The sequence below is a fragment of the Triticum aestivum genome, chromosome 7A, assembly GCF_018294505.1.
Source record: "Triticum aestivum cultivar Chinese Spring chromosome 7A, IWGSC CS RefSeq v2.1, whole genome shotgun sequence".
In the NCBI taxonomy this organism is placed as follows: domain Eukaryota; kingdom Viridiplantae; phylum Streptophyta; class Magnoliopsida; order Poales; family Poaceae; genus Triticum; species Triticum aestivum.
In genome coordinates, this window is record NC_057812.1 from 692092322 (window position 1) to 692164410 (window position 72089).

The window sequence follows — 72089 nt, forward strand, 5'->3', positions numbered from 1 at the left end:
GCACGGTTCGCAAGTACCAAGGGATTCATAATCAAGTGGTTCCAAAAGTCCATTAGTATGGAGTTTCTTCATGCGCTTTACACCGATATGACCTAAACGGTAGTGCCACAAATAAGTTGCACTATCATTATCAACTCTGCATCTTTTGGCTTCAACACTATGAATATGTGTCTCACTACTATCGAGATTCAATAAAAATAGAACACTCTTTAAGGGTGCATGACCATAAAAGATATTACTCATATAAATAGAACAACCATTATTCTCAGATTTAAATGAATAACCGTCTCGCATCAAACAAGATCCAGATATAATGTTCATGCTTAACGCTGACACCAAATAACAATTATTTAGGTCTAATATTAATCCCGAAGGTAGATGTAGAGGTAGAGTGCCGACTGCGATCACATCGACTTTGGAACCGTTTCCCACGCGCATCGTCACCTCGTCCTTAGCCAATCTTCGCTTAATCCGTAGTCCCTGTTTCGAGTTGCAAATATTAGCAACAGAACCAGTATCAAATACCCAGGTGCTACTGCGAGCATTAGTAAGGTACACATCAATAACATGTATATCACATATACCTTTGTTCACCTTGCCATCCTTCTTATCCGCCAAATACTTGGGGCAGTTCCGCTTCCAGTGACCAGTCTGCTTGCAGTAGAAGCACTCAGTTTTAGGCTTAGGTCCAGGTTTGGGTTTCTTCTCTTGAGTAGCAACTTGCTTGCCGTTCTTTTTGAAGTTCCCCTTCTTCTTCCCTTTGCCCTTTTTCTTGAAACTAGTTGTCTTGTTGACCATCAACACTTGATGCTCCTTCTTAATTTCTACCTCCGCAGCTTTTAGCATTGCGAAGAGCTCGGGAATAGTCTTATTCATCCCTTGCATATTATAGTTCATCACGAAGCTCTTGTAGCTTGGTGGCAGTGATTGGAGAATTCTATCAATGATGAAATCATCTGGAAGATTAACTCCCAATTGAATCAAGTGATTATTATACCCAGACATTTTGAGTATATGCTCACTGACAGAACTGTTCTCCTCCATCTTGCAGCTATAGAACTTATTGGAGACTTCATATCTCTCAATCCGGGCATTTGCTTGAAATATTAACTTCAACTCCTGGAACATCTCATATGCTCCATGACGTTCAAAACATCGTTGAAGTCCCGATTCTAAGCCGTAAAGCATGGTACACTGAACTATCGAGTAGTCATCAGCTTTGCTCTGCCAGACGTTCATAACATCCGGTGTTGCTCCAGCATCAGGCCTGGCACCCAGCGGTGCTTCCAGGACGTAATTCTTCTATGCAGCAATGAGGATAATACTCAAGTTACGGACCCAGTCCGTGTAATTGCTACCATCATCTTTCAACTTTGCTTTCTCAAGGAATGTATTAGAATTCAACGGAACAACAGCACAAGCCATCTATCTACAATCAAGCATAAACAAGCAAGATACTATTAGGTACTAAGTTTCATGATAAATTTAGGTTCATTACTTAAAAGAACTCCCACTTAGATAGACATCCCTCTAATCCTCTAAGTGATTACGTGATCCAAACCAACTAAACCATGTCCGATCATCACGTGAGATGGAGTAGTTTCATTGGTGAACATCATTATGTTGATCATATCTACTATATGATTCACGCTCGACCTTTCGGTCTCCGTGTTCCGAGGCCATATCTGTATATGCTTGGCTTGTCAAGTATAACCTGAGTATTCCGCGTGTGCAACTGTTTTGCACCCGTTGTATTTGAACGTAGAGCCTATCACACCCGATCATCACGTGGTGTCTCAGCACGAAGAACTTTCGCAATGATGCATACTCAGGGAGAACACTTCTTGATAATTAGTGAGAGATCATCTTATAATGCTACCGTCAATCAAAGCAAGATAAGATGCATAAAAGATAAACATCACATGCAATCAATATAAGTGATATGATATGGCCATCATCATCTTGTGCTTGTGATCTCCATCGAAGCACCGTCGTGATCACCATCGTCACCGGCGCGACACCTTGATCTCCATCGTAGCATCGTTGTCGTCACGCCAATCTTATGCTTCCACGACTATCGCTACCGCTTAGTGATAAAGTAAAGCATTACAGCGTGATTGCATTGCATACAATAAAGCGACAACCATATGGCTCCTGCCAGTTGCCGATAACTCGGTTACAAAACATGATCATCTCATACAATAAAATTTAGCATCATGTCTTGACCATATCACATCACAACATGCCCTGCAAAAACAAGTTAGACGTCCTCTACTTTGTTGTTGCAAGGTTTACGTGGCTGCTACGGGCTTAAGCAAGAACCAATCTTACCTATGCATCAAAACCACAACGATAGTTTGTCAAGTTGGTGCTGTTTTAACCTTCGCAAGGACTGGGCATAGCCACACTCGGTTCAACTAAACTTGGAGAAATTGTCACCCGCAAGCCACCTATGTGCAAAGCACGTCGGGAGAACCGGTCTCGCGTAAGCGTACACGTAATGTCGGTCCGGGCCGCTTCATCCAACAATACCGCCGAACCAAAGTATGACATGCTGGTAAGCAGTATGACTTATATCACCCACAACTCACTTGTGTTTTACTCGTGCATATAACATCAACATATAAAACCTATGCTCGGATACCACTGTTGGGGAACATAGTAATTTCAAAAAAATTCCTACGCACACGCAAGATCATGGTGATGCATAGCAACGAGAGGGGAGAGTGTGATCTACGTACCCTTGTAGATCGACAACAGAAACGTTTGGTTGATGTAGTCATACGTCTCCATGGTCCGACCGATCAAGCACCGAAACTACGGCACCTCCGAGTTCTAGCACACGTTCAGCTCGATGACGATCCCCGGGCTCCGATCCAGCAAAGCGTTGGGGAAGAGTTCCGTCAGCACGACGGTGTGGTGATGATCTTGATGTACTACCGTCGCAGGGCTTCGCCTAAGCACTGCTACAATATGACCAAGGTGGAATATGGTGGAGGGGGGCACCGCACACGGCTAAGGAACGATCATGAAGATCAACTTGTGTCTAGGGGTGCCCCCCTTCCCCCGTATATAAAGGAGCAAGGGGAGGAGGCCGGCCGGCCCCTATAGGCACGCCAGGAGGAGTCCTCCTCCTAGTAGGAGTAGGACTCCTACTAGGAGGGGGAAAGAAGTGGGGAGGGAGAGGGAAAGGGGGGGTGCCGCCCCCCTCTCCTAGTCCAATTCGGACCAGGGGGGAGGAGGCGCGCAGCCCACCTCTGGCTGCCCCTCTCTCTCTCCACTAAGGTCCATATGGCCCATTACTTCTCCCGGGGGGGGGGGGGGTTCCGGTAACCCTCCGGCTCTCCGGTTTTCTCCGAAATCACCCGGAACACTTCCGGTGTCCGAATATAGCCGTCCAATATATCAATCTTTATGTCTCGACCATTTCGACACTCCTCGTCATGTCCGTGATCACATCCAGGACTCCGAACTAACTTCGGTACATCAAAACTCATAAACTCATTATATATCTGTCATTGAAACCTTAAGCGTGCGGACCCTACGGGTTCAAGAACAATGTAGACATGACCGAGACACGTCTCCGGTCAATAACCAATAGCGGAACCTGGATGCTCATATTGTCTCCTACATATTCTATGAAGATCTTTATCGGTCAGACTGCATAACAATATATGTTGTTCCCTTTGTCATCGGTATGTTACTTGCCCGAGATTCGATCGTTGGTATCTCAATACCTAGTTCAATCTCGTTACCGGCAAGTCTCTTTACTCGTTTCGTAATACATCATCTCGCAACTAACTTATTAGTTGCAATGCTTGCAAGGCTTATGTGATGTGCATTACCGAGAGGGCCCAGAGATACCTCTCCGACAATCGTAGTGACAAATCCTAATCTCGAAATACGCCAACCCAACATGTACCTTTGGAGACACCTGTAGAGCACCTTTATAATCACCCATTTACGTTGTGACGTTTGGTACCACACAAAGTGTTCCTCCGGCAAACGGGAGTTGCATAATCTCATAGTCATAGGAACATGTATAAGTCATGAAGAAAGCAATAGCAACATACTAAACGGTCGGGTGCTAAGCTAATGAAATGGGTCATGTCAATCAGATCATTCACCTAATGATGTTATGTCGTTAATCAAATAACAACTCCTTGTTCATGGTTAGGAAACATAACCATCTTTGATTAACGAGATAGTCAAGTAGAGGCATACTAGTGACACTTTGTTTGTCTATGTATTCACACATGTATTATGTTTCCGGTTAATACAGTTCTAGCATGAATAATAATATTTATCATGATATAGGGAAATAAATAATAACTTTATTATTGCCTCTAGGGCATATTTCCTTCACGTAGCTCTAAGCTCGGTGATTGGGAGAGGTGTTCAGTCCAACGTATTCGATTGGTCGAACTGCAAAACAAGGGATTTCTCCCTCCGGCGTATATGGTGCCCATCCGAGCCGGGCTCGCCACCTACAATGGCAGGGAGCAAGAGGAGAGCTTCCCCAGCCCCTCTATGGGGGAGCAAGTATGCCTTGTCCCCTATCTATTGAGGGGACTCGGATTTCCAATTCATTCGTTCCTCCGCGGGCTCCTGGAGTTCTACGGCCTCCAATTACACAATTTCACCCCTACCTCCATTCTACATATCGCCGGCTATGTTGCTCTTTGCGAGTTGTTCCTGAGCTGCGAGGCTCACTTCGAGCTTTGGAAAAGGCTATTTTGCCTCATCCCTCACACACAGAGGGGATCACTTTATCAAGTGGGAGGAGCCGAAATATGGCGCATCGCCAGTACCAGATACCTGTCCGGTACCCCGAAGAAGTCGTCTGAAGACTGGCCTTCGGAATGGTCTTATATGGAGGAAGTTCCCCTTCCGAACCCTGTTCAGCGGGGTCTTTCTGAGTTCAGCAATGCTCCTCTGAAGAAACGCTGAAGTTGGCGCCCACGGAGCCCCCAGGTGGAAGACAATGGAGAAGTCCTCTACCTGATGAACCGGATTAAATCACTGGCTCAATCAGGATTGACAGTAGTCGAAGTTATGTCGATTTGCATAATGCGGGGAGAGGAACCACTTCAATATCGTGGGCACCCCTTGTGGTGTTTTAACGAGGCAGATGATGCCACCCGCTGCGGGCGTAAGGGTCTGGACAATGCTGCCGCTTTAGCAAAAATTCTGTCCAAATTGTTCAAGGGAGAGGAAGAGGACTTCATCCGCATCAAGCCACAGGATGGATTCTCCATGTACAATCCTCCAAGATGGGTAAGTTATATCTCCTTACTCCCATTTTTCCCGCATTATTTGTCGTAAATATTCACCTTGCCACTTTGCGACAGGAACTGCGAAAAGCCATAAAGGAGGTCAACAGCCCGTCTCCACAACCAAAGGACCCTGACCGGGCCCTCGACTCCGGACTTGAAGAAGATCCGGTTATTTTCGTGGAGCTGATAGACCGGCAGTTCGATCAGTTAAGCTGTGATGATGCCATGGTGGCCATTACGGCAGACTATCCCGGAGTTCTTCCTGCATCGCACGTAAGAAAACCAAAAAATCCCAACTCCAAAAACTAGGATCCCCTTTTAGACACTTCACCTACCATATACATATGGCGTATTTACAGAGAGGGCATTCAGGACGCCCTGCCGAACTCGCAGCAACTCACCAACAAGAGGCACCGAGGCCGGGCAGGCCAAAAAGGAAGGCGGTCAGGACGGAGACGCCGGCACAAAGGTATAACAAAAACCACGCTCCATGGTTGTCGTCTTTCTCGAAATGTAATGACGCCCGTGTTTCTTTAACAGAAAAAACGCTCGCCGGAATATGTCCGGCGATGTTACTAATCACGCTTCCACCAGTCGGGCGCCAGGACCGGACATAGAGGCGGAAGCCGATATGGGGCAGGAGCCGGTAATCCCCCTACAAAGGATGCAGATAGATTATACGCTACAAACTCCAAAGTGGAAAGCGCCATGAATCATAGGCGCCGTCGGGCCGTACTCTGTGATGCTTGTTTCTCACCAGAGGCATTTGATGCATTAAATTCTGGAGAGGCGTACCTTCGTGCTGCTCGAGATGGTCTAGCCAGAGCCACGTATCCATATGTAAAGGATGCACGGGTAAGTAAGTCTGACAATTTATATGTATGAGTAGCCCCTAAGACTTGAAACAGTTAGCAGAACTGATTTAAGGATCATCTTTATTGTGCAGGTTCTCACAGAGAAGAATAATAGGCTATCACAGGAGCTAGAGGAATGCAAGACCCAACTGCGGGCCGCTGTTGCCGCATTGCAGGAACCGAAAAAGTCATCCGCTGGTAACATTTACTTTAAGGAATGATGGTTACCATATAGTGTGCGGCATGGCTGCAGATTTAACAATAGATGTTGCAGATGAATCCGGAGAAAATCCGGAGGAACAGCATGTCGTGCAACAGCTAGAGGGTGGCAAACGCGTGCTGACTGAGGTTAGGCGGGAGAAAAACAATCTCCAAGACACAAATATCAAGCTGAGCGTGGAACTAAAAGACGTTCGAGCCCAGCTTGCAGACTCCGAGAAGGAGAATAAGCGGCTTCGGCGCGGCATTTTCAGTAAGTGCTTGAACGAGTCCTTTTGAAGGAGTTCGGCGAAGAAGCCGACTGACAGCGTTATGTCTGTAGGTATGCTGACGGGTCGTCCCGCGGAGGAAATGCCTGGGGCTGCGGGTGATCTTCTATCCGAGCTCTCACATCTGCACGAACAAGTTCGGCAGGTGATGCAAGGTGTTGCCCAGGCCTTGTGGCCATCCGTCTCCCTGCCAGAGGGCGTTGCAGAGCTTACGGAGAAGCTCAAGGGAGCACGGCGGCGCTTCCGATTATGGAACATATCGGCCTGCCAACAAGGTGCCAGAGAAGCCTGGGCCATGGTGAAGACGCGGTATACCAAGGCTGACCCAAATCACATGGCCGAGGTCGGACCTGTGATGCCCGACGGAAAAGAGATCGCAGTTAGCTTAGTTTATGGGCAAGTAGAATTAGCCGCAAAGTATCCCCAACAGGATTGTAGGCTGGACCGCCTGTTGGATGGTATAGAAGAGGAATTTAGAGTCTGCATGACTATGTAATTAAAGTGACATGTATAATGCCTTCTAGCCGGATTGTAGATCATTTGTCTTGGCGGACCTTTTCGCTTCAACCTCGGGACCCGATGGTCCGGAGTGTATCCGAATACCCGCCCAGTTATATAAGAACCGAGGTATGCGTGGATACCAGGCGTAGGTGTCATTAGTGCTTGAACGGACAAGTGCCCAACTAGTTATGTTATATTACATGGGTAGTAAGAAACATCCTCCAGGGAGAATAGCTCCATTAAGGGTTCCTTTCCCTGGGTATGCATGCCCTAAAGTGCATGTCCGGTCTGCGATAAGAAACGCAGGAAAAAACATCTAGGGCAGATATGAAAAAAAATCATCTTTTGTTCACCGACCGAATATTCCCTTAAGAACGCTAGCTTTCGGCTTCACCCAGTCTAAGGTACACATCCGGCTGACCCGGCAGTAATAATCATAGAGGTGCTCCCCTTATGCCCTAGCCGAATTAACGGGAACGTAGGGCATAAATACAAGAGCCAGGCAACCCAGCTTGGCCAAAACTGAAGTCATATCGATGCATATAATGGCGAAAAAAGGTACATGAGGAAGCATAACACATGTGTGGGGCATGAGGCCCAGATAAATAATTAAGCTTCTGTGAAAGAAGCCCCCAGGTATAACGAGCGCGGCTAGCGCATCTATTGTGTGCAAGCGAGGCACAAGTTGGCCCTTGAAGGCCTAGATAAAGAATAAAAGAAAGAAAGAAAGAAAAACAAGACAGATAATGTATATGCAAAAAATGATAGAGGAGGGGGACGTACATAGAGTCTGGCGCTAGGCGTAGAATCTTCGAAGCCTGGCCGCGTTCCATGGGTTCGGCTCGAGTCGATTAGTCGATGCATCCCACAGTCGGTACGCTCCACCGGTCAGAACTTAGTCAATAATGAAGGGACCTTCCCATTTGGGCTCAAGCTTGTTCTTTTTCTTATTTGGCAGGCGTAGAACTAGTTCGCCAACGTTATAAGTTTTCGCCCGTACTTCTCTGCTTTGGTATCTGCGAGCCTGTTGCTGATAAAATGCGAAACGGGCTTTTTCTATGTCGCGCTCCTCCTCCAGGGTGTCCAGACTATCTTGCCCATCGAGCTCATCTTCTCTTTCTTCGTACATGCGCACCCGAGGTGAGTCATGAATTATGTCGCAGGTCAAGACTGCCTCTGCACCGTACACCATAAAGAAGGGTGTATATCCGGTACTACGGTTCAGCGTGGTCCGCAGCCCCCAGAGTACGGAGTCGAGCTCCTCTACCCAGTGCGTGTTAGACTCTGTTAAGGAATGCACTAATCTGGGTTTAATGCCGCTCATTATAAGACCGTTTGCTCGCTCAACTTGGCCATTGGTTTGTGGGTGATAGACTAAAGCATAATTGAGCTTGATGCCCATTTTGCTGCACCAGAGTTTTACCTCATCGGCAGTGAAGTTCGTGCCGTTGTCAGTGATGATGCTGTGGGGGACGCCATAACAGTGTACGACCCCGGATATGAAGTCTATCACAGGTCCGGATTCGGCTGTTTTAACAGGTCTGGCCCTATCCATTTGGTGAATTTATCCACCATGACTAGTAAGTATGTTTTCTTGTGGGTTCCCCCTTTAAGGGGTCCAACCATGTCAAGCCCCCAGACCGCGAAGGGCCACGTAATGGGGATTGTTTGGAGGGCAGTGGGTGGCATGTGTGTCTTTGAGTTGCAAAGAGCTGGCAACCGGCACAACGTTGGACCAAGTCCTATGCATCTGCCGGGGCCGTTGGCCAATAGAATCTTGTATGGAAGGCCTTGCTTACAAGAGCCCGGGCTGCGGTGTGGTGACTGCTGAGTCCGACGTGAATTTCTGCCAAAAGGTTCCGCCCTTCCTCTTCGGAGATGTACCTTTGAAGGACTTCGGTAGTGCTTTTTTATAGAATTCTCCCTCATGGACGATGTAGGCCTTAGATCGCCGCACTATGCAGCGTGCCTCGTTTTGGTCCTCCAGAAGTTCCTGCCTAGTTAGGTAGGCAAGGAATGGTTCTGTCCATGGGGCTATGATGGCCATTATTACGTGGGCTGAATGTGTTATTTCGGTGCCGGAGCCTCCGATTGTGTCAGAGTGTTCGTCATCGGGTATTTTGGCCAGGTCCGGACTATTGTTACCGATGTCCCCATCCCATACTACGGATGGCTTGAACAGCCTCTCCGGAAATATGTTGGGGGGGGGGGGGCGCATCGCGTTTTGCGCCAATGCGGGCGACGATATCCGCCGCCTGATTGTTTTCCCGAGCCATATGGTGAAATTTAAGCCCCTCGAACTGAGCTGACATTTTTAGGACGGCATTTAGGTAGGCCGCCATTTTCGGATCCTTGGCGTCAAAGTCTCCATTTATTTGGGATATTGCGAGGTTTGAATCCCCATGCACCTCCAGGTGTTGAATGCCCATAGAGACTGCGCCGTACTCTTTAGGGAGTTCGGCCTACGGAGACCATGCAATAGAGCTTCGTATTCGGCTGCATTGTTAGAGTCTGTATACAATATTTGTAGTACGTACTGTACGGTATCTCCGGTTGGGGACGTCAGGACAACGCCAGCCCCTATACCAGCGAGCATTTTAGAACCGTCGAAGTGCATGATCCAATTGGAGTATGCGTCGTACTCTTTAGGGAGTTCGGCCTCCGTCCATTCGGCGGCAAAGTCGGACAATACTTGCGACTTAATGGATCATCGAGGTTTGTATTTTATGTCGAACAGGAGGAGCTCAATGGCCCATTTAGCAATCCGGCCCATAGCGTCGCGGTTGTTTATAATATCATTAAGTGGCACTTCTGAGGCTACTGTAATCGAACACTCTTGAAAGTAGTGTCGCAGCTTCCGGGATGCCATGAATACCGCATAGGCTATCTTTTGATAATGTGGGTACCGTGATTTGCATGGAGTGAGGACAGTGGATACATAGTATACCGGCTTTTGAAGAGGGAATTTATGTCCGTCAGCTTCTCGTTCGACGATGAGCACTGCACTTACAAGTTGATGAGTTACCACAATGTACAACAACATTGGTTCGCCAATGTTTGGCGCGGCCAGGATTGGGTTGGTTGCCAAAATGGCCTTTATTTCTTCCAATCCGGCTATGGCAGCGTCCGTCCACTTGAAGTGTTCGGTGCACCGAAGGAGGCGATAAAGGGTTAAAGCCTTTTCTCCTAAGTGGGAGATAAAGCGGCTTAGAGCCGCTACGCATCCAGTTAACTTCTGGATTTGTTTGAGGTCTGTTGGGGTAGCCAACTGTGACAAAGCTCGGATTTTGGCTGGATTAGCTTCAATACCTCTACGACATCTAGTGTGATTTTCCCAGCGCATCGTGCCTCCCGACTGGGTATGATTCCCCTGAAGGTTGTGCTACTTTGCTCAATGTGATTCCAGTCTATTTCCATTTTTTGAAGAGTTTCCTCATAGGTGAGGTTTAATCCGCTGCCGCCGTCCATGAGTACTTTGGTGAGTCGAAAGCCGTCCACAATTGGACTGAGGACCAGAGCGGCTGGTGCTCGGGCTGATCGGGATTTAGGTTCGTGACTGGCATTGAAGGTAATAGCCGTGTCACCATGGATTTATTGCTTCTACGTGGCAGATTTCGGCCATGCTGCAGAGTGTTTGCTTGCGCCTATTATTTGACGCGAAGGTCTCAAAGACTGTTAACACCGTATTGTTATCCATGGGATGGTGCTTTGTGGCGTTTGGGATAAAAAGATCCTCACCACTTTTGGCCACCTGCCGGAGTATCCAACATGCTCTAAGGTTGTGTGTTGGTATTGTATCCGCTGTACTATGAATTTTGCAGGGTCCGTTAAGCCATCCCTCCAGTATGGTTCTATGCCCTGTAGAGGGTTTTTGTTTCTTTGCAACTATCTCGAGTGTCTTATGATAGTGCACCCTTTGACTTCGGACTGGGTGTATATTTGGAGCTGGATTATCCCAAAATTTCGTTTCGGTTTTCCAGGCGCTTTCCATTGCATAGTACATTTGTACTATCGACGCCAAGTCAGCGAAGCGTGATATGTCACAGCGACCTATGGCGTTAAGGATTCCCTTGTCCATGCAATTGTTGCAGAAAAGTGAGATTGCATCTTCCTCGCGACAGTCCTTAACCTTGTTCATCACAAGGAGGAATCTGGCCCAATAATGATGTACTGTTTCATGGGGCTCTTGCCTGATGTGGGAAAGATCGTTTATGTATGGGTGGGCGGGTGGATTTGAGTCCAAACCCCTACCCGATCTGAGACCTAGGGGCCGAGGAGTTTACAATCTTGGAAGTTCGGGCTCCGGAGTGCTACCCGGTAAGCCTGGCCCGCTGCCTGATTCTAGGTTCAGGGCATGGGTGATGTCCTCCCGTTAGCGGGTATCCGGCTCGGAGAGCTCAGGAATCCGGACGTAGTTAGTTCTCAAAATAGAGGAAGAGTTGCCACATTGTTCCTCCACCACCGCAACGTGATGGGTGACCAATGGAGAGTTAATCTCCCTTTGATCGGGTTTAAACCCAATCCGATCATAGTCCGTAGCGACTCCCAAGGCGGCGATGCAATCCAAGAATTCCTTTAGGGAAGAGAGCTCCATTGGATCCATCTGCTCGGCGAATTCCGAGCCAACGTGGAGGCTGTTTTTGATGACCCGAGAAGTCATCGTCGGTGCAGCGGCCGAACAGGCAGTCATGACAAAACTGCCTAGCCGGAGAGTTTGGCCGACAGTCAGAGCTCCCCCGGCGGTAATGTTGTTTTTAACAATGAGATGAGACATCCTTCCTTACGGCGACGTCATAGAGGAACTCTCAATGAAAGCACCAATGTCGGTGTCAAAACCGGCGGATCTCCAGTAGGGGGTCCCAAACTATGCGTCTAAGGCGGATGGGAACAGGAGGAAGGGACCACGATGTTTTACCCAGGTTCGGGCCCTCTTGATGGAGGTAAAACCCTACGTCCTGCTTGATTTATTCTTGATGATATGAGTATTACAATAGTTGATCTACCACGAGATCGGAGAGGCTAAACCCTAGAAGCTAGCCTATGGTATGATTGTATGTTGTCATACGGACTAAAACCCTCCGGTTTATATAGACACCGGAAGGGGCTAGGGTTACTCAAGCTCGGTTACAAAGGAGGAGATATACATATCCATATTGCCTAGCTTGCCTTCCATGCCAAGTTGTGTCCCATCCGGACATGAGACGAAGTCTTCAATCTTGTATCTTAATAGTCCAACAGTCCAGCCAAAGGATACAGTCCGGCTGTCCGGAGACCCCCTAATCTGGGACTCCCTCAATGGTGGTGTTGATGCTTAGCTTGCGTGTCTCTAGTGGTGGTGGTGTTGACATCAGTTACACACCTAGCTTGTAACTAATATCATTGCTACTAATTTACCTCAAGTTTATCTAAACATGGTTGAAATGAGCACTGCTAATTTTGATGTCTAAAATCAATTTTTACCCCAAGTCCTTAAGTAATTATTTTCATTATATCATAGTTAGCTGAGAATATTGACCAGAATATTATATGTATGCCCTGATGCATGTACACCTACGGTTGAGCAAATACTGAGTTGCAGTGGAACAACCTGGAGTTAGAGAACTTCAAGTACAAGATCAACATGGTGACCGGCATTATGGCGGCTGTGTACGGCGGCGACCATAAGTTCTTCGGTGAGCTGACAGTATCCTTATTGTGTGATATATGATGCTGCTCCGTTGTGCATCTCTCTTTTCTTGTGTGCTGCATCATTGTTGCTTGATAGAGTAAATGCTTTCAGTTCTGGTTGTGTCAAATCTTTACTATGTACCATGCTTAGTGTTTACTAAACTGAGGCATTGGGCATTGGAATTTAGGCATTTATGTATAATTTTAGTTTTGGATGTGTCCAATGCAAACATTGCCGTCCACTGTCATGTTGATTCTAAAATGTCTCATTAACTTCATTATTATGTTATTTATTGTTAAATATGCTGTTAGATTTACTTCTATTTTGTTCCTAAACATTTTGTTCTGTAACGTGCAGATGCTGGGCTTTCATGTTTCTTTGTGAGCATCAGGACAAAGAAGTTGGAGGAAGCATAGTTCTAACATTGTTGTCAACTGTCAAGTTTTGCATTAATGAAGCCCTTTATACTCCTCCTATTTGTATGTGTGTATGATGTAGCAGAACCTGGCTCATGTGATTGTACACTTGTGGAGCTTGTTATATGATTTTAAACTTGATGCTGATCACATTGTATGTGTGTTATATGATGTATCACTTTGATGGTTGATAATATTTGAAGTATTTCGTGTGTTTTCTGTGTGCCAATTTAAATACCAGGTATTTATTTGCGTGAAATAAAAAAATGAAGAATATTGCCCTGATGGCTAGGACCCAGTACTAGAACCTGACAATGGGGACCCACCTGACTAGTGAACCCAATTTAGAAAAAAAGAAAAAAAATGAAATTGTTGAGATAAAAAGGCCATGGCCCAAAAATAAAAAGGCTTCAATGTTGGGCTTGGTCCATTTAGCTGACAAAAAATTCATAGGAAAATTTATATATATATGGGCTGAATTAATGGGCTCGGCCCATGTAAAACACAGAGTTGGAACGGGCTGATTCCTGTGCCACATCAGATTGCCACGTCGGATGCCTATGTGTCTTGGGGAGGCTGCTAGTGACCAAAACAAAACAGTAGGCATATTTTGGTCATAAACGTCTACGACCTTCTCACAGAGAAGGTCATTAATTTCAATTTACGACCGTCAGCTTTTGACCATCTGTTTTTGGTCACAAAAAGGTCACAAATGGAAAATAATGACCAATCAGTGACCAATAGTCAAGGTCACAAGTTGAAATATTTCTTGTAGTGCTCCGCATGTGGGTGTTCAACCCGGAGGGACCGCGAGCTATTCAGCACTTCCTTGGCATGACGCTCGAAGAGATGTATCAATTGTTCTTCAGACCACAAATAATGTGTCCGGACAACACCCAGGATGCGGGTCTGAGCTACAATCATCCAGATACCCAAGTAAGTAGTCCCGTAGCCGAACATGTTGTCTTTTTATTTATCACAACATCATTCTGAAAAGTCGCTCTTTGACCAGGACTAGGTAACAAAGGCGAAGATGATCTAGTGTCCGCCCCCCCTCCCTGAGGTCTCACCGGATCTTGTACTAGCCAGGATGCTGGAGCTTGCGCCTTATCAAGCTCCCTCAGGGGAAGATCCCTCAGGAAGGAGAATCTGAAATTCCCTCTCCCCAAGGAAGGAAGAGGACCACCCCGGAGGACCCAGAAACAATGGTTTCCAAACGGGGGAAGAAATCTCTGCCAGAGGGTCCTACCCAGGGGGTACCCTTGCCGCATAGTGCACGCAAGGGGATCAGCCCTCCACCGAGCTGTAAGTAAAAAGGTACTTAATGGTAAAAATATCATGCCTTACTCCTGAGGACAACAACCAAAGCATTTATCTTGTAGTTCGGATCGTAGCCCTTCTCGACAGAGTTCGTCTTTGGCGGATCTTCTTCCGGAGATGATGGAGAGCGAAACACCTCCCCATGCCACCCCGCCTCATGAGGCAGGCGACCCTGAAGTGTCGTCGCGAAGGGTTTCTCCTGATCCGGCAAGGCTAGAGGGTAATCCTTCGGCCACCCAAAGTCCTCAGTATCCAGCTCCTGAAGAGAGCAACCGAAAGAGTCCGTCACCATCTGGTTTGCGGCCGGACGCACTGAAGGATCTACTAGAGCAAGCGGCTATCTCATAAGCGCATTGTATGCTAATGGGTATGGTGATTGAGAGGATTTCATCCGCCGAAAGCGGGTTGCATGAAGCTTTTATGAGTCTACTGAAAGGCTTTGAGGTACGTGAAATAGTATGTATTTTTGGCAGTACCGCACGCGTTAGGTGTGCCCCATGCAGATAGTAGCCCCTGAAACTTTGGTTGCCGTCGAGAGCGGAGGCAAACAGAGGATCATAGTCCCAGGTAATAATCAGTCCGCCTTCATATCCAGGTGGTGGAAGGTCCGGTGGCTAGCCGGACTTGTGAATTTGCCGAACTGAAGCGGCAACTTGATGCGGCAGATGCCGACATCGTGCTTGTCAACAAGCGGCTTGACGAGGCACATGGTATGTGATTTCTCCGGTGATCAACACGTAGTAAGAGGAGCATAATGCTAGTATCTTTAATATGTTGTGACTGCAGATGGAGCTGCGGCCGTGGAGACCCTTCGGGCGGAACTTGCCCGAGCCAAAGAACAAGCCAGGAATAGTGATGCGGCCGCTCTAAAGGCGGCCGAAGAGCTGATGGCCGAACATGCTACCCATTGCCAAAGCAAGGAAAAAATGGCCAAGATGGCCGTTGAGTTGAAAGATGCCACCGACCGTTACCGGCTTCTTGAAAAGGAAAACCGAGCGAAGGTGGCAGAGCTGGAGAAGGCCATTGTAGCAGCCAAGGAAGCCCGCTCTAAGATCAGAGCGTCGAAGGAGGAGCTGCGTCAAGCTGGAGATAATGCGGCTGGGAAGCCCTTCTTGCTGCGGACGAAGTTCGGAGATCCAAAGTATGCCCCTCTTGATCAACTATGGAGTTCTGCGGACGCATATGCGGATCTGGCAGCCAGTGCTGCTGATGCGGCCAAGTACTTCAAGGATCAAAAAGATCGTGAAGTGGAAAAGCTATTCTGGTCGCAGTTTGATGGTCCAGCGCGTCCGCTGCTGTTAAATGAGCCTATGACCGAGTGGGCCGAGCTCCATAGGTTGTCTGGGCTTGCCATGGGGTCTGTTGTGGATCATCTGTGGCCGAGAGGGCCACGGCCGAATAGTTATTTTGGTTTGGTGCAACGGTTCCTTGGTGTTGTGCCGCATATCGACGCTATGAAGAGGTCGGCGTGCATACAGGCTGCGCGCATGGCACTTGCCCGTGTGAAGACATATTGGGCAGACATAGAGGCCACCGTTATTGAACCCACGGTTCGGCTATGGGCCGAGTAGCTGCCGAGCACTACTTTGAAGAAGTCCTTGAAGGTGCCCGTTCAATAGAAGCTAGTGCTCGAAGAATATTGTGTTCTAGTGACATGTATTCCCATTGTAAAAGCAATGTTTTATTGAATTATAAAGGTTGTGTTTATACTTTTGCCTGAAAGTATTACGATGCCCCCTATGCGGCCGTTTATGTATATATGTATATAACCTGAAAGTTTGCAGTCATCGGCTTCAGCCCCCACGCCTATAATGCGGGGGTGTTCACAGAAGACGCGTGTTCACACTTGATCTAACGTCTTGGTCCATTAAGAAGGTGATAGCGCAGTGAACTAGGCAATCGGACTATATTGCTTTAACACTTTCACTTAGCCATAGGAATTTGACGGTGGGGCTACTATATAGCCCCTGGTGGCTCCGCGCTCGTCCGAATAAGGGACCCGTACTTGCCTGGCCGGGAAATGGCCCTTCGTTAATGCGGAGGAATCCCGAAAATTCCGTAAGTCATCGAGTGGTTGACCAGTATCACGCTTTATCATGACAGTCAGTTCTCGTCTTTCTGTACTGAGGTGCTCGTCCGGATGAACCAGGGCACAATCACACTAGTTCTCCTGGTGCCACCTTAGTCGATATAGTGGAACGTAAGGTAGCAAAACACAGGAGCCGGGCAAACCCAACATTTGACCAAAGACATGATTTAGAGTTGATGCATATAAGGCCAAACTCGCGACGCCGAACACTCCCTAAGGTATTCGGTCTTTATAACATATGCTGGGATGAACAATGCCCTTGATAATGAACCCTGAGTGTCCACGTACATGCAATATTCTGACGTGGCCAAATGCCAATAACGTCAGCATCCTTTTCGGTTGTACTCAGAATCCGGAGGATGTGAATAACAAGAGACAGTAAAAAAGTTTTACGCAGGGTCTTAATCTAAAAAGAAACCTTTGAGCGGGTCCCTGTTGCACGTCTGCGCCTGTGTCTCTATTGTGCCGTATCCTGGACGAGTGTAGCACAATTTTCATCTGTAAAAGAGAGGAACTTAGTTGAAAGTTGTCGTGCAAAAAATTGGTTATTATAAATAAACCATGTAAAATTCAAGATAAATAAGGTTGAGCCGAATTAGCCCTGTTTACACGCAAGAAGCCCCTGGTACCGTCTATAAGGGTATAACCATCAAACCAATCTCAAGTATATCTAATGATGCACCGGACTCGTCTAACCGTGTCCGTGGTCTTAACGACCGGTCATTTATTCTGGTTGGTGAGGCCGTCTAGTGTTCGGCTGTTAAGGCAGCCGCACGTTCTTCTACATGTAAGGAACGCTCGATATTTCCATTAACTGTGATGGTGCCGCACAGGCCAGACATCTAAAGTTGTTCGTCTTAGTAGTGCTTGATAGCCGCTTTGGAATGGAGCGATGTCGAAGTGTAACTTTTCACTTCGGTAGTTGTCTGGTGAACCGTATACGACTTCTAGTATTAGAGAGCCCATGGAGCAGGCCTATGGTCCTGGTATTACTCCCTTGAAGGTAGTATTACTGTGGCTGATCTTTGTCGGGTCTATCCCCATTTTGCGGACTGTGTCCTGATATATCAGATTTAGACTACTGTTGCCGTCCATAAGGACTCGTGTGAAATGGTATCCGTTTATTATTGGGTCTAGCATCAAGACGGCCGATCCTTTGTGCGAGATGTTTGTTAGGTGATCCCTGCGATCAAAAGTGATCAATTGGGCCAACCAGGGGTTGGGCTTACGGGTGACGCGCATTACGACTCGTGTGTCGCAGAGTCCATGCTTGCTTCTCCTATTCGTCACATGTATCATGTTCACTATTTTGACCTCTGGTGGGAATTTTTTTCTGTCCCCCTGTGCTTTGCTGGCGAGGTTCGTCCTCGTCTTCACTTGGTGTCTCCCTCCCCTTATGTTTGGCGTTTAGCTTACCGGCCTGCTTGAAGACCCAGCATTCTCCATGGATGTGATTTGCAGGTTTATGAGGGGTGCCATGAATCTGACATAGTTTGTCTAGAATCTTGTTTAGGCAGGACGGTCCATCTCTGTTGCCTTTGAAAGGCTTTTTCCGCTGACCTGGTCGAGAGCCCCTGAATCCGGCGTTTACCGCCGTGTTATCTGGGCTGTCTTCTTTATTCCGGCGCTTGTTTTTATTGCGTTGTGGTTTTCCATTGCCATACCTGGCTTCGGATGTGCCTGGGTCGCTGGTGCTACTACGAGCTAGTCAGCTATCTTCGCCCATGCAAAAGTGGGTCATGAGGCTTGTCAGGGCTGCCATTGTTCTCGGTTTTTCTTGGCCGAGGTGTTTGGCGAGCCATTCATCTCGGACGCTGTGTTTGGAAGATGCTAGGGCTTCGGCGTCCGGGTAGTCGACGATTTGGCTCTTCTTAGTGAGAAATCTGTTCCAAAGCTTTCGGGCTGACTCTCCGGGTCGTTGAACTATATGACTTAAATCGTCTGCATCTGGAGGTCGGACATAAGTCCCTTGAAAATTAGCCCGAAAAGCATCCTCAAGCTCCTCCCAATTTCCAATTGAGTTTTCGGGGAGGCTTTTCAGCCAGTGTCAAACTGGTCCTTTCAGCTTGAGGGGAAAGTACTTAATGGCGTGGAGATCGTCTCCGCGAGCCATATGAATATGGAGGATAAAGTCCTCAATCCAGACTCCAGGGTTCGTGGTTCCGTCATACGCCTCTATGTTCACTGGTTTGAATCCTTCTGGAAATTAGTGGTCCAGCACCTCATCGGTGAAGCATAGGGGGAGTGCGGCGCCCCTGTATTTTGTCGTGTCGAGGCGTTCTGACGGTTGTAGTGTTCGGTTTTGGTTGTGCACTGGACTGCGTTTCCTTGATTCGTAGATGTATCTAGTTGCGCTGGTCTTCCGATGCGAGTCGTCATGTGAAGCGTGTGCAGACTTATGTGCGGCCTTGTTAGCCGCTCTATCGCCGCCACCAGGTGGTTGATCTGACCGGTCGTCCGTTTTATTCTTTGGTTGTGTGGGCTCTAAGGCCTCGTCATGAAATTCAGGTAACAGCTTGCGGTTTGGATAGCTCTTCGTGTGGTAACTACCACCATACTTTTCTTTGTTGTCGAGCACTTTGTTCCATCTACTATTGAGCGTATTCTGCGCGGCTTTAAGCCTTTGCTTTTGCTTCTTCAGACTCCTCGCGGTGGCAATAAGCCTTTTGCGGAGGTTCTCTTGTTCCAAGTGCCTTTCCGGGATGATGTCTGCTTCTTCGTCTGGACTGTTTTCCTCTTTGGAGGGTGGTTTATGAGCTATATCTTCGGCGTCGCCAAGTCTGGACAGTGGATCCGTACTACGTTCATCGTTTGCTGGTGCACTGCTGTTATTGCTGTTTTTGATGAGGCGGGTTGTGGAGCGGCGCCTACGCCGACGCTTTGGTTGCTTCTCGAGGGAGCTATCCTTCGCTGCATCCTCCCGTTCCTCGTTATCGTTTTCTTTGGGTGTATCCAGCATGTATATGTCGTGTGATGAAGTGGCGGTCCAGCGCCCTGTGGGCGGTGGTTTCAATTCGTCTCCTGTATCGTCGTCCATGCCGTCGATGTCTCCGGAGTCGAAGTCGAGCATGTCGGTTAAATCGTCGACAGTGGCTACTTAAGTGGGCGGTGGGTGGGGAACAAATTTCTTTGTCGTCTGCATCCCATCCTAGCCGGACATAGTTCGGCCAAGTTTCTCCTGACAAGGAGAGAGACTTTAGTGATTTTAGCATGTCGCCAAAAGGCGAGTGCTGAAAGATATCCGCGGAGGTAAAGTCCATGATCGGTGCCCAATCGGATTCGATAGGCACGGACGCAGGCGGTTCGGAGCCTATCGCCACTGAGAGTGCGGCTTCCAAGGCGGGGTCTATCCACCCATCCTTGGATGGCGCAATTCGCTCCGGATTGAAGGCCAGAGTAGTTGCCGGTGTGATCTCCCAAACACCGTCCGACGGCAGAGCTATATCATGCTCGTCATGATCGTGCGGCGCACCTGGCAAGGGCTCGAATCCGTCGAAAATCAAGTCTCCACGGATGTCGACTGGATAATTCAAGTTTCCAAACCTGACTTGGTGGCCAGGGCGTAGCTCCCGATCTGCTCCAGATGACCAAGCGATTTGGCCCACAGTGCGAAGCCGCTGAATACAAAGATCTGTCCGGGGAGGAAGACCTCACCCTGGACCGCATTGTTACTAAGGATCGAAAGAGCCATCAAGCCTTATGGTGACTGCATAGTGGAACTCTCAATGAAAGCACCAATGTCGGTGTAAAAACCGGCGGATCTCGGGTAGGGGATCCCAAACTGTGCGTCTAAGGCAGATGGTGACAGGAGGCATGGGACACGATGTTTACCCAGGTTCGGGCCCTCTCGATGGAGGTAATACCCTACTTCCTGCTTGATTGATCTTGATGATATGAGTATTACCAGAGTTGATCTACCACGAGATCGTAGAGGCTAAACCCTAGAAGCTAGCCTATGGTATGATTGTTGTTGTCCTACGGACTAAACCCTCCGGTTTATATAGGCACCGGAGGGGGCTAGGGTTACACAGAGTCGGTTACAAGGAAGGAGATCTGCATATCCGTTTTGCCAAGCTTGCCTTCAATGCTAAGGAGAGTCCCATCCGGACACGAGACGAAGACTTCAATCTTGTATCTTCATAGTCCAACAGTCCGGCCAAAGGATATAGTCCGGCTGTCCGGATACCCCCTAATCCAGGACTCCCTCACCTGCCTTCCAACAGTAATGAGCCGTCAAATCATGAAGGCCGTCGCCTCTGGTGAAAAGGACCAAGCTAGACTGCCCCACCCTCTAGCCTTTTAAAAAATGTATACATTTGTACAGTAGTAGTATCGATGGATTGCGCCATGGAGCAAAATTAACAAGATGAAAATAAAGAAAAAAGGTGGTACATATAGAGAGCGCTCGTCGCCAAATTATGCATATACTATATGACACTACCCACTATGATGGTACTAGTAACATAGACTAGTAACTAGTCTATGTTACTCTCCACTATGACCCGCCAAAGTCGAGGTGCGGATACCAACAAGGGCCTGGTTGTGTCTATACTTGGACAACTCACCCGACTGCATGTGCACCAGACAGACGAAGCTCGTGTCATGTTGGTGCCGTGTGCGGCCGGCACATTAACCAAAACCTCGCGCCTCCATCTTAGCCTCCGCGTTTTAAACTTCTCAATCTCAAGGCCAAGGAGCAACGTGAAACCTATGATAGAGCCAATCGGATGGTTGAGAACACTACAATTCATAGCTACAGATGCGTGTGTGAGAGAGGACGAGTGTGTAAGTGGGTGGCATCAACCTAGGGAGCAGTGATGGTGTGCGCGAGAAGTCCCGAGAGATAGGTGTAATGCGTCTGAAAAAAAGACTAGTCTATAGCTCGCCACGAGGCTATTCTTATCGAACGCCAAGCGTAAGATATGTATCCGACGGTGCTAGTTTTTGCACGTACACAGCATTTAAAAAGAACTAGTACCATGGCATATGCTACACCACGGCCGAGAAAAAGTGCCGACGTTACGCCCCTGGGGAATAGTGACGCAATTCAAAAATAGAACCGTAAATAAATTTTGAGCGCGTCTCGTCACATTCCAAATTACTACAACTACCATGCTATATTTAATTGCAAACCTGTTCACACCGATTAGAACCTAAACGGTTTCCCACTTAGGAGCGTATTATTAGTACTCGGTTATAAATACTACTATGCTAAAATGACTGCACATTCCTCCTCAACTACTCATCGACAAAAAACAATCAAGTCAATCAAGCCATAGCCAGCATGAGTTCTCGGTCGAGAGATTTCCACCAAGGAGAGGTGAGCATGGAAGAGGAAGCACGAGAGAGGTCCCGCCTCGCTGCGAAAGCAGCCGACATGTCCAACCGCGCAGCAGTAACAACATAGAGGTTCCGACGCGCCATCTATGTAGCTGACTGGTCCGACCATGCCGCAGAAGCAGCAGAGATATCCCACTGCGCCGCCGAAGCAGCAGGGAGGTCCCTCCGCGCCGCGGCAGCCTGGGAAAATTTCTCGCGGGCAGGCAAGGACTCTTACAGGCGCATGCATGCGATAATCCATAGCCAGATGGATCAGATCTCCGGCTAGGTAAGGTTGCATGACGAGGCTACTGGCGTCATCCGAGAACTAGGGGAGGGCAATGCGAAGCTCCAGGGCGAGCGCGACCTGCTAAGGGTGAAGATCGCCGAAAGGGTGAAGCAGGAGGAGGAGACGACTCATTACTACTGGAAGGCAGGTGAGGGAGTCCTGGATTAGGGGGTTTCCGGACAGCTGGATTATATCCTTTGGCCGGACTGTTGGACTATGAAGATACAAGATTGAAGAGTTCATCTCGTGTCCGAATAGGACTCTACTTGGCATGGAAGGTAAGCTAGGCAATACGGATATGTATATCTCCTCCTTTGTAACCGACCATGTGTAACCCTAGCCCCCTTCGGTGTCTATATAAACCGGAAGGTTTTAGTTCGTAGGACAACATACAATCATACCATAGGCTAGTTTCTAGGGTTTAGCCTCTCCGATCTTGTGGTAGATCTACTCTTGTACTACCCATATCATCAATATTAATCAAGCAGGACGTAGGGTTTTACCTCCATCAAGAGGGCCCGAACCTGGGTAAAACATTGTGTCCCCTGCCTCCTGTTACCATCCGCCTTAGACGCACAGTTCGGGACACCCTACCTGAGATCCGCCGGTTTTGACACCGACATTGGTGCTTTCATTGAGAGTTCCTCTGTGCCGTCGCGAGAAGGAAGGATGTCTCGTCTCATCTTTAAAGACGGTACTACTGTTGGGGGAGCTTTGGCTGTCGGCCAAACTCTCCGGCTAGGCGGGTTCATTATGACTGCCTATTCGGCCGCCGCACCGACGATGAATTCTCGGGTCATCGAAAACAGCCTCCACGTCAAATCGGCACTCGTCGAACAGATGGATCCAATGGAGCTCTCCTCCTTAAACGAGCTCTTGGATCGCCTCGCCGCCTTGGGAGTCGCTACGGACTATGATCAGATTGGGCTTAAATCCAATCAAAGGGAGATTAATTCTCCACCAGTCACCCATCATATTGCAGTGGTGGAGGAACAATGCGGCGACCTTTCCTCTGTCCTGAGGACCAAATATGTCCGTATTCCCGAGCTCTCCGAGCCAGACGCCCGTTCGCGGGAGGACAACTTCCAATCCCTGAACTTAGAGTCAGGCAGCGGACCAGGATTAGCGGGTAACATCCCGGAACCGGAACTTCCAAAATTGGAAACTCCTCGAACCCTGGATCCCAGATCGGGTAGGGGTTTGGATTCAATTCCACCCACCCACCCAAACACAAGCGACCTTTCCCATATCAGGCAAGAGCCCCAGGAAACAGTACATCATTACTGGGCCAGATTCCTCCTTGAGATGAACAAGGTTAAGGACTGTCGCGAGGAAGACGCAATCTAATTCTTCCACTATAATTGCACGGACAAGGGAATCCTTAGCGCCATAAATCGCCGTGAGATAACACGCTTCGCTGACTTGGCATCCATAGTACGAAAGTACTGTGCGATGGAAAGTGCCTGGAAAACCGAAACAAACTTTTGGGATAATCCGGCCCTGAACACAAACCCAGTCCAAAATAAAAGGGTGCATTATCACAATACTCCTGGGTTAACTACCAAAAAGCAAAAACCCTCTGCGGGGCAAGGAACCGTACTGGAGGGATGGCTCAACGGACCCTGCAAAATTCATAGCACGATGGATATGATACCAACGCACAGCCTTAGAGCATGTTGGATACTCCGACAGGTGGCCAATAGTGGGGAGGATCTTCTTATCCCACATACCACAGAGCACCATCCAGTGGATAAAAATACGGTGTTAACAGTGTTCGAGACCTTTGCGTCAAATAACAGGCGCAAGCGAACACTCAGCAGCATGGCAGAAATCTGCCACGTAGCAGCAACAAATCCATGGAGTGACACGGCTATTACCTTTAATGCCAGTGATGAAGCCAAATTCCGAACAGCCCGAGCACCAGCCGCACTGGTCCTCAGTCCAATCGTGGACGGCTTTCGACTCACCAAAGTACTCATGGACGGCGGCAGCGGACTAAACCTCATCTATGAGGAAACCCTTCAAAAGATGGAAATAGACTGGAACCGCGTCGAGCAAAGTAGCACAACCTTTAGAGGAATTATCCCTAGTCGGGAAGCACGCTGTGCTGGGAAAATCACACTAGATGTGGTATTCGGTATGCCGGACAATTATAGGTCTGAAGAAATTACATTCCAAGTGGCCCCGTTCAGCAGTGGCTATCACGCTCTTTTAGGATGGGAGGCGTTCACAATCTTCCAAGCCGTACCCCATTGTGGGTACATGAAGCTTAAAATGCCTGGACCCAACGGAATCATCACTCTCGCCAGTGATTCGGACACAGCACTCCGCACCGAAAACAAAACAACGGCATTAGCCCTCGAGGCATTATCCACAGCCCTCTCGGCCGAGGAGTTAACCACGCTATGCTCCAAAGTGGACAGGGACGATGTGATACTCTACAAGAGATCCAAATCCACCTCCTTTAGACCAGTGGATGAAATAGTCAAATTCCAAGTCCACCCAACGGACCCTACCAAAACAGCCTCCATCGGGGCACAGTTAAACCCCGCTGTGGACGCCGCACTACGAGAATTCCTGCGCGAGAATTGGGAAATATTCTCCTGGCATCCTTCAGACATGCCAGGAATCCCACGCAGGCTGGCCGAGCATAGCCTCAATATCCTAAAAGGATTCAAGCCGGTCAAGCAAGCTCTTTGGCGTTTCTCCGAACCTAAGAGACAGGCCATGGGAGAAGAACTAGCCAAGTTATTGGAGGTCGGATTCATCAGAGAAATAAAACATCCGGACTGGCTAGCAAACCTAGTGATGGTACCAAAGAAGGACAAATCCTGGCGCCTTTGCGTCGATTTCAAAGACCTCAATAAAGCTTGCCCAACGGTTCCCTTCCCCCTCCCACGCATCGATCAAATCATTGATGCTACTGCAGGACACGAGTCATTGTGTTTCCTCGACGCATACTCCGGTTACCACCAAATCAAGATGGCGGAGTCCGACCAAGCCGCAAAGGTATTCATCACACCATACGGTCCCTTCTGTTTCAACACAATGCCTTTTGGGCTCAAAAATGCCGGCGCAACACATCAGCACATGATTCAGACATGCCTAGAGAAACAAATTGGCAAAACAGTAGAGGCGTACGTAGATGATGTGGTTGTCAAAACCAAACACATAGACTCTTTGATAGACGACTTGAGGCTCACATTCGACAACCTCCGAACATATGACATCAAGCTCAATCCGGAAAAATGCGTTTTCGGCGTACCAGCCGGAAAGCTCCTGGGATTTATTGTCTCCAGTAGAGGTATCGAAGCTAATCCGGCCAAAATCCAAGCGTTGTCACCGTTGGCTACCCCAACAGACCTCAAACAAATCCAGAAGCTAACTAGATGCATGGCGGCCCTAAGCCACTTTATCTCCCGCTTGGGAGAAAAGGCTTTACCCCTTTATCGCCACCTTTGGCGCACCGAACACTTCGAGTGGACGGACGCGGCCACAGCCGGATTGGAAGAAATAAAGGCCATTCTGGCAACCAACCCGATCCTGGCCGCATGAAACATCGGCGAACCAATGATGTTGTACATTGCGGCAACACATCAAGTTGTAAGCGCGGTGCTCGTTGTCGAACGGGGAGCAGACGGAAACAAATTCCCTCTTCACGGTACCCGCATTACCAAAAAATAGCATATGCGGTATTCATGGCATCACGAAAACTGCAACACTACTTTCAAGAATGTTCGATTACAGTAGCCTCGGAAGTGCCACTTAATGATATTATCAACAACCGCGACGCTACGGGCCGGATTGCTAAATGGGCCATTGAGCTCCTCCCATTCGACATAACATACAAACCTCGCCGAGCCATTAAATTGCAAGTACTGGCCGACTTCATCACCGAATGGACGGAGGCCGAACTCCCTAAAGAGTACGGCGCATACTCCAATTGGATCATGCACTTCGACGGTTCTAAAATGCTAGCCGGTCTAGGGGCTGGTGTCGTCCTGACGTCCCCAACCGGAGATACTGTTCGGTACATACTACAAATATTGTATACAGATTCCAACAATGCACCCGAATATGAAGCTTTGTTGCATGGTCTTCGGATGGCAGTCTCCATGGGCATTCAACGCCTGGAGGTGTGTGGGGATTCAAACCTCGCACTATCCCAAATAAACAGAGATTTCGATGCCAAGGATCCGAAAATGGCGGCCTATCGAAATGCCGTCCTAAAAATGTCAGCTCGTTTCGAGGGACTCGAATTTCACCATGTGGCTCGGGAAAACAATCAAGCGATGGATATCCTCGCCCGCATCGACACAAAACGTGACACGGTCCCCCCAACATATTTCTGGAAAGGCTCTTCAAGCCATCCGTAGCATGGGAAGGGGACACCGGTAACAACAGTCCAGACTCGGCCAAAATACCCGATTCCGAACTCTCTGACACAATCGGAGGCTCCGCCACCGAAATAACACCTTCAGCCTACGAAATAATGGCCATTATTGCCCCGTGGACAGAACCATTCCTGACCTACCTAACTAGACATGAACTTTTGGAGGACCAAAATGAGGCACGCTGCATAGTGCGGCGATCCAAGGCCTACAGGGTCCATGAGGGAGAATTGTACAAGAAAAGCACTACCGGAGTCCTTCAAAGGTGCATCTCCAAAGAGGAAGGGCGGAATCTTTTGGCAGAAATTCATGCCGGACTCGGCGGTCATCACGCCGCAGCCCGGGCTCTTGTAAGCAAGGCCTTCCGTACAGGATTCTATTGGCCAACGGCCCGGGCAGATGCACAAAACTTGGTCCAACGTTGCGCCGGTTGCCAGCTCTTCGCAAACCAAAGCCACATGCCACCCACCGCCCTCCAAACAATCCCCATTACATGGTCCTTTGCGGTCTAGGGGCTTGACATGGTTGGACCCCTTAAAGGGGGACCCCACAAGAAAAAAATACTTATGGGTCATGGTGGATAAATTCACCAAATGGATAGAGGCCAAACCGGTTAAAACAGCCGAATTTGGACCGGTGATAGATTTCATATCCGGGGTTGTACACCGTTATGGCGTCCCCCACAGCATCATCACTGATAACGACACGTACTTCACGACCAACGAGGTAAAAATCTGGTGCAGCAAAATGGGCATCAAACTCGATTATGCTTCAGTCTATCACCCACAAAACAACGGTCAAGTCGAATGAGCAAACGGTCTTATAATGAGCGGCATTAACCCCAGATTAGTGCATTCCTTAACGGAGTCTGACACACACTGGGTAGAGGAGCTCGACTCCGTACTCTGGGGGCTGCGGACCACGCCGAATCGTAGTACCGGATATACACTGTTTTTTATGGTGTACGGCGTAGAGGCAGTCTTGCCCTGCGACATAATTCATGACTCACCTCGAGTGCGCATGTACGAAGTAAGAGAAGCCGAGCTCGATCGGCAGGACAGTCTGGACACCTTGGAGTTGGAGCGCGATGTAGCTAAAGCCCGTTCTGCATTTTATCAGCAACATGCTCGCAGATACCAAAGTAGAGAAGTACGGGCCAAAACTTATAATGTTGGCGAACTAGTTCTACGCCTGCCGGATAAGAAAAAGAACAAGCTCGATCCCAAATGGGAAGGTCCCTTCATTATTGACCAAGTTCTGACCGGTGGAGCGTACCGACTGCGGGACGCATTGACTAGTCGACTCGAGCCGAACCCATGGAACGCGGCCAGGCTCCGAAGATTCTACGCCTAGCACCAGACTCTATGTTAGTCCCCTCCCTTTGTCCATTTTCTGCATATACATCGTCTGTCTTGTTTCCCTTTCTTTCTTTCTCTTATTATTTCTCTATACCTTCAAGGGCCACCTTGTGCCTCACTTGTACATTACAGATGCGCTAGCCGCACTCTCCATACATGGGGGCTTCTTTCACAGAAGCTTAAATTATTTACCTGGGCCTCACGCCCAACACATGTGTTATACTTCCGCATGTACCTTTTCTCACCATTATATGCATCGATATGACTTAAGTTTTGGCCAAGCTGGGTTGCCTGGCTCTTGTATTTATGCCCTACGTTCCTGTTAATTCGGCTAGGGCATAAGGGGAGCACCTCTGCGATTCTTACTGCGGGGTCAGCCGGATGTGTACCTTAGACTGGGTGAAGCCGAAAGCTAGCGTTCTTAAGGGAATATTCGGTCGGTGAACAAAAGATGATTTTTATTTATTGTCCATATCTACCCCCAGATGCTTTTTCTGTGTTTCTTATCGCAGTCCGGACATGCACTTTAGGGCATGCTTACCCAGGGAAAGGAACCCTTAACGGAACTATTCTCCCTGGAAGATGTTTCTTACTACCCATGTAATATAACATAACTAATTGGGCACTTGTCTGATAAAGCACTAATGACCCCTACGCCTGGTCTCCACGCATACCCCGGTTCTTATATAACTCCGGACTATTGGACCAGGAGGTTGAAGCGAAAAGGTCTGCAGCGACAAATGATCTACAATCCGGCTAGAAGGCATTATACATGTCACTGTAATTACATAGTCATGTAGACTGACTAAACTCCTCCTGTATACCATCCAACATGCGTTCTAGCTTACAATTCTGTTGGGAATACTTTGCGGCTAAATGTACTTGCCCATAAACTAAGCTAACGGGGATCTCTTTTCCGTCGGGCCCCACAGGACCGACCTCGGCCATGTGATTTGGGTCTGCCTTGGTATACCGAGTCTTCACCATGGCCCAGGCCTCTCGGGCACCCTGTCGGCAGGCCGATATCTTCCATAATTGGAGGCGCCGCCGTGCTCCTTGAGCTTCTCCATAAGCTCTGCAATGCCCTCTGGCAGGGAGACAGATGGCCATAAGGCCTAGGCAACACCTTGCATCACCTGCCGAACTTGTTCGTGCAGATGTGACAGCTCGGATAGAAGATCACCCGCAGACTCGGGCATTTCCTCCGCGGGACGACCCGTCAGCATACCTACAGACATAACTTTGTTAGTCGGCTTCTTCGCCGAATTCCTTCAAGCACTTACTGAAAATGCCGCACCGAAGCCGCTTATTCTCTTTCTCGGAGTCGGCAAGCTGGCCCCGAATGTCTTTTAGATCCACGCTCAGCTTAATATTGGCGTCTTGGAGATTGTTTTTCTCCCGCCTAACCTCAGCCGGCAAGCGTTTGCCAGCCTCTAGCTGTCGCATAACATGCTGGTCCTCCGGATTTTCTCCGGATTCATCTGCAACATCTGTCTTTAGATCTGCAGCCATGCCGCACATTATATGGTAACCATTACTCTTTAAAATAAATGTTACCAGCATGTGACTTTTTCGGTTCCTGCAATGCGGCCACAGCAGCCCGCAGTTGGGTCTTGCATTCCTCTTGCTCTTGTGTTAGCCTAGTATTCTTCTCTGTAAGAACCTGCACAAATAAGATGATCCTTAAATTATTTCTGCTAACTGTTTCAAGTCTCAAGGGCTACTGATACATATGAATCGTCAGATTCACTTACCCGTACATCCTTTACATATTGATCCGTGGCTCTGGCTAGGCCATCTTGAGCAGCACGGAGGTACGCCTCTCCGGAATTGAAGGCATCAAATGCCTTTGGTGAGAAACAAGCGTCCCAGAGTACGGCCCGGCAGCGCCTATGGTTCATGGCGCTTTCCACTTCTGAGTTAGTAGCGGATAACCTATCCGCATCCTCCGTAGAGGGATTATCCGACGCCTGCCCCATATCGGCTTCCGCCTCTATGTCCGGTCCTGGCGCCCGGCTGGTGGAAGCATGATTAGTACCACTAGTCGTCAACCCGTGCATTCGCACGGGCTAGCTATATATACATTGTATTTATGTTTTTACAACTATTTGTGTGAAATCAGATATATTATGATCATAGTTCAAGAAGGAGATATATTATGAACAACATATATAACTGTACTTTTGTGATAGAAACCCTTAATTTACACATTTCCATGGATATATAAGTAAAAGAAGTAACACTCATTTATTATATTTTTTATTCTCATCATAAATGTTAATATATGTGTACTTATTGAGTCTTGAATAACAAAAACACAAAATATCAGTAATAAGACTATACTGTAAAGCTAAAGCTTTGTAAATAAAATAATGCAACAAACATGCAAAAGAAAGCTTGGAGTGATTGGTTATAATTAGTAAGCTGTCTATTTCTAATAATATAGTTTAATATGTGGAACAACCCTGGGGCCGGGAGGTGTCGTAATTGTAGGTGAATCTTTGACGGAAAGAGAAGTAGGTTATCTCTTTGGCAGAGAAAGAGAAGTGCCTCTAGCTGATACGTATGTGTTGCTTATATGCTGTCCTATCGGAGGAATAGACATAAAGAGACATATTCATTTGTTTGTCTAGTCAAAATAAGCATATTCTATCGTGCGGGAAGAGTGGAGGATATGAAGCTTGGTCTCAGAAAAGCATGGCTGCAACTAAACATAGGCACACTGTTATAAAACCGTCATAACTGTGTAATATCAAACTTGTAGTAGCTGCATATTTCATTTCTAATATTGGAGATGTTGATGCCCTAAAGACATGAAAACTGAGTAGTACATCATAGTATCCTATCTAAAATATAAAATCTGTAGAAAATAACTTCTGCCTTGTTCTTCTCCGTGGCAAAACTATAGAATAGTATGCAAGAAAGCACATTGTCAAGATAATTGTAGTCATTCTGTCTACCAAGACAAAATTCTATATCGAGATAGATCATATATTAAAATCTGTATTGACCAACGATATTTAGATCGCAATTCTAGACTTGCGATGGGAGCTTACTATAGTTCCCAAGAAAGGTATAGATATAAATGATCAAAATAATGAGACCAAGTTTGGTTTATATGTAAAAAGCCTAATAAGATCATATGGTATAGGTAAAGGTAAGCATTCTGATTTTTAAATTTAGAGCATGGAAATATGGATGTACGTATAATTAACATTATAGCTTTAATAGTTTGTTCTAAAGAAATATGGTATGTACCCATATGATCTTATAAGTTTGTACTATAGAATTTGAGGGTTCATATCGATCGACTAAGGTGGTACAAAAGTATGTATCATATTTTTTTTCATAACCTTGACTCTGAACAACAAAGTAGTTTGAGAATGTATATAATCAATGTATTCCTCTATAATCCGTTCCATGATGGATTTCATTCTTCCTGGCAACAGAGGGCACAATCAACTTAAATGTAATTGTTCTGTACAAATAATCAAAATCTTCAAGATAACTGAAGTTCCAAGAAAATATGGGCCTTTTAGAAGGTAGTCACGTGATATGAATTAGGAAGAAAAACTGTCTTTCATAGATTAAGGAAAGTGTTTTTTATCAGTTGCAGTTTGTTCCTATATCAGAAAGATGTTAGGCAGTCAGGTAGGTGCAAAAACAAACATGTGTAAAACTGAAACTCGATTGTCTATTTTTGGAAACAATCAGTTCGGTTAGACATGGTAGAATATACTGCCTTGGTCAGAGGATGTTTGTTGTGGGCAAACAACTGCATGAAGCAGCGCAATATCTAGAAATTGTTCAGAATGTTGGCTGAATTAATATGTTTGTAATAGGTACGCTAAAGAATCCATTTTACAGTAGTTAGAATCTAGTACAGAAGGATCAATGTATCATATGAAGTTAAACGCTAAATCTGTTTTTAGCAATCAATTCCATAGAATCCAGGTATGTTCACGTGTAGCCTATAAAAGATTTTCATATAATATTCATAAATCAATGGCAGATGATTTAAGAAATCAAATCAGAACCTTCATATATCAACAATGTAAAGGGAACACTTTAGACAGTTTGCCTTCAACACCAATATAAATTATGTATAAATGGTGTGATGAAAATAGTAAACGTAAAAATAAAAAAGTGAGACTTGATTGATATCATTACTATTGCTTCATGGAACTCCATTCTTGATCTTGGAAAACCAAGACGCCTCCTTTCATATCACACCTGCAAAGAAGATATTAGATAGCGGTCTCACACTTGATTGAATTCGCCACCAGTTAAATTTGCTGAATTTGCTCGTCACAACTATAAGAAAAGGTAAACACATGAATGAGATAAAAATTCTAGATAGCCATTTAATTAAAATCCAAGATAATATTCTCAAGGTTAGGAAAAACTAATGCACGATATAGTCCACTGAAATGCAGTTGTAAAGTAGCTTAATAATTCCATGATTTGTGTGCTTCGGCGTGCTTGCTCCCTTACTATAGAATGTTCTTTGATTTCATCTAGTAACTTCTCAAGTGAACAGTATGCATGGAATAAAGACTGAATCACGTTAAATACTTAGTCCTTGAATCAAGTCGAAGTTTCTGTACGCAATACCATGATGTATCTCAGTCCACTTTCTCTACCAGCTGAGAACTCATAATATTAGATGTATGTAAAATGTGGGAAAATGTTAACTTAAATAGCCTGAAGTAACTGTTATCACACACCAACTATATGTGCTGTCAATGCTTGCCCATAATGTGCACCAACACCATTTTTCTGTTTTCAAAACAAAATAGATGGAAGAAATGAATATTAGTCTAGCCAACTTACCTACATATGCATTGCACTTGCCACAAATAGCGTCAACCCTATGGACAGGGTATTAAGGATAAACTATATGAGTAAAATTATTAGCAGCAGATTCAAGGGTTCTGAGTTACTTGCCAAGTGGATGCAACAACAAAATCGAACAGTGTCGAGCAAGTAAACGGCTCCACCACCAGTCTGCCACAGTTCTTAGCTCGGCAGCCTTGTTGACTGTGATGGACGTCCAATCTGTTTCAAATATTGGATGGTATAGTTACTTCTCTATATCAGCCTTCATTGGATAAAATTATTAGCAGCCTAAAAGTAGGTGTCTGATTAATTTCTGCACGTCAAGAATTTAAAAGCTAATGAGATTCCAGATTTCAATGATTAAAGAGGAACAAAATCACATGCAGTGTTGGTGCAAGTGCAAGTTAATGCCAGCTCGAGTGCTTACAGCGGCGACGACGAAGCAAGTTGACATCTAGAAGCTAGTACACACATGTACACATGAGCCAATCGATACCTTTCTTGATCAATTCCGCCGAGAACAGAACTTGCATGCACGCAAAAACGATGAGTTGATTGCTTCAAATCATGGTGGTACAAATTCATGGTAGGTGATTAGATGTATAGAAGTTAGATCTAGGCCGCAGGAGAGGATGAATTGGATCATACCCCTTCCTTTTAAATCAATTTCAGCATGGATGGAATCCAGAGCGACCGTAGGGGACGCGCGATGATGATCTGGTCGGGAGAGGCGGGGAACAGAAGGAAACCATAGCCTGCAGGCATGACGATGGGCCTTTTAGGGATAAGTTTATCTTCTATGAAATTAAGGCGGAGAGTCCTGCAGGAAACATGCGCATGCCTCAAATATTCTTTGGTACAACTCCTCCCCTGCATCAACTATGTTGGGACAAATTCATCTGCTGGATTCAAAATAGACGTTAGATTACTCCGTAGCAAGAACTTGAAAATAGATTAGAATCGAGATTTTTATATTAGAGAGGAACATAATCATAGGCTGCAGGAGAGGATCAGATTGGATCTGATCGTACCCAATACTTTTACACTGATTCAAACTTGGATGGATCACCAAAGTCACTGACGTCCCGAAGAAAAGATGCGGCAAGATGGAGGATGAGGAAGATAGGTACTGGAAACGTGCGGATGGACACTCCTTTGAGGAAGGACGATCTTGAGGGGATTTTTATTTACATGATCTTTAGGTTTTTTATATAGGAGTGTGATATATTGGGTTTTCTGTTTTGGGATCGCTGGGGACCTTTTATCTTAAATCGCTGGACACTTGAGGGGAAGAGGAGAGATTGGTCCACAACAAACATTGGTGGAGAGACGTTTATCTTAAATCGCTCGACACTTGAGGGGAAGAGGAGAGATCGGTCCACAACAAACATTGGTGGAGAGACATGGAGCCATGGAGGAGTCTCTTTTTTGATGTTTTTTTTGCATTGGCTGATTGATGGTTAGATGAATGTGGATTACCTGTATTAATCTACACCGTTATAATTCGGTCCCATGTGATTAACAGCTTGTAATATCTGATTAACGTGGTAATTTCTTGGGAGTCAAGAATTAGTATAGGTGTTTTTTTTGCATTGGCTGATTGATGGTTAGATGGCCGTGGATTACCTGTATTAATCTACACCGTTATAATTCGGTCCCACGTGATTAACGGCTTGTAAAATCTGATTAACGTGGTAATTTCTAGGGAGTCAAGAATTAGTATAGGTATAGATTGCAAGACATATTCTGGCGAGCGTTTTTTCTGTTAAAGAAACGCGGGCGTCATTATATTTCAAGAGAGACGACAACCACGGAGCGGGGTTTGTTATACCTTTGCGCTGGCGTCTCCATCCTGACCGCCTTCCTTTTTGGCCTGCCCGGCCTCGGTGCCTCCTGTTGGCGTGTTGCCATGGGCTCGGCATGGCGTCCCGAATGCCTTCCCTGTAAAATGCCATGTGTATATGGTGGGTGAAGTGTCTAAAAGGCGATCCTAATTTTGGAGTTGGAATTTTTTGGTTTTTTACGTGCGATGTAGGGAGCAGTCCGGGATAGTCGCCGTAATGGCCACCATGGCATCATCGCAGCTTAACTGATAAAACTGCCGGTCTATCAGCTCCATGGATATGACTGAATCTTCTTTGAGTGCGGAGTCGAGGGCCTGGTCAGGGTCCTCTGGTTGTGGAGAAGAGCTGCTGATCTCCTTTATGGCCTTTCGCAGTTCCTGCCGCAAAGTGGCAAGGTAAATACTTACGACAACGAATGCGGGAAAAATGGGAGCAGGGAGATATGACTTACCCAGCTTGGAGGATCGTACATGGAGAATACATCCCGTGGTTTGATGCGGGTGAACTCCTCCTCGTCACCCTTGAACAGTTCGGACAGAATCTTCGCTAGAACGGTAGCATTGTCCGGACCCTTATGCCCGCAGCGGGTGGCATCATCCGCCCGGTTATAACACCACAAGGGGTGCCCACGATATTGAAGTGGCTGCACTCCCCGCATTATGCAAATCGACATAACTTCAATTATTGTCAATCCTGATTGAGCCAGTGCTTTGATACGGTTCATCAGATAGAGGACCTCTCCGTTGTCTTCCGCCTGGGGGCTCCGTGGGCGCCAGCTTCGGCGCTTCTTCAGAGGAGCATTGTTGAACTCATGTAGACCCCGCCGAACAAGGTCCGAAAGGGGGACGTCCTCCATATAAAACCATTCCGAAGGCCAGTCTTCAGACGGCTTCTTCGGGGTACCGGACAGGTATCCGGTGTCGGCAATGCGCCATATTTCGGCTCCGCCCACTTGATAAAGTGATTCCCTCTGTGTGCGAGGGACAAGGCAGAATAGCCTTTTCTACAGCTCGAAGTGAGCCTCGCAGCCCAGGAACAACTCACAGAGAGCAACATAGCCGGTGATATGTAGAATGGAGGCAGGAGTGAGATTGTGTAATTGGAGGTCGTAGAACTCCAGGAGCCCATGAAGGAACGGGTGAATTGGAAATCCGAGTCCCCTTAGTAAGGAACAAGGCAGACCCGTTCTCCCATGGAGGGACAAGGAAGGCTCTCCACTTGCGCCCCGCCATTGTAGGTGGCGAGCCCGGCTCAAACAGGCACCATATACACCGGAGGGAGAAATCCCTTAGTCTGCAGCACGACTAATCGGCTGTGCGGGACTGAACACCTCTCCCAATCACCGGGCTTAGGCCTACGGGGGCGGGAGGACGAGCTGCGAAGGCCGGTCATGCTGGAATGGATCTTTCCGAAGCATGCTCTGATGAATTCTCGCTAGGGGAGGATGATATGGATCGGATCTAAGAATCCCCATCCCTTTAATAGACAATTTATTTATCTGGCTAGGGGGGCGAATGTAAAAATGCCCGGGCGCCTCATATTCATTCGACGCGTGGGAGATAGCCCTTATTGGGCACAGAAGCCAAGAGGTTCAACATTTATGGAGCCGGACACTGCTTACGAACACTTGAAAGTTGGAGAAGAACCCGCCTTGCAATGCCGAAGACAACACTGCGCGCCGGACTCATCGTCATTGAAGCCTGGTTCGGGGGCTACTGAGGGAGTCCTGGATTAGGGGGTATCCGGACAGCCGGATTATATCCTTTGGCCGGACTGTTGGACTATGAAGATACAAGATTGAAGACTTCGTCTCGTGTCCGGATGGGACTCTACTTGGCGTGGAAGGCAAGCTAGGCAATACATATATGTATATCTCCTCCTTTGTAACCGACCTTGTGTAACCCTAGCCCGCTTCGGTGTCTATATAAACCTGAGGGTTTTAGTTCGTAGGACAACATTCAATCATACCATAGGCTAGCTTCTAGGGTTTAGCCTCTCCGATCTCGTGGTAGATCTACTGTTGTACTACCCATATCATCAACATTAATCAAGAAGGACGTAGGGTTCTACCTCCATCAAGAGGGCCCAAACCTGGGTAAAACATTGTGTCCCCTTCCTCCTGTTACCATCCGCCTTAGACGCACAGTTCGGGACCCTCTACCCGAGATCCGCCGGTTTTGACACCGACAACCACCTTACTCGAGTCCTCATCCACGTCCTCGACTTCGTCCTTGTCCCTCTTCCTCTTGGGCAATACTTCTTTGCTTGAACCGCACACTTGGCTCTTGCTCTTCATCCAACCCTTGTAGATATTGAAACAAAGGTAGCCATCCATTGTAGCGTAGTGGATGTGGTCTATATCTAGTACAGTCCACTGCCATGCACGATGAAACGTGTGCGGAGGTTTCCTCAGTTCACCGTACGAAGGATGAACCATGGCTCCTGCCAGGGTCAGCATTGGAGGCTAATCAAGGGAGGGCACCAGCCCTTCCTTCTGGAGATCGAAGGGGTCGCCTACAACGAGGCCTATCCAACCCAGGATTTCCTTGTCGTTCCTAAAGTCTACAGTAACGAATTTGACTCGGCCGCCCTTGAGGAACTTCTTAAATTCCTCGCACTCAACGTCGGCATGGCATATGTGGTAGACCAAGCATAAATCATGCACACAAACCGGGATCATGGCGGGCTTCTTCTTCTATGCCTCCTTTAGTTTCTTCTCGCTTCCCAGGATTGTGGTGTACTCAACATCTAGCATAGCGACCCACTCATCATTTGAGTTTTCGAACATGCGTTTGAAGCAAGCAAGGAATTCTTTCACCGTTGCGGAAGAACGGGTGGAGATTTGGGACGACATGCACTTGGGAGGAGGGTTAGGATTAGTGGAGCTGCCGTAATGTGAAAGGACGGGACGACTAGGAGCCGTTTATCGATTGTAAAAATGTCGAGTGGGGGGTGCGTGCGAATGGCAGCGTAGTGGATTGCCTGGTAGAAAAATGGATTCATGCACAGTACTCTGGGGGCCCAATTAGATGTCATGTCTACTCAACGCCCAATTAAATAGATTTTGATGGCATGTCAAGCGTCGGGAAAATTATAGGTGATATGAAGCTTTCCATTCTCCCATGATACGGGCTTCCGAGAGCCCTTGGATCTGAGATCGAACGGTTGCATGGCGTGATTCTAGTCCTATGGGTGAATGTCCTATCCTGGAGGGTTATTCTGCAAATTTTTAGCAACTTAGAATGCGACCGTTCGATCTCAGATCCAAGGGCTGCCAGCAGCCCGTATCATGGTCGCGCCTACCACGACCGTCGCCTCGCTCGCGTGGTTACGCCCTTGGAGATTTAACATGGTGCGTTAGGCTATCTTATGTTGGCATGTCATACATATTCATCACTTAGTCACTCATACAACAAGGTTAGCCAAGGAGTGACCTCTTCCAATGAAATGGTGCTTAGATGAGGTGCTATGGGCACTAAATGGTTTAGCAACTCAAGTCTCCAATGCATATGTGCTTAGTTTTTTGTTGCTAAGTTTGCATCATCTAGGTACACGCGCTTATCACCGTTTCTTCCTGGGGCCACCAAACTAGTCTCTCTCTTCTTAATTAACTTGCCACATCAGATTTTATGCCTATGTGGCAGGTTTAGCACCTGTAGGATGAAGTACAATAGTGGGATATAAGCCCGCTTTACATGGCATTTTTGCATATGTGGGTGAAAGAGGCAAGGAAAAAGTGGAGGAGTGGGCTCTCAAGCAAGAGCCATCCTCTACATGGTGGAGCATCGGGGGAGGCACCTGTATGGAGGTGGTCAGGAATCAGGAGACTCACGCCAGTCGTAGTGGCACAGTTATAATGATAATGGCAAGTCAAATCACCAGGCCCCACTTGTCCAGCAGTAACTCACTGTCAGATCACACAGCCCTATGTTTGCAGCAGCCTACTCCCTCATCTTCTCGCGCCTCTGTCGAACAGACTAGGCGGAACTGCCCCGCCTACCGCGCGGGAAAAGCCCCGCCCTCGACTTTTAAATAGTATAGTATACTAATTGTGTACCCATGGATTGCGTCATGGAGCAAAGCCTCAAGAAAACGGCGGTACACATGTATGGAGTACACAAGAAGCCCGTCGCGTTCGCGTCGCACCCATACGGTCGGTAAGTCTGGCACGCCGCTCTCCAAATGGAACGTGTGTCATATTGTGTTTACACACACCTGTGGGACCGCAATTGAGAACCGACCATAGGCACACTCCCCGGCCCCACAAGTTGGGTGAGTTAATAGAAGAGAGAGACGAGCGATAGTACTACTAGAGAAGTGTTGTAGCAGTACATACGTTGGTACCTGGACGATCCCTGCGAGACAGGGAAGATCACTTCGTCCATGCATGTGACTAGACTCCAGCAGACACGCCTGTATTGGCTATTGTCTACATATCATGCAGGCTATGTTGTAGAGGGTTGTAGTTCTGGTGAGAAATCTAAAAAAGGTTTCTTGTCATCTCACAAAATTAGGTGTCATGTGCTTCGGATCACTACGAGGGTTAAACAGCGACAACTAAGTTGGGCTAGTCATTAGGGGCACATGCACAAAGACTACTCAGCTACCATCTACGTCAAGTCGGCTATGTTAATTAGGACATCTATCGAAGGACCCCTTTTCAACGAGTTTATCTTTAATTTGATCTTTGATCCTTGTCTAGTTTGTCCGTCGTGATTCATCTTGTCTCCGTTGGGCAGTGAGGTTATGATTTCTTCTCATGTGGAATTTTTCGTGTTATATGTTATAATCCGGTGCTTCAGATCAAAATGACGACAACTACGCCTCCGGGGCACGTGCATGAAGACTTCTTGACAGTCATTGCCGAGGTCAAGCCGGCTCCGGCCGGTAGACAAAAGAAAACTAGTACTCCACTATATAGGCAGGAGCCTCAGCGCTTGCTTGCTAGTGTTGCTCTCTTACACTGTCTCGTCCTCTATAGATCTAAACACGACAGCGGTGGCCACACACTCTCTCTACTCACCACTGGTCACAGGTCCAGCCGGATCATCTCTGCCGGGGAAGGTGAGAAGGTGCAATGTTCACGCGGTCGTCCTCGGCAACGGCTCTTACCCACTGTCGGCGCGTCCCGATCAGTGTGGCTTGCCGTTCTCTCCCAAGCATTGCTGGTGAGGGAGGGCCTCTCACCCGTTGTTCCTTGCTGCCATAGTGTGGGCAGATCCGGCCTCCCGCCGCCCACCTAGCGACATCCCGGCGACCCTCAGGTATAACTTCCTTCGAAACCGGCCTTGCTCTACATCCCAAGATCCTAACGTCGCTGCATTTGTATCTTTTACTATTTCTCAAGCCCTGAGGGAGTCCTGGATTAGGGGGTGTTCGGATGGCCGGACTATATCTTTGGCCGGACTCCTGGACTATGAAGATACGAGATTGAAGACTCCGTCCCATGTCCGGAAGGGACTTTCCTTGGCATGGAGGGCAAGCTTGGCGATACGGGTATGTAGATCTCCTACCATTGTAAACCGACTTTTTGTAACCCTAACCCTCTCCGGTGTCTATATAAACCGGAGGGTTTTAGTCTGTAGGACAACATAGAAAACAACAATCATACCATAGGCTAGCTTCTAGGATTTAGCCTCTCCGATCTCGTGGTAGATCTACTCTTGTACTACCCATATCATCAATATTAATCAAGCAGTAAGTAGGGTTTTACCTCCATCAAGAGGGCCCGAACCTGGGTAAAACTTCGTGTCCCTTGCCTCCTGTTACCATCCGGCCTAGACGCACAGTTCGGGACCCCCTACCTGAGATCCGCCGGTTTTGACACCGACATTGGTGCTTTCATTGAGAGTTCCTCTGTGTCGTCGCCATCAGGAAGGATGCCTCGCCCCGTCTTTAAAGACGGCACCGTTGCTAGGGGAGCTTTGGTTGTCGGCCAAACCCTCCGGCTAGGCGGTTTTCTTATGACCGCCTGTTCGGCTTCTGCGCCGACGATGACCTCTCGAGCCATCGAAAAGAATCTTCATGTCAGCTCGGAACTCGCCGAACAGTTAGATCCAATGGAGCTCTCCTCCATAAACGAGCTCTTGGATCGCATCGCCGCCCTGGGAGTCGCTACGGATTATGACCAGATTGGGCCTAACCCGATATGATAGAGATTAACTCTCCCCAAGTCACCCATCACGTTGCCGTGGTAGAGGGACAATGTGGCGACCCCTCATCCATCTTAAGGACTAGCAACGTCCGGATTCCCGATCCCTCCAAGCCGGATACCCGCGGAGGGGAGGATATCACTCAAGACCTGAACATAGAGCAGGCGACGGACTGGATTCATTGGACAACATCCAGGAATCCAAATTTTCGAGTTCGGAAATTCCTCGGCCTCTGAGCCTCAGATGGGGTGAGCCTTCAGATTTAATTCCACCCACCCACCCGAACATAAGCGATCTATCGCAAATTAGGCAAGAGCCCGAAGAAACAGTACATCATTACTGGGCCAGATTCCTCCTCGTTATGAACAGGATAAAGGACTACCGCGAGGAAGACGCAATTTAATTCTTATGCAATAATTGCATAGACAAGGGAATCCTCACGCCATAAGTCGGCGTGATATTACACGCTTCGCTAACTTGGCATCCATAGTACGAATGTACTGTGTGATGGAAAGCGCCTGGAAAACTGAAATCAAATTTTGGGACAATCCGGCCCTGAATACAAACCCAGTGCGAAATAAATGGGTGCATCATCGCCAGATGTCGGGTGGTAGGTGCGACATATGCCAACGGATGGATTATCATTGTGGGAGCCAGTAAGACATCGCCGGTGCCTGGAAACAGGATAAGACGAAGATCTCCACGCCGGCGGATCTTACCCAGCTTCGGGGATCTCCGTGGAGATAACACCCCTACTGCTGCTCTGCGGGGTCTCCGCATGATCACTAGATGAACAAGTAGCTACACAATGCTCCTTGAGCTGTTTGGTGGGAGGAGGAAGAAGGACACGGCTAGCCTGCTTCTTCTCCTTGTGTGGTGTCTAGGACTAGCTGGGGGTCCAACCCTTTGCATGGGTGCCCTGGGGGGTTTATATAGGCCTACCCCCCAGGGGTACAATGGTAATCCGACTGGGCGCGGGGCCCAGCCGTCTGTGACCGCTCTCGCCGGCTTCTGCGCCGACTGGTGGGGCCCGCCGGCTGGTGGGTCCCGCCGGCTACCAACTCCTTGGCAACAGGAAGGCCCCACTGCCAAGGGTCTTGTCGATGGATGGTTACTGTTGCCTCATCCTGATGACGAGGGCTTCGTCGAGGTAAGCATGGCTACAGTGCCGCCGTCCGGCGGGCGATTACCGTAGCCTTACCGCGTCTTGTCTCCTTAATGGGGCGTCTTCTTCGAGGGGTGAAGTGAGCCGGCTGCGGGGAGGCGGCCCCGTCCCGGGCCGACTGGGGGAGGCCAGGCCGCCTTCGGGTGTCTCTCTGCCCGAAGGGGCCCACCGCCCGTGGGCCGTACTGGTAGCCCGTCGTGGATGACATCAGGGTCAACATGGCAACAGTGCCGCGCCGGACGGGTCATGGCCACTCCGTACGGCGCACTGTGGCAGGCGTGCTCCGGGATTCGGCGGTGGCAGGCTTTACTGTAGCCACGCGCCGTCTCATCGCCGCTAGGTGGATGCAAACTTTGAGGGTACGGTCTCGACCGCTTTATGGGAGCCGGCTTCTTGGAGTCGGCCTCCTCATGGCCAGCTTCTTGGAGTCGGCATCTTGGAGCCGGCTTCTTCTAGTCGGCCTCCCAGGGTTTTCTTCATGAGGGGTAAAGTCGGGCCGCCTTCTTCGAGCTGGCCTGGGTGACAGCTAGCAAGGCGAAGGCGGCCCCACGTCTTGGATTCCTGAGAGCCGGACGGGCTCGTAATTTTTTCAGAAGGGCCAGGGGAAGCCGGCTAGGCTACCCATGGCTATTTACTCCGACAGTAGTCCCCGAAGCTGATCGAGCTTCGAGGCGGACAGAGGGACGAGAAGCTTGGTCAGCTTCCTATCCTGAAGAGCCGACTTTGCTTGTGCACGCCGACTTCAGAGAGCTCCGGTTCTCGTAGGCGGGAACACAGACCACGTGGCGAGGAAATCCTGCCAACGCACGCGCGTGACAGGATGTCGCCGCAGGCCCGGGCCCGCCACTCACAGGCCTCGGTCTGAGCGCGGATCTTCCGTGGCCCACGTGGACCGCTCGCCTTCCCGCAGCGGTTTTATTCTGCCATCATGGCACAGTAATCGCGGGACGTGGGGGAGTGGGCACGATCGATCCCCACGCTTCCCCACGCCGCGCCTCCTCGGTTCCGCCACGCGAGCCTATAAGTAGGGGGAGGAGGGGGAGCGACAGAGGTTCGCACGCTCTCTCTCGCTCCGCCCCTTCTCTTCCTCCTCTCTTCCTCTCGTTGCCGCCGCAACCTCCCGTCTCAGCGCCGCCGCGCCGCCACATCGTCTTGCTCCCATGGCGCTATCAAGCTCATGAGACGGCTCCAACGTCCATGAGGACCATGTTGCGTTCCTCCGCCAGACTCGGCGCCTGCCCGACGCCAACCTCGTGCGGGTCTGCCTGGCGCCGGAGACGGAGATCTTGCCAGCACCGGAGGAGGGCAAACGGGTCGTCTTCCGCTCGCACTTCCTACGCGGCTTCGGCCTTCCGGCGAGCGCATTTCTACGCTCCTTCCTCGAGTTCTACAACCTTCAGCCGCATCACCTCACGCCCAATGCGGTGATGCTGCTGTCGGCCGTCGTCTCCCTCTGCGAAGGCTTCTTGGGGCTCCTCCCCACGCTGGAGCTCCGGGGGGAGTTCTTCCAGAGCAAACTCGGCACCGTCGTCGCCGGCGTGCCGCCCCCTGCTGGGCCTTCATCGCCATGAGGAGGGCGGGCGAGAACAACCCGTTCCCGCCCATCCCCCTGATCCAGTCGGTGAAGATCTGGCAGAAGTCATACTTCTACGTGAAGAACGTCACCGAGCAAGGAGACCACGTCAACCTGCCGCCTTACGTAGCCGGCCCGCCGGCTGGGAGGCAGCCGTCATGGAGTTTCCGGTCCCGGTCACTGTCTCAGGCCGGGATTGCTGCCGTCTCCCGGCTTCGGGTGATGATCCAGTCGGAAGGTCTGAGTGGGGCCGACTTGGTGGCCGCCTTCGTGGAGCGCCGGATATCTCCTCTCCAAAGCCGGCCCCACATGATGTGCCAGATGAGCGGCCGGTTCGACCCATGCCGGCTGAGCACTAGGGAGATGCCTCATGCGGAGGTATCGTACATGGTAAACTACATCTCCAATTGCAAGCTCGCCGAGGACTGGCGATATGGCAAGGCGCCGTACTCTAGCGCCAACCCTCCGCCCGTGGGTAGTTTCCTTTTCTTCCTTTTTTTCGTTGGTAGCCGGCTTTATGACAGACGGCTTCTGATCAGTCGGTTCTTCTTAGCAGAACCCCCTTCTCCCACCGACGACCGGGTTAGCGGGGATAGAATGCCAGTATGCCCCCGACCGCACGGCGGACGATGTCGACGACCCGGACTTGGGGGAGGCCGCCATGGAAGACACCGTCGTGGGGGACGACACCGAGCCCGGGGGCACAAGGCTCACCGCCAGCTTCGAGGACTGGCCGGATGATTTCGAAGCCGAAGTCGCCCCGCGTCACCAGTCGGCGGCCGACCATCAGGGCGCGGGCTCGTCCATCGCGCCGGCTGCCGGCGGTGGTGCACAGAAGCGCTGGGCCGCTTCAAGCCTCTTCGGCAGTCGGCCGAAGAAGTCCAAAGCCTCCACCACGGCGACCAAGCGAGACGAGGCGGCTGCGAAAGCGGCCCGCTTCCGCAAGGCGGTGAAGCAGCCTCAGGCGGTCTCAGTGTAAGTCGTTAATTGCCTTGTCGCATGCTCTACATCATTCTCTTCTTGTTCGAGCATTCTTCTTAATTTCTTCCGTTTGCTGGACAGGGCGCCGCTTTCCCTTGAGCGTCGTCCGGGCGGCTCCGTAGTTGGGCCAGCTGGAGGTTCTTCAAGCTCCCGCCGCGTGGACCCCCGCGCCGACCTCAGGGAGGCCACAGAGTGGAACGCCCATGAAGCGCGGGAGGAGCGTGTGGCGGCAGAGAAAGCGGCCTCCCAAGCGGCGAGGGAGCAGGCCGACGCGGCAGCCAAGGCCCAGACGGACGTGGCGACCGCGGAGCCGGAGGTGGAGGGTTCACGCAACCAGCCTCCACTGCTTGCCATTCCCCTTCGAGTCGTGGCCCCCGACACCCCATTGTCCTTGGCGGAGGAGATCGTCGAAGACCCACCGCTGATGGAAAGGGGGGAGGACCCCGTGGCCTTTGCGAGGAAAGCGCCGCCAACAGCGCCAACCGGAGCGGGCCAAGGCGGCCAATCGTCAGCGGCGCCAGAGGGGCCGACCGGGGTGAGCCGGAGAACAGAGCCGGCCTCGAGGTGCAGCCGGCAACGGGCCGGCATGCAGGGGAGGCGCCGCTCCGCCGGAGTTGCACTGAGTCGCGGGCGCAGGCCAGTCGGCGGAAGATCTGGAGGCGGCCAGCACTGCCACGTCCGAGTGGAGCCGGCTGCAAGCTTAGGCCGCCCTGCTGCAACTGTTCACCCAGGAGTTCTTGTCGACACGAGCCACCATCCGGGTGAGTCCTTCGTTCTTGGCTACTTTGCTCTCTTAATTTCTTCCGTGGGGACACGTCAGCGCACCCACTGGGTGTAGTCCCCGAGATTCAGGCCGACTGCTGCGCAGTCGGGTCGGATCTTTCTTGACGGCTACCTTATTTTTGCCTCTTGTCTGAATTTCCAGGAATATCACAACCTCCGTGCTGCCGCCTTCAACTCCCAGGCTCGGGAGTTGAGCCGGAGGACCGACGACCTGGCCGACAGCCGAAGTAAGTACTCGATCTTGTCTGTCTCCTGTGGGGGCGCGTTAGCGCACCCACTGGGTGTAGTCCCCGAGATTCGGGCCAACTGCTGAGCAGTCGGGTCGGATCTTTCTTGACAACTCTTTCCTTATTGGTTTTTCTTTTATTTTGTCTTCAGGGGCCAACGCCGACTTGAGGAAGGAGCTCGGCGAGGCGAAGGCCGCCCTTCATACCAAGGATGCCGAGTACGCTGCCTTGGTCCAGGAGCGTGATCGCCTAGCCAAGAAGCTGGCCGACCAGGAGAAGAGCCACAAGGCGGCCCTGCAGGCGGCGCAGGATAGCGAAGCCGCCCTGAAGGCAGAGTATGAGACTGAGGCGGCGAGCTGGGCTGAGACCCGGCGAGCCCTGGATGAAGGCTTCGTCCGGATCAAGGATTTGATCGACGGTAAGCCGCCTTCCTCGCCCCTCTCCTGCCCCTTGCCGCCTGGGTTTTTGGCTTAACTTGAGCTGCTGCTTGTTTTTTGGTGCAGACTACTTCCCCGGCTATTCCGCCTTCGCCGCCCAAAGCATTGAGGCCCATCGCGAGGCGCGCCGTCAGGCGGGGGCCAACATCACGCCGGATGCGAACCGGACGCTTGAGGAGCAGCTCTTGGCTGTCCAGGCACGGTTGCAGCTGACTCATCGGATGCTTTGCGGGCTCCAACGTGCCGGGGCGCAAGTGTTGGCCGCCCTCTGGCCCGGCGAGACAATCCCTCGCACCCCAAGCCGAACTGCCGACTGGCTAGAGGTCGCAGTCGGTCGCTTTGAGGCTTGGAAGGCGTCGGCGGCCCGCCTCGGAGCCGGGCGGGCGTTGGAGTTCATTCGGGCTTGGAACCCAGGCCTGAACCTGGACCAGCTGTGCACTTGGCGGATGGAGGCCGACGCGGAGCTGGAGGAGGTGAGGCCGGCTATCGCCCAGCGAGCTTCGACGATCGCCGAGTGCACCGACATCAGCGTTTTCGCACCCGAAAACGATGATGACGGTGTTGCTCAGCCGGAGGAGTGGTTCGGGCTGAACCCGGTGGTGGGCGAGGACTCGGCGGAGGAGATTGCCTCCAACGATGAGGGCGAGGATGACGAAGAGGAGGACGGCGAAGACGTCGAGCCGGCTGGTGGAACAACCGGCCGACCTCAGGCCGACCGTGCCTCCAGCAACGAGGCGCGTGGAAGCGCGCCCTCTACGGGAGGCGGTGACCAAGCCGAAGTTTGCCAGCCGGCTGCTCCTTTAGCCGTCACGATCATCTCCGCCAACCAGTCCGGCTCGTCGGTCGCTCCGCCAGCTTGACCTGCCGTCTTTATCTTTCCTGCTTGTTGTCTTTTGAACAATCTTCATTAAGTTTTCGCAGTTCTATCCAAACTATGTTGAATGCTGGCCTCTGGGAGGTCTTTTATGTAAATATTGTTATGTGCATGTTTGGTTTCCATTCGCGTATGCTTTTTATCCTTAGGCCTTTTCCTTTGCTGCCTTCCCTCTTTGGGGAGGAAAGTACTTGAGCTTTTTTGGATTGAAGTGAAGTGAATGGAAACCGGCCGGCCGGCTACTCTGGTATCCAGTCGGCGGTGGGAGAAAAAACCGGCTTTTATTATATTAGTCCGTTAGTCCCTAGCCATTTTTCGCATGGGCGCCCGTTCCAACCTTTAACTCTTGCCAGCCGGACAGCCGGTTCTTCGAACTGCGACTTTTGGCAAGAGAAGGCTTGGGAGCCGGCACACTACTTGTCTGACTGCGGGTAGGACTTCTAATATAACTCCAGTCGGCCAGTCCCCGAGCCGAATAATCGAACCCGGTGCCGGACGGAATAAGTAAATGAAATGACAAGGTCATAAGCATGATACTTTTCATTCATAAATAAGGGATGGCAGTCCCCGAGCCCTCCTCGGGGGGCCTATTGTCTCGTACTTAATACAAAAGTTAGCGTGATACATACTGCATTTCAACTGTAAAATCTTCGAAGGAGGTTGGCGTTCCATGGTCGTTCCGACTCCTTGCCGGAGTCATCTCTCTTGCTTGCCTTCGACTTCTGTGCGTCGATCAGGTAGTAGGAGTCGTTGCCTAGAGCTCTGCTGATGACGAAGGGGCCTTCCCAAGGGGCCGAGAGTTTGTGCCGGCCGGCTGTTCGCTGGATCAGCCGGAGCACAAGATCGCCCTCTTGGAAAGATCTTGGCCTGACCTTCCGGCTCTGGTAGCGGCACAAACCCTGCTGGTAGATGGCAGACCGGCTGAGGGCTAACAGCCAGCTTTCTTCCAGCAGGTTGACGCCGTCTTCTCGTGCTTCCTTGGCCTCCGCTTCCGTATACATGGTTACTCGAGGCGAGTCGAACTCGATGTCTTTTGGGATGACCGCCTCGGCACCATACACAAGGAAGAAATGGGTGAAGCCGGTTGACTTGTTTGGTGTAGTGCACAGACTCCAGAGGACAGCCGGCAGCTCATCGAGCCAACAGCCGGCTGAACGCTCCAGAGGTACGATCAGTCGGGGCTTGATGCCGGTGAGGATGAGGCCGTTGGCTCGCTCGACCTGGCCGTTTGACTGCGGGTGGGCGACGGATGCTAAGTCCAGCCGGATACCTTGGGCTGTGCAGAAACGTGCCAAGGCTCCTTTGGCAAAATTCGTGCCATTGTCGGTGATGATGCTATGTGGTACGCCGTACCGAGTTGTTATGTCGGCGATGAACGTCACAGCAGTCGGCCCATTCAGCTTCTTGATCGGCTTTGCTTCAATCCACTTGGTGAATTTGTCCACGGCGACGAGCAGATGGGTCATGCTGCCGTGCGCCGTCTTGAATAGGCCCAACATGTCCAGTCCCCAAACGGCGAAGGGCCAAGTGAGGGGAATGGTCTTGAGTGCCGAGGCCGGCATGTGTTGCTTGGAGCTGAAGAGTTGGCATCCCTTGCAATGTTTAACTAAATCTTTGGCGTCGTACAAAGCAGTCGGCCAGAAGAAACCATGGCGGAAGGCTTTGGCGATAAGTGATCTTGAGGCCGCATTCTCCTTGGTGAATGTCTCTGGGGATTGCAATGCCCTTATCTTGCTCGACGCACCGTTGGAGGATTCCAGTGACACTGCGCTTGACTAGTTCTCTGTTGACGATTGTGTATGCTCCGGCTCGACGTTGGACTTGTCTTGCTTATGTTTCGTCAGCTGGCAGATCTTGGTTTACTAGGAAGTTGAGGATGGACTGAGCCCATGACGGAGCTGCGACTTCTTCTACTGCCAAAGTGGCTACCGCCACCAGGGTGGGCGGGCTAGGTGGTGAGATGCTGGAGTCGGTCGCCGGCTGTTGTGCTGGTGCAGTCCCCAGGCCGGCTACCGTAGTCCCCGAGCCGGGTGTGGCAGTCCCCGAGCCGGTTGCCGAAGTCCCCGGGTCGGCTGCGGAAGTCTCGGGGTCGCCTGCTAGGTTCTTCGAGCCGGACCCGGCTGCATCAGGGTCAGGCGGCACGAAGATGGAGTCAGACTCTGGAGACGGCTTGATGGTCGGCTTGAGGAGGCATTGTAGAGTGACGCCGGTTGGAATTGCTTGCCGAGTGGAGCCTATTCGAGCCAGGGCATCGGCTGGCTCGTTCTCGGCTCGCGGTACGTGGAGGAACTCGCATCCTTCAAAGTATCCGCTGAGTTGTTGAACCAGGAAGCGGCAGCTCGCCATGTTTGCGTCCTTGGCATCCCAGTCGCCGGATGATTGCTAGACCACCAAGTCCGAGTGGCCATAGCATAGGATCCGGCGAATGCCGAGTTCTTTGCCAAGCCGGAGCCCGTGTATGAGCGCCTCGTACTCGGCCACGTTGTTGGAGGCGGCAAAGTGGATCTGTAGCGTGTATCTGAGCTTGTCGCCTTTGGGAGAGGTAAGGACGACGCCGGCTCCCAAGCCGGTGCGCATCTTGGACCCGTTGAAGTGCATGCGCCAATGGGTGGAGTCGGGAGCCGGCGGCAGGTACTGGGTCTCGGCCCAGTCGACGAGGAAGTCGGCCAGTGCTTGGGACTTGATGGCGATGCGGGGCTGGTAGAAGATTGTGTAAGGGGCCAGCTCGATGGCCCATTTCGCCACCCGGCCGGATGCGTCCCGACTGCCTATGATCTTGGCCAGCGGGGCGGTGCATACGACCGTGACAGGATGCTATTGAAAGTAGGGCTTCAGCTTCTTGGCTGTGAAGTACACGCCGTAACACATCTTCTGGTAGTGCGGGTAGTTCTGCTTTGAGGCGGACAGCACCTCGCTCAGATAATACACCGGCCTTTGGACCGGTTGGGCTCCGCCTTCTTCTGGGCGTTGGACTATGATGACGGTGCTGACCACCCGGCTGGTTGCGGCGATGTAAAGGAGCATGGGCTCTTTCGCAGTCGGCGCCACGAAGACAGGCGGCGTGGCCAGCATCTTCTTCTGCTCGTGAAAAGCTTGGTCGTCCTGGTCGTTCCACTCGAAGTGAGTGCTCTTCTTCATGAGGCGATAGAGGGGGAGAGCTTTATCTCCGAGCCGGCTGATGAAGCGGTTCAAGGAGGCCAAGCACCCGGTGAACTTTTGAATGTCTCGAAGCTTGGTGGTGATCGCCATTCTCTCGATGGCCTTGATCTTCACCGGGTTGCATTCGATGCCGCGTTCGGAGACCAGGAAGCCTAGGAGCTGGCTGGTTGGCACTCCGAACACGCATTTCTCGGGGTTGAGCTTGATTTGGAACCGCCGTAAGTTCTCAAACGTTTCCTTGAGGTCTCCCAGCAAGGTGCCGTGCTTCTCCGTCTTCACTACGATGTCGTCCACGTAAACGTGAGCGTTTCTGCCGAGTTGCTTGAGGAGGCACTTCTGCATGCAACGCTGAAAAGTGGCACCGGCATTTCACAAGCCGAATGTCATAGTCAGGTAGCAGAAGGCTCCAAATGGCGTGATGAAGGCGGTCTTCAGGCGGTCATCCGGATCCAGCTTTATCTGGTGATATCCGGAGTAAGCATCCAAGAAACTCAACAACTCGCATCCGGCTATGGAGTCTATCACTTGGTCAATCCTTGGCAGGGCAAAAGGATCTTTGGGACAGGCCTTGTTGAGGCTCGTGTAGTCTATACACATGCGCCACTTGTTATTCTTCTTTAGCACAAGGACCGGGTTGGCAAGCCATTCTAGAAAGAAAACTTCCATAATGAAGCCGGCTGCCAGAAGCCGGGCTATCTCCTCTCCCACAATCCTGCGCTTCTCCTCCGACAGTCGGCGGAGGGGTTGTTTGACTGGCTTTGCGTCTTCTCGGACGTGTAGTTTGTCCTCGGCGAATTTCCTCGGAACACCCGGCATGTCCTTGAGGGACCATGCAAAGATGTCCCGATTCTCATGGAGGAAATCGGCGAGCTCGCCTTCCTATTTGCTGTTCAGGTTTTCTCCGATCACGACAAACCTCTCTGGACGCTCGGGGTCAAGAGGTATCTTCTTCGTCTCCTTGGCCGGGTGGAAGGATCCTTGAGCATCGTGCTCCTTGGGGTCGGGGGACATGGCCGACTGCTTGCCGGCTATGGCAGCGACTCGGTCCAACATCTTCTTTGCCACGACAATCACAAGGGACTCGGCCAGCCGGCTGCTGGCTGCCGCGCACTTAGAGGACTTCTTGTAATCGCCGGCTACGGTGATGATGCCTTTGGTGCTTGGTATCTTCATCTTGAGGTATGCATAGTGGGGAACTGCCATGAATTTGGCCAAGGCAGGTCGGCCAAGCAATGCATGGTAAGGGCTCTCCAGGTCCACCACTTCAAACCAGATCGCTTCCCGGCGGAAATGCTCCTTGTCCCCAAAAAGTACATCGATCTTGATCTTGCCAATGGGGGCACAGGATAAGCCGGGTACGATGCCATGAAACACTGTCCGAGTAGGCATGAGCTGCTTCGTCTTGACGTTTAGCTTATCCAGCGTGTCACGGTATAGGATGTTGATGCTGCTCCCGCCGTCTATCAACACATGGGAGAAGCGGGCAGCGCATCTGTCCATCGCGAGGGTGGCTTCCAGGACCAGGGCATAAGAACCGGGAGACGGCATCACCTCTGGATGGTCGGCCCGGCTCCAGCTGATGGGCTTTTCTGACCAATGCATGTGTCTGGCGGGGTCGGCAGCGACCACGCTAACTTCCTGGTGCTCTCGGCGTTTGCTGCGCCGTTCTTCGGGCTGGCTTGTAAAGATGATGTTGGTTGCTTGCTCGTCAGGGAACTCGTCATGCACGGCTCCGACCGCGGGCCGAGCTGCCGGAGGCAGAGGCGGCGAGCCGGAAGGCGGAGGCGACGTGAGCCCCTCGCCTTTGGAGATTCGGGTGAGCTAATGGCACTTCCGGGTTGTGTGGTTGGACGGCTTTGCACCGCTGTGGAACTTGCACGGGGCGTCGAGAGTTTGCTCGTAGGAGAATGCCGGCTGCCAAGCCGGCCGGCCGCCCTTGGGTTTCTTTGGCGCAGGCCGCCCTTCAGGCGGCACGTCTTCAACTATGGCCACCTGCCGACTAGCGGGAGGCGGCGCGGGGCCCTTGCGCTTGTGGTCGTTTGAGTGGGGGCGTCGGCCGGAATCCCCAGCCAGCGTCTTGGGCGCCGGGTTGAGTACCTTTCCGGACGCGTCTACCCGGAGCTTGGTCTTCATCGAGGAATTGGCGGTGGCATACTTTTCCGCTATGTCCAGAAGCTCGTCGAGGGTAGCCGGCTCATCACAGAGGAGCTTGTGCTTGAGGAGGGTGCCTTCTCGGCATCCGGCTGTAAAGTACTCGATGGCTTGCACCTCGTGCACCCCCTCGCAAGAATTGCGGAGCTTGGCCCAACGCGTGAGGTAGTCGCGAGTGGACTCGGCGGGGCCTTGTACGCACAAGGAGAGCCGTCTGGGCTTGGGAGCCCGCTTGTAGGTGTTGGTGAAGTTGCGGATGAAAGCTTCAGTGAAATCTAGCCAGCTGTTGATGCTGAGAGGCTTGAGGCTATTGAGCCAGGTTCGCACCGTGCCTTGCAGCATGAGGGGCACGTACTTCACGGCAACGCGCCGGTTGCCGTTGGCTATGCTGACCGCCGTGGAGTAGTCGATCAACCAATCTTCCGGCTTCACGGAGCCGTTGTACTTGGGCGTGTCTCTTGGGAGCGAGAAACCTTTGGGGAAAGGCTCGTCGCGGATGCGGGGGCCGAAACAAGGCGGGCCGACATCGTCTTCTTCTTCCAATGCCAAGGATCGCGCCAGGCGGTCGATCCGATGGCGGGCGTCGTTCTCGCCGACTCCTTCGAGGCGACCTAGTCGGCCGCTGAGATTCGTGTGCGCCACTGGCGGCGGGGTGGGATTTCTCTCTCCACGGGGTCGAGGCGGAAGCGGGTTGCCCCGCCATTCCATGGCTCGGGGATGGCCGTCCGCGTCTCGCTTGATGGAGATTCGGGTCCGGCTGCGGCTGGCAGGAGGCTCTTTCTCGCGCAGCGTGCGGGTGTCGCTCGTAGCCGGCGTCCGGGACGTCATGTCGTGATCTCGGCGCGGGGGAGGGCTTCCCGCGCGGGCGTCTGCTTCATGTCGCTACGCGACTGCGTCAATCAGTTGCTGGATGCGCCGGGTCATGTGGGGGAGGTCTTGGGCCTCCAAGCCGTCCAACTCGTCTACGACCGCCTGGGCGGCACGCAAGTTCTCGAGTGGAGTGGAATAGACCGGGCGGTCGACTCCCAGCGTGTCGGCGATGACGGCGCCGCGTTTCTTGACAAGGCCGGCCCGGCTTGGCCCGCCCGGGGCCGGCGTGCGGAAGGCGGCGCGGTCAGCTTCGCGCTGATAGGCCTCAGTGAGGCGTCTCATGGAGGCCATCCTCCGGCCCTCTGTGAGGAGGGCGAGGCGGCGTACCTCCAGTGCTTCGTCGTCGGCATTGGCCGGGAGGGGGGCGGACAAGTCGTGGGCGCTCTCGTCGGCCGGGCCGCCGTGGCCAACAACCATCACTTCGGTGGTGACAGCATCGCAACCGTCGGCTCGAGGAAGCGGGTCGTTGTAGATTGTGAAGTTGGTGGGGAAGGTGTCGTAGGAGGCCGTGTCGGAGTCGACAGGCATCGGGTCGGTGGAGCCAACCGACTCCAGACCCACAGCGGGCTCGCTGGAGACATGGAGCTGGCCGAGGAGGTTGGCGAGGTGATCGGTGCCCGCATCGGAGGCGAGCTCGTCGGAGATGAGGATTTCGTCGGGGAGATCGGCGAGGCTGCTCGTCGCGCGGATGCTGGTGACGCCTTGCAGCGCGTCGTGGCAAGCGCCATCGGGCCCCACGGTCTCCGGACGATGGTGCACCTGGCCCCACGGTGGGCGCCAAATGTCGGGTGGTAGGTGCGACATATGCCAACGGGTGGCTTATCATTCTGGGAGCCAGTAAGACATCGCCGGTGCCTGGAAACGGGATAAGGCGAAGACATGCACGCCGGTGGATCTTACCCAGCTTCAGAGCTCTCCGTGGAGATAACACCCCTACTGCTGCTCTGCGGGGTCTCCGCATGATCACTAGATGAACAAGTAGCTACACAATGCTCCTTGAGCTGTTTGGTGGGAGGAGGAAGAAGGACACGGCTAGCCTGCTTCTTCTCCTTGTGTGGTGTCTAGGACTAGCTGGGGGTCCAACCCTTTGCATGGGTGCCCCGGGGGGTTTATATAGGCCTACTCCCCAGGGGTACAATGGTAATCCGACTGGGCGCGGGGCCCAGCCGTCTGTGACCGCGCTCGCCGGCTTCTGCGCCGACTGCTGGGGCCCGCCGGCTGGTGGGTCCCGCCGGCTACCAACTCCTTGGCAACAGGCAGGCCCCACTGCCAAGGGTCTTGCCGATGGCTGGTTACTGTTGCCTCATCCTGATGACGAGGGCTCCGGCGGGCGATTACCGTAGCCTTACCGCGTCTTGTCTCCTTAATGGGGCGTCTTCTTCGAGGGGGGAAGTGAGCCGGCTGCGGGGAGCCAGCCCCGTCTCGGGCCGACTGGGGGAGGCCGGGCCGCCTTCGGGTGTCTCTCTGCCCGAAGGGGCCCACCGCGCGTGGGCCGTACTGGTATCCCGTCGTGGATGACATCAGGGTCAACATGGCAACAGTGCCGCGCCGGACGGGTCATGGCCACTGCGTATGGCGCACAGTGCCAGGCGTGCTCCGGGATTCGGGGGTGGCAGGCTTTACTGTAGCCACGCCCCGTCTCATCGCCACTAGGTGGATGCAAAATTTGAGGGTACGATCTCGACCGCTTTATGGGAGCCGGCTTCTTGGAGTCGGCCTCCTCATGGCCGGCTTCTTGGAGTCGGCATCTTGGAGCCGGCTTCTTTGAGTCGGCCTCCCATGGTTTTCTTCATGAGGGGTAAAGTCGTGCCGCCTTCTTCGAGCGGGCCTGGGTGACAGCCAGCAAGGGGAAGGCGGCCCCACGTCTTGGATTCCTGAGAGCCGGACGGGCTCGTAATTTTTTCAGAAGGGCCAGGGGAAGCCGGCTAGACTACCCATGGCTATTTACTCCGACACTAGACACCCGGGTCAAACACCAAAAAGCAAAAACCCTCGACAGGGCATCGAACCGTATTGGAAGGATGGCTTAATGGACCCTGTAAAATTCACAATACAGAGGACGCCACACCAACTCACAGCCTTAGAGCATGTTGGATACTCCGACAGGTGGCCAAAATTGGCGAAGATCTCCTAATTCCGGAGGCCACAGAAAGCCACCCCAAAGACACCAATACGGTATTAACAGTCTTCGAGACTTTCGCATCAAATAACATGTGAAAAAGGACACACCGCAGACTTGCCGAAATCTACCAAGTGGCAACAATAAATCCATGGAGTGACACGGCTATTACCTTTAACACCGGTGATGAACCTAAATTCCGAACAGCCCGAGTACCAGCCGCATTGGTGCTTAGTCCAATAGTGGACGGATTTCGTCTTACCAAGGTACTCATGGATGGCGGCAGCGGATTGAACCTCATTGATGAGGAAACCCTTCAAAAAATGGAAATAGACTGGAACCGCATTGAGCGAAGCAGCACAACCTTTAGAGGAATAATCCCCAGTCGGGAAGCGCGCTGTACAGGAAAAATCACACTAGATGTGGTGTTCGGCACGCCGGATAATTACAGGTCTGAAGAGGTCACGTTCCATGTGGCTCCGTTCAGCAGCGGTTATCACGCTATGGTAGGGCGGCAAGCGTTTACAATCTTCCAAGCAATACCCCATTATGGGTACATGAAGCTCAAGATGCTTGGGCCCAACGGGATCATCACTCTCGCTAGTGATCCGGGCATAGCACTCCGCGCCGAAAACAAGACAGCCACACTGGCCCTCGAGGCACTATCCGAAGCCCTAGCGGCTGAGGAACTGACTACGCTGCGCTCCACGATGAATAGAGACGATGTGGTACTCGACAAAAGATCCAAGTCCACCTCCTTTAAACTGGCGGACAAAATAGTCAAATTCCAGGTCCATGCAACGGACCCCAATAAAACAGCTTCCATCGGGGCATAGTTAAACCCTGATGTAGATGCCGCACTGCGAGAGTTCCTATGAGAGAACTGGAACATTTTCGCCTGGCACCATTCAGACAAGCCAGGAATCCCACGCAGGTTGGCCGAGCACAGCTTAAATATCCTAAAAGAATTCAAACCTGTCAAGCAAGCTCTTCGGTGTTTTTCCGAACCTAAGAGACAGGCCATGGGAGAGGAGCTAGCAAAGCTACTGGAGGCCGGATTCATCAGAGATATAAAACAACCGGACTGGCTAGCAAACCTGGTGATGGTACCAACGAAGGACAAATCCTGGCGCCTGTGCGTTGATTTTAAAGACTTTAATAAGGCTTGCCCAAAGGATCCCTTCCCCCTCCCCCACATCGATCAAATTATCAACGCTACCGCAGGACACGATTCGTTGTGTTTCCTCGACGCATATTCCGGCTACCATCAAATCAAGATGGCAGAATCAGACCAAGCCGCAACGACATTTATCACACCATACGACCCATTCTGCTTCAACACAATGCCCTTCGGGCTCAAAAACATCGGCGCAACATATAAGCGCATGATTCAGACATGTCTGCCAAACCAGATCGGCAAAACGGTGGAGGCATATGTAGATGATGTGGTCGTCAAAACAAGACATGTCGAATCTCTAGTAGACGACTTGAGGCTCACATTTGATAACCTCCGAACATACGACATCAAGCTCAACCCGAAAAAATGCGTTTTCGGCGTCCAAGCCGGAAAGCTCTTGGGCTTCATTGTATCCAGTAGAGGAATTGAAGCAAATCCAGCCAAGATCCGAGATATGTCACAATTGGATATCCCAAAGGACCTCAAACAAATACAAAAGTTAACCGGATGCGTGGCGGCTCTAAGCCGCTTTATCTCCCACTTAGGAGAAAAGGCCCTACCCCTTTACCGCCTCCTTCCGCGCACCGAACACTTTGAATGGACGGATGCAGCCACGGCCGTACTCGATGAAATAAAAGCCATATTGGCGACAAACACAGTCCTGGCCGCGCCAAACATTGGCGGACCAATGCTATTGTACATTGCAGAAACACATCAGGTGGTAAGCACAGTGCTTGTCGTCGAACGAGACACGGACGGCCACAAATCCCCCCTTCAAAAGCCGGTCTATTATGTGTCCACTACCCCCTCTCCGTGCAAATCACGGTACCCGCATTAACGATATTATAAACAACCGTGACGCAACAGGCCGGATTGCAAAATGGGCCATTGAGCTCCTCCCGTTCGACATAACTTATAAGCCACGGTGAGCCATCAAGTCGCAAGTTTTGGCCGACTTCGTCGCAGAATGGACAGAGGCCAAACTCCCTAAAGAGTATGGCACATATTCAAATTGGATCATGCATTTTGACGGCTCCAAGATGTTGGCCAGACTAGGGACCGGCATCGTTTTGACGTCCCCCATAGGAGACACAGTTCAATACGTACTCCAGATTATGTACAAAGACTCCAACAATGCAGCCGAATATGAGGCCCTTTTACATGGTCTCCGGATGGCAGTATCCATGGGCATTCAATGCCTAGAGGTGCGCGGGGACTCGAACCTTGCAATATCCCAAATAAATGGAGACGTCGATGCCAAGGATCCAAAAATGGCAGCTTACCACAACGCCGTCCTAAAAATGTCAGCTCGGTTCGAAGGGCTTGAATTTCACCATATAGCCCGGGAAAATAATCAGGCGGCAGATGTCCTGGCACGCATCGGCGCAAAACGCGATGTAGTCCCCCCCAACATCTTCTTGGAAAGGTTGTTCAAGCCATCCGTAGTATGGGAAGGGGAGCCGAACAATAACAGCCCGGACCCAACCGCACTGCCCGACACCGAACATTCTGACACAATCGGAGGCTCTGCCAATGAAATAACACCTTCAGCCCACGTAATAATGGTCGTCATCGCCCCGTGGACAGAACCATTCCTCGCCTACCTTACTAGGCAGGAACTCCCCGAGGACCAAAATGAGGCACGCTGCATAGTGCGGCGATCCAAAGCCTACAGAGTCCATGAGGGAGAGCTTTATAAGAAAAGCACTACCGGAGTCCTTCAAAGGTGCATCTCTGAAGAGGAAGGGCGGAACCTCCTGGCTGAAATTCATGCCAGACTCGCCGATCATCACGCTGCAGCTCGGTTCCTTGTAAGCAAGGCCTTCCGTACAGGCTTTTATTGGTCGACGGCCCGGGCAGACGCCCAGGACTTAGTCCAACGATGTACCAGTTGCCAGATCTTTGCGAACCAAAGCCATATGCCACCCACCGCCCTCCAAACTATCCCCATTACTTGCCCCTTCGCGGTCTGGGGGTTGTCATGGTTGGACCCCTTAAAGGCAGAATCCACAAGCAAAAATACTTACTGGTCATGGTGGATAAGTTCACCAAATGGATAGAAGCCAAGCCTGTTAAGACGGCCGAATCCGGACCAATGAATGACTTTATTTCCGGGGTTGTACACCGTTACGGCGTCCCCCACAGCATCATCACTGATAACGGCACAAACTTTACAGCCGATGAGGTAAAACTCTGGTGCAAAAACATGGGCATCAAGCTCGATTATGCTTCCATCTATCACCCACAAACTAACGGCCAGGTCGAACGTGCAAATAGTCTTATCATGAGCGGCATCAAACCCAGATTAGTGCGGTTCCTCAAGGAATCTAACACGCACTGGGTAGAGGAGCTCGACTCCGTACTCTGGGGGCTGCGGACCATGCCAAATTGCACCACCGGATACACACCATTCTTTATGGTGTACGGTGCAGAGGCAGTTTTGCCTTGCGAGATAATTCATGACTCACCTCGAGTGCGCATGTATGAAGAAAGAGAAGCCGAGCTCGATCGGCAGGACAGTTTGGACGCATTGGAGGAGGAGCGCGACGTGGCAAAAGCCCGTTCCGCATTCTATCAACAGCAGGCTTGAAGATACCAAAGCAGAGAAGTACGGGACAAAAATTACAACGTTGGCGAATTAGTTCTACGCCTGCCGGACAAGAAAAAGGACAAACTCAAGCCCAAGTGGGAAGGTTCCTTCATAATTGACCAAGTCCTGACTGGTGGAGCGTACCGCCTGCGAGATGCATTGGATAACCGACTCGAGCCGAACCCATGGAACGCAGCCCGTCTCCGAAGATTCTATGCCTAGCACGGGACTCTGTGTTCGTCTCCTTCCTCTGTCTATTTTTTATACATACTGTCTGTCTTACATTTCTCTCCTTCACCCCCTCCTTTCTCTTATAGCCTCTAAAGGCTCATCAAATGACGTGCTATCCGCACTCATTAAACCTGGGGGCTTCTTTTACCAGAAGCTTATTTATACGGGCTTCATGCCCAACACATGTGTTACACTTCTGCATGTACCTTTTATTTCACCATTATATGCATCGATATGACTTAAGTTTTGGCCAAGCTGGGTTGCCTGGCTCCTGTCCTTACCCCTACGTTCCCGATTATTCAGCTAGGCGGTCAAGGGAGCACCTCTGCGATTGTTACTGCCGGATCAGCCGGATGTGTACCTCAGACTAGGTGAAGCCGAAAGCTAGTGTTCTTAAGGGAATATTCAGTCGGTGACCTAAAAGATGATCTTTTCACATATTTATTTATGCGCCCCCAGATGCTTTTTCCTGCGTCTTTCTCGCAGAATGGGCATGCACTTTAGGGCATGCCTCCCAAGGAAAGGAACCCCTAACGGAAATATTCTCCCTGGAAGATGTTTCTTACTAACCATGTAATATAACATAACTAGTCGGGCACTTGTCTGCTCACGCACTAATGACCCCTACGCCTGGTCTCCACGCATTCCCCGGTTCTTATATAGCCGCATGGGAATTCGGACACACTCCGGACCGTCAGGTCCCGAGGCTGAAGCGAAAAGGTCGGCCATGACAAACATTCTACAATCCGGTTAGAAGGCATTATAAATGTCAATTAAATTACATAGTCATTCTGACTGATTGTATTCCTCTTCAATACCATCTAACAGGCTGTCTAATTTATAGTCCTGCTGGGAATACTTTGCGGCCAATTCTACTTGACCGTATAATAAGCTTACAGGGATCTCCTTCCCATCGGGCCCCACAGGGCCGACCTCGGCCATGTGGTTGGGCTCAGCCTTCGTGTACCGCATCTTCACCATGGCCCAGGCCTCCCTAGCGCCTTGATGGCAGGCCGATATCTTCCACAATCGGAAGCGCCGCCGTGCTCCCTTTAGCTTCTCCGCAAGCTCTCCAAGACCTTCGGGCATGGAGATGGATGGCCACAGGGCCTGGGCGATGCCTTGCATCGCCTGCCGAACTCGCTCGAGCAGTTGCGAGATCTCGGGAAGAAGGTCACCCATAGAACCGGGCATCTCCTCTGCAAGACGACCTGTTAGCACACCTACAGACATTACTCTGTTAGTCGACTTCCCTGCCGAACCTTTTTTCAAAGGTTCATTCAAGCACTTACTAAATATGCCGCGCCGAATCCGCCGATTCTCCTTAATGGAGTCTGACAGCTGGGCATGAACATCTTTCAGTTCGACGCCCAACTTGGTGTTGGCATCTTGGAGATCATTCTTCTCCTGCCTCACCTTTGTCAGCACCTTCTCACCAGCCTTCAGCTGGCGTAGGAGGTGTTGCCTTTCCGGATTCAATCCGACACTATCTGCAATTTCATTTGTCAGATTCGCACCAATGCCGTGCTTCGCAAAATACTTATCTTTCGAAGTGTATATCACCAGAGGGTGTCTCCTTGGGCTCCCCTGCCGCGGCTAGTGCAGCCTCTAGTTGGGCTTTGCACTCTTCCAGCTCCTTGGACAGTAGGGAATTCTTTTCTGTAAGAACCTGCATAACAAATGATCCTTAAATCAGTTATTCTAACTATTTCAAGTCTCGGGGGCTACTGGTATATATATATAATTACCAAAAATTTCTTACCCGTATGTCTTTTACATATTGCTCCGTGGCTCTGGCTAGACCATTTTGAGCGGCACGGAGGTACGCATCTCCCGAATTGAAGGCGTCTAATGCCTCTCGGGAGAAACAAGCATCGCGAAGAATTGTCTAGCGACGCCTGTGGTTCATGGCACTCTCCACCTCAGAGTTGGTGGCAGACAACCTGTCCACATCCTCCATCGGAGGAGCGTCCGGTGCGCGCCTTGTGTTCGCCTCTGCCTCCGGACCAGGCTTTGGAGCCTGGCTGGTGGAGGCACGATTGGCAGCCTCTCCGGATATAGTCCGGTGAGGTCTCTTTGTCATGAAGAGAGCACGAGTGTTAATATGCCTTGAGGGAATAACACTTGGGATAAGGGGGCGTTCCATACCTTTGCACTGACGCCTCGGTCCGGACTACACCTCTTTTCTTCCCACGGGGCCCTGCGGCCCCTCATTGGCTTGTCGCGCAGGTTCGGCCTCCCGTCTCAAAAACCTCCCCTGCAAAGTTTGGTTGTAATCAGGAAACTGAAAACGCGAGAGGGCGGACCCCTATTCGGGGTACTGGGACTTCGATCTCAGTTACCTGGGAGGCCGGGATTAGCCCTGGGTAATCGGCCGTAATGGCCACCAAGGCGTTGTCCTTGCTCAATTGATGGAACACTCCATCAATCAGCTCCATAGATAAGTCCGGATCCTCTTGAGAGGCCGGATCGACGAACTGTCCTGGGTCCTCGGGTTGTGGAGGAGGGTTGTTTATTTCTTTAACAGCCTGGCGTAGTTCCTGCATTGAAGTCGTTAGACTGAATATTTAACAATGGGAATATAAAACGGATGGGCAGGTAAATGTGACCACTTACCTAGCTTGGGGGATTGTACATAGAAAATCCACCCTTTGGGTCGACGCGGAGAAAATCCTCATCTTCTCCCTTGTACAAAGCGGACAAGGTCTTTATTAGAGCCGCCGCTGAATCCGGCCCTTGACGGCCATAGCGGGTGGCGTCGTCCTCCCCGTTGAAGTCCCACATGGGGTGGCCTCTATAATGTAGCGGCTGCACCCCTCGCATGATGCATGCGGCCATGACCCCGATCATGGGCAGTCCGGAATGAGCTAACAATCTTATCCGGCCCATCAGGTAACGAATGTCCTTGTCACTTACCCTCTGAGGGCTCCGTGGACGCCAACTTAGGCACTTCTTTAGTGGAGCACTGTCGAACTCAGGGAGGCCGATCCGGACAGGATCCGGCAGCGGGACATTCTCTATGTAAAACCATTCCGAAGGCCAGTCCTCAGACGCCTTCTTCGGGGTTCCGGATAGATATTCGGTCCCGGTGATGCGCCACACTTCGGCTCCGCCCACTTGATATATTGACCCATTCTGAGAACGGGGCACAAGGCAGAATAGCTCTTTCCATAGCCCGAAATGAGCCTCAACACCCAAGAACAACTCGCAGAGGGCTACGAAGCCCGCGATATGCAATACGGAGGCAGGTGTAAGATTGTGTAGCTGGAGGCTATAGAACTCCAGTAGCCCCCGGAGAAACAGATGGATTGGAAATTCGAGCCCTCTTATTAAATAAGGGACAAGGCATACCAACTCTCCTTTGGAGGGATTAGGGGCACTCTCTGCTTGCTCTCCGCCATAATAGATGGCAACACCGGCTCGAACCGGGACCATATAGGCCGGGGGGAGGAATCCCTTGGTCTGGAGCGTCACTAGCTCGCTATGCGGGATGGAGCATCTCTCCCAATATCCAGGCTGAGGGCTGGAAGGGCGAAGGGAGGAGTTCCGACGGCTGGCCATGGTGGAATGTACCTTTGTCGGATGCGCTCTGATGAACACTCGCGAAGGGGAGAAGGTGTGGTTTGGATCTAAGTCCTCGTCCCCTTAAATGGGCGGCTCATTTACGCGGCTAGGGGTGTGGATGTAAAAACACTCAGACTTTTCATATTCGTTTGACACGTGGGAGACGGCCATTATTTGGCGTAGAAGCCAAGGAGCGCAATATTTACAAGAAGCCAGACTTTATTCAACAGGTACACAGAATTTGGAGGAGAACCCGCCTTGCAATGCCGAAGACAATCTGCGCGCCGGACTCATCGTCATTGAAGCCTGGTTCGGGGGCTACTGAGGGAGTCCTGGATTAGGGGGTGTCCGGATGGCCGGACTATATCTTCGGCCGGACTCCTGGACTATGAAGATATGAGATTGAAGACTTCGTCCCGTGTCCGGAAGGGACTTTCCTTGGCGTGGAGGGCAAGCTTGGCGATACGGATATGTAGATCTCCTACCATTCTAAACCGACTTTGTGTAACCCTAACCCTCTCCGATGTCTATATAAACCGGAGGGTTTTAGTCCGTAGGACAACATACAGAACAACAATCATACCATAGGCTAGCTTCTAGGGTTTAGCCTCTCTGATCTGGTGGTAGATCTACTCTTGTACTACACATATCATCAATATTAATCAAGCAGGACGTAGGGTTTTACCTCCATCAAGAGGGCCCGAACCTGGGTAAAACTTCGTGTTCCTTGCCTCCTGTTACCATCCGGCCTAGACGCATAGTTCAGGACCCCCTACCCGAGATCCGCCGGTTTTGACACCGACAGGCCCCCTCATAAATAGGATCGATCGGCTGTTCGAAAACCACCTAACTTTTTTACTGTTAAGAGGTAAAACTAGTTCATGCACTCAAATCTAGTAGTACTTGGTTCAAACGAGGAAGAGGAAATAATGGGAGCGAAAAGTAGCAGAGACTGGCTATCCAACTGGTCTCTAGGTCTAATAGGGAAATAAAGGGAATGCAGTACAAACTCAATATAAACCCGATCTATTGGTTGAAAAAGGAAAGAAAGTGGGGACTAGGGGACAAGTCAAGAGAGTAAGTCCAGCACTAGATTTGCTAGCCTCACACAGTATAAGGTGGCTATATACCAAACAAAAATGGGACCAACCTAGATATCCTCTTCTGAGGTTTGTTGCCCCGAGCCGCTCTTACGTAATGCCACTGGTAAAATGTAGCAGTCACACTGTTAAAAGGACACGTTAAACCAATGTTGTTTTCAATGTAATGCCTCCAGTAATATGAATCAATGGCACTTTTTTTCATGCCCTGCTAAATTTCGCATTAAGATAAGTTGCTTCTTTTCGTTAGAGATGCAACTTTCCTAGTCCGCCTACTCTCTCGTGCCCAAATACCAACTCTGTAGCAGTTGTTAATGTAATGTTGCTGGTAAAATAAGCAATGGCACATTTAAAGTAATTTCGTATTTAACAGTTGTCATAGTTAATCCTAATGCCCACACTACTATCTAGCAATGCTACTAGAAATTGCTACTGTCGTTGTACGATTGCCATTCAGATAAGGAACATGCTTTTTTTCATTTGATGCATGTTTCATCACTTATTAGTCACCCTCCTTTCCACATTTTTTGTGCAAACAGAGATATACATTTCGCGCTTGATCTTAGTTGAACTGCACAAATGATATCCAAATTATTGTTGAATATTCCACGAGCTTCACCGCCAACCTTGATGTTGCTCAATTTTATTGCAACTAATGAAGAAGAAGCTCTGTGGGTTTCGTTTTCTGATGGAAATGGAACCAGGGCTGGAGCCCTTTTCTTGAAAAAAAGAAGAAGCAGTTGCTAGCTCATGGGACTTTCTTCATTTTAGGTGAACTGCACCAAAAGTTCCCATGAATTGAATCATCCATGTTGGTGACTGGTGTCATCCCTTCTACGATGGCGTTGACTACAAATATGGTTCCCATCACGAGGAATGTTCCTTTTTGGTCTGACTGTTTGCCAAAGATCCTGCATGTTGATCCTGCTCTTGTGCCACTGTTTTGGCACTGCTATGATAAAGCAGTAATGTTATTATTTTGCACCTTATTCTAGTGGCACTATTAATTTGAGGCAATGTTTTGGCACCGCTAGTGCCATAGTTTTTTTTATATATCAATAGAGGGGGTTCCCTCTGATTTCATTAAAGAAACCCAACCATAGAGAACCATTATCCGACAACATCTCAGTGTAAACGGGCAGTTATGCAACTACTAGTAGAACGGACAGAGTACTAGCAGGAGAGAAGTTCGCCACATAAGCTAGGCAGGTAGGGGGACACAGCACCAGCTCGACCAAGTTTGGATTACAAACCAAATGCTACCACAGAAACATCAAGGGGAAGATAGGGACTGAAAGAGCCAGCTTCAGCATCCCATTCTAAGCACCCCCGGCCTTCATCCTCGCGACGCACGGTACACCTCGTTTGCCACCTGCTCGACCCTAGTGTCACTGATAAAATGAAGTAATAATACAGTTAAAATAGAGCGAGTGTTCTCTCTATCATTTCATTTCCAATGTAGATAAAGAAAGTGCTTCGCTTTGTTAATGTATGTTTCATCAACTAGTCCCATTGTTAATGTTTAAGCGTTTCTGCAAACTCGGGTGCTTAATTTTAGTTGATCTGCACAAAAATGGAGATTTGAATGTCTCAAGGCCCCTCCTTGTACTACCGCCATACACTGATGTTCATCACTGGCAAAAGGTGTATCGGGGAGACTTGGGATGATTTCTAGTATGAGGCCTGGCGTACCGTATGAGGCATCGCAGGACCCATCTCGCCCTCGCAGCATGGCATACTATGATACTATCTCAATACTTTCTTCTATTTATTTTGCGTGTTTCATCAGCTAGTGCCACTATAATGTAATCATGCTTTTTCATTATCTGTGCAAATAGGGTTATTCAGCTGGATTTTGGTGGAACTGCACAAGTATATGGATGGAACCGGCATATATGCAGAGTGCGAGGTGTGCCAAGTAAATATTACCGACACCAACCATGCTCCATGCACGCATTGGCATCCACCACCACCAGTGGGATGTGTGGCACTCTCTGTGGACGGATCTTTCTCGGCAGCAAATCCTCTAACCAAATACTAGTATCTTATATTGGCAGTTTTCTAGGGAGTACTCTTTTCTGAAACAAGCACCAATCTATTTTTCTTTATTTGTACATAGTGTCAGAACTTTGACCCAAAGGTCCAGACCTATTTAAGGGTGATTGGCGTAGTACTTGGAGACTGATTGTAACCATGATTTCCATTAGCTCACACTGATTGTAAGCATGAGCAGGTGGAAGATTAGGTTAGTGCTAAGCTTACCATAAACCCTACCGCCGCTGTTGAAACAAGGTGAGCATCGAGGGAACCGTGGAGAATGGCGGGGAAGTGACGTCGTGCCATCCGGCCTCCTCTTGCGGTGGGAGAACGAATACTCTTGTGGCTCCGGCTGGCTCTGAACCCTCACGAACGGCACACTATACACGATCGATTTGTTATCCTTTGGGTGCTCAACCTTCGACCTGTACGCCCAACACCTCCGCCTGACTTTCGCCTCGGGTGAATCTGTCTGCTCCATCACCCAGAGGAGATACTCGATGAACTCGAAGGACAATGGCGTGACTGCCGCTGAGGAGTACATGTACATCCCCGCCCTCATCGCCGTCGTCTGGCTCTTTCGCATACATTGCCACATGGCCCTCATCGTCCTCGAAATCTCCCACTCATTGTGAAACCTAGTAAGGATCTCCTTCAACCTGGCTAACTTTGCCTGGTCGCTGCCGGCGATCTGCCTGATTCGCTGCTGCATCCTCTCCATAAATGTCCTTCTGAGTGGTCCGGTGCTAGCTTTCTAAGATGATAGGAGAGACGATGGTCTTGCAATAGAGAAGAGGGAGAGGCGAGAAGGTGGCTTTGGAATGGAAATGATGGAGAGGAGAGGAGGTGGTTTTGCAATGGAGAAGAGGGAGAGGCGACATGGTGGTTTTGGAATGGAGATGATGGAGAGGAGAGGAGGTGGTTTTGCAATGGAGAAGAGGGAGAGGAGCGTGCGGTAGCGATTTAAGATTGGGCGAGAGGGCCGGCGCGCTGTGACTGGATCAAAATCAAAATCAATTTACCCTTCAATTAAGAAAGCCACCCCACATTAACTAGTCTCCCTTTTATTTTGGGTCATAATTGACCATGATTTTCGCAAATAAAATATATGTTATACTTGCAAAAATAATATAATTTGACAGTACATTCAGATACGAACCAAATGATACAATTTTTGGTGACATGCATTCAGATTTTGCTTGCACTACAAAAAATACACTTCCGTGATGATATGTGTTTGCCACAGTAGGTCACTTTTTTGTCATGCATGTACATCCATGACAAATTTATGACAGAATCAAGATAGTCATACATGTGCTGTCGTAAAAGTGTTCCATGACATTACCAAAATTATCATCACGGAAGTGTCCACTTCCATGACGATAAATCGTGTGTCATAGAAGTGCTTTCGTCAAGGGTGACTGACACGTGGCATCCACCATAACGAAACGCCGTTTAGCTATCGGGTCGGGTTTTGGATCTGATAACCCGTTAACAGCCCCGACCAATGAGAAATTTCCATGTGTAAAATTCTTATTGGCCGGACGAAACACGTGTCAGCTCGTCAGTGGGTCAGATAGGCGCCTATGATACGTCGACACATGGCATGGCCCAACAGAGGCCCATTCCTATGAAAAAGTCGACCCGTTTGACTTGGTCAAAAGGTGGCGGGCCGGCCCATGGAAAGCCTGTTAACGGCCTGTTCGCATATAGCCCATTTACAGCCCGCTAACCCAAGGCCCGTTACGCCTTATCCGAATTGGGCCCAGTAGCGTCATCTGGGCCATCCAATATGATTCCAGCCCGTTTTCACTTCTGTCCCATGTATGGACCATGACGTCTTTCGGCCCATATGAGGCCCTATGTAACTCTTGGCCTCTTAACGGCCCATGGTGAAATTGGCCCGTAATGAACGGTGTATCACTTTACACCCATTAACGGCCCGTGGTGAATCTCGCCCGTAATGAACAGTGTATCACTTTATACCCATTAATGGCCCGTTAATCCGTTGGGCTGTTTCCATCCCATGTTATCTTTCGGCCTTCTCAGAGCCCATTTATTCTTGGGCTCATTTCCAGCATTCGTTTACTTACGGCCCGTTACTGTCATTTTCTGCTTGTGGGCCAAATTCAACCTGTGGTTACAGTCGGCCCGTTTGTGGTCCATTAATACGTTGGGCCGTTTTCATAGCATCGTCAAATACGGCCTATTAACGATGGCCCGTTATGGTCGGCCATGAACAGACGATTCCAACTCTAGCCCGTTTACATCCATAATGCGGCCTGTTATTGGCCCATGTTTGGCCAATCGATCATATGGCCCATATAAGGCCCATTGATGATACGGCCAGTAGAAGGCCCATTGTTTCTATGGCCCGTAGAAGTCCTACTGTTTCTACGGCCCGTAGAAGGCCCACTGTTTCTACGGCCCGTAGGAGGCCCAGTGTCACTACAGTAAATATTAGCCCATGGTTATTGTGGCCTAGTTTTAAAAAATAGGTTATTGCAGCCACTAGTTAACCGCGGAAAAAGAACTGCAATGACTACAAGCAAACAAATAAACAAGACAACAAGGAAATAAATAAGCAAACAACTAACGCTAGGCTATCATGGCTATTACACATATTACATCCACTGGGCATCAAAGTTCGCCAGTAGTGCAAATATAGGGAACAAAGCAGCATATCATATACATTGGCCGTCAAAATTGGCCACCAGTGCAAATAAACGCGGCAGAAAAACAAGAGCATAACTGAAACAACTTCAGAAGAGCTCAAGAAACGTTATCCTAGGTATCCACCATGCTGGCAATAAGCTTAGCAAGTTGATGAGCTTTGTCCTGTTTGGCGCTAAAATCCTCCAACGCTTGTTGTTGCACCAGAAAGTATGCATCTGAATGCTCCAGGGACTTCCGCAGTCCTTCCGCTTCTTGTCGCAGCACAGCTGATCGATGTCTTTCAGCTTGTAGTTGAGACTCAAGAAACCAAACTGACTCATACAGTGAGTTTGAATAGCTTGTGCAAACGGTAGTGGCTAGTAACTCCAACACTAAACCAAGACAGGATGTGTCACTATCCTGAACCTTATCTGCATTACTTCCTTTACCATTGCTTAATAAGGCACTCTTCACCAATATTCTGTCAGCATTCTAAAAGAAGAAACAAGCAGACACATAACAAGTTTAGCATGTACTAGTATATGAAACTCATTTCGGTGAACCAGTTCAATAGTAAGGTGGACAGGATTAAACTACGAAGTCTTCTATTGCCAATTAATAGTACATAATAAAAGCATCAAACAAACATATATCTATGTCCTATGGTAGCAATGGAATCTTAAATTAGAACAGTTGTTCTTCAGGTTTAGGCACTTGTTCTACATGAACAGAGTACAGTAAGACGCAAGAATATAATACTTAAAAATAGAAAATGAGCTCATGGACCTTACCACATTCTTGGTTCGGGACCAGTACAGAACAAGGTGTTCCCAGTCATTGTCTAGTAAATGTGTCTCAGGAGAACATAAGGGAATTTGATGAGTTTCTTTGCCGGTGAAGTACGTTTTCTTCAGGTAATTCCGATACTGCCACAAGCTTCTTGAAGATAGCAGAGGTATTAGCACAGGTTACCTCATCCCGAGTTTCCAAATCAGTCCTTCTCTATAGAGAAAAATGGGAAAATTTGTTGTATTATAACCATCATGGAGGTAGGATGTATGGGACGAAGCAAAGCAATTGCCATGATAACATTACTTATGCATAACTCCTGGACAAACACCTGCAACTGCCATTTTCCTTCATCTTCAGTATAATATTTCCAAGATGGGAAGATACACACATATGATTTAACAACATCATATGCGATAGATTCTAAACTATGACTAGCTGGTCGTGCTTCCTCCACGGTAATAGGCTTACTAACTGGTGGAGTTGGGGTTCGCCGTGATAGTACTGGCCCTTTGGGCACTGGAGCTGCCTTACTAACTACTCTTGTTTGGGAGCTCTGTGGTGGAGATGGTGCTATGTCAACAGGAACTGGGTTACTATCGGCTGGGGTTGGGGTTAGATTGGGTGAAGCTGGTTCTCTGTCCATCGTAGTAGGGGTACAATCTGCGACAGTTTCGGTTATGTGTGGTAGGGCTGGTTCTTGTGCATGTACAACCGGGGTGCTATCTCCACCAAGAGGTAGCACTATTTTTTTATGACCGTGTTTTTAGTCTGCTAGGTACTGGCATCACCTGCTCCAATTCAAATGGATGATAAACAGGAAACATAGTTGAATGTACAGAAATTGTATGAGAGACATATGCAATAGATAGTGTGGAAAAAGAGGGCATGAAATAGTTGACATGTATATTGTTTAACTAAAATGGATAGCATGACATAATTTCACATATATGATGTCTATCTAAACTGGATAACATAGCATAACATAATTCAAAGATATGATGAATAACTAAACAGGATCGCATGACATAATTCACCTACATGTTATCTAAGTAATGAGGATCGCATCATTTAATTCACATATGTTATTTATATGCTAAACAGAGGGCATTCGATATGATGTCTGAACTAAAACATGGTGTTGAATATTGTGTATATGATGTCTAAACTATGCAATGCAAGACACCGTATGCATGATATGAGCAGTATAACCGTGCCATGTTAGAGCATACACCTCAGTGGGGGAATAGGACTGGGCATATGTCTCTGAATCCATCTCTGAGGACCTATCGGGACCCAATAAGAGATCTGCTTCGACAGGTAGCACTGTCTGCTCTAAAGGCCTTGTTTTCACTCCAGATTTTTCCATCTCCCACCCAAATGGCTGATTCACCGGAAGAGTAGTTTAATGTACAAACATTTTTGACAAATGGAAATGTAATGAAGAAAAGGATGGGCAAGATATCATTCAAATATATGATGCCTGGTTAAACAGGATGACAATGCACATTTCACATATATTATGGCTGGCTAAAAGACATGAGACTGCATAATTCCCATATATGATATAGAAACTAAACAGGTGGCATTACAGAACATGTCTAAACTAAGCAGATGACATATATGATGTCAAAAGTAGGCACTGCAAGGCAACATATGCATGATATGACTAACATCATCATGCCAAGGTAGAGCAAACACCTTGGGGGGTAAATAGGAGTGGTCAGCAGCGTCTGAATCCACCTTAGAACAGATATCTTCCTCTGGATTATATTCTGGAGAAGGGTGGGGAGGGTTTGCCATTGAACCCACCATGGACCGATGTCTGCATGACATTGTATTGCCGCGCAAAACTCTTCTCTTTTTCTCTACATGACTGTGTACAATATCTGACATGCATACGAAAAAAATATGGTGAGATTATGTAAGGAGAGCATGCAGAAATTTAGAGTGATGCTAACAACCAGTGGATCGATGTTTTTCCATTGAACCAAAATAGCCCTAATGGATCGACGTGAATGTATAGTAATGAGTGATGCAACAAGTGTACAACCTCTTTGCCGTAGCCGTGTCGACCTCAGCATCATTGGGTTGGTCGCTGAAGCAGTTGAGGCAGAGGTGGCTGTCGAAGGCGTGGAGGAAGATCTAAGGAATTTGTAGACGGCGTCCAGGGCACTGCTCTGCTGTGATGGATCGTTCTGTCGTTGGAGCAGCTCCGGTGAGCCGTAAGATGTCAAGGCTGAAGGAGCACAAGACAGACATCGTCAATCTCAAGTGGGATTCTAATAGCATCTCCAATAGATGATGTAAAATGGATGCAAAATTAACATCACCAACACTACTAGGAAAAGGGCTATAGATGGAATTGACACTAATGGCGCACCAGACATGTGGCGCGCCATTACTATATACTAATGGCGCACCATGTGTTGGTGTGCCATTAGTGTCCAAATACTAATGGCGCACCACATCCACGGTGCACCATTAGTTAAAAAAATTAAATTTTTTCAAAACTACTAACGGCGCACCGTGGGAGTGGTGCGTCATGACTAGTTGAACTAGTAATGGCGCACCATGCCACGGTGCGCCATTAGTAACTTGGCCACCACTTCCACCGAATGCACCCCCCCTCCATGGACCGCTTTTTCAGTTTAAAAAAAATAAAAACAAATGATGGAAATGTCAAAAAAAATAAAAGAAAATAAGTTTCCCATGTGATATGTGGTCTAGTTGTTGTGAAAATTTACAAATATGAATTTCGATTTTATTTGCGAAATCTCTCGAGAATTTGTAAAATGGGCAT

At 49.9% G+C, this 72089-nt stretch overlaps 1 long non-coding RNA gene across 1 annotated transcript; it reads right to left on the reverse strand.

Annotated features, from left to right (window-relative positions):
• Positions 1 to 31533: 31533 nt before the first annotated feature.
• LOC123154825 (uncharacterized) lies at positions 31534 to 34026 on the reverse strand. The gene is made up of 3 exons (XR_006477072.1): positions 33840 to 34026; positions 33236 to 33707; positions 31534 to 33027 (listed from the first exon to the last, which is right to left on the reverse strand). It is a non-coding gene; the product is annotated as an uncharacterized lncRNA (long non-coding RNA).
• Between the last annotated feature and the right edge of the window lie 38063 nt (positions 34027 to 72089).